General features: G+C 50.5%; 1 protein-coding gene across 1 annotated transcript; it reads right to left on the reverse strand.

Moving 5' to 3' along the window:
- Window positions 1-4,614: 4,614 nt before the first annotated feature.
- LMNA (lamin A/C) lies at window positions 4,615-23,159 on the reverse strand. The gene is made up of 12 exons (XM_007948448.2): window positions 22,804-23,159; window positions 10,794-10,950; window positions 9,371-9,496; window positions 8,911-9,081; window positions 8,595-8,720; window positions 7,604-7,824; window positions 7,288-7,510; window positions 6,721-6,828; window positions 6,501-6,620; window positions 5,980-6,069; window positions 4,943-5,212; window positions 4,615-4,641 (listed from the first exon to the last, which is right to left on the reverse strand). Exons 1-12 carry the CDS (start codon window positions 23,157-23,159, stop codon window positions 4,615-4,617), a joined length of 1,995 nt encoding a protein of 664 aa, XP_007946639.1.
- Between the last annotated feature and the right edge of the window lie 31,437 nt (window positions 23,160-54,596).

Genomic DNA, 54,596 nt, shown 5'->3' on the forward strand with positions numbered 1-54,596 from the left:
AACAACAGCAAGAGTTTGGGGAAAGTGATTATTGCAGGTGAAAATAATAATGGATCCACCTTGTCTGGAGGGCAGTTTGGCAACATCAACAATGGTCTTTAAAGTGTGTATATCCCTGAGTCAGTTCTTGGAATTTAGTTTATGGAAATGCTCAGAAATGTGTGCAAACATGTATATTCAAAGTAAGCATTATTTATAACAACTAGAAGAAAATAATATATAGAGAGAGAGCATGCTCTGGTGGTATAGTGGATAAACCATTTGGCTGCTAATCAGGTCAGTGGTTCAAACCCACCAGCTGCTCTGCAGAAGGAAGACGGAGCAATCTACTTCTGTAAAGATTTAGAGCCTTCGAAACCCAATAGGGGTCGCTCTGAGTCAGACCAACTCAATGGCAGTGAATTTTGTTATATACACATAGATCCCCCAAAGACCTCCCACAATAGTGGTTATTGCTGGGTTGCTGGATAATAGACACACAAATGATTAATTTGCCCCCCTTTTTTATGATCTCTGTAATGACCAGGTGTTTTTTTTTTTTTTTTTTTTTCCCATGCATAAACTAGTTTATTACAAGGTAGTCATGGCAAGGCACACGGATAAGACCTCAAGATGTCTACTTTGTTGTTGTTGTTATGTGTTGGCGAGTCGGCCCCGACTCATAGCCACCCCTCCTTGGGTTGCTGAGGCAGTATCACTACAGAAGTAGATTCCCCAACCTTCCTTCTGAGGAGTGGCAGTGGGTTTGAACCACCAGCATTCTGGTTAGCAGTCAAGTGCCTTAGGCACTATGCTACCAGAGCTCCCAAGATGTCTACTTAGCACTGGAGAAGCAGAATGAACAGTTACAAAATTAATTCAATGATTAGAATCCAGAGCTTTGGACTTCAGGCTTTTATTTTTAGCAAGTGGTCTCCCAAGGAAGACTTAACAACCTCTCAAACTTGGAGATGCATAGAGAGGGTCCGGGGTCAGCTGCAGGAGGCAGTGTCTCAGCAGTCTCAGTCTGCAGAGGGAGCAAGCATCACAGGGACCTTTTGCTACTGTCTTCTCTTGGCAAGTCAGCAGAAACTGAAGGTTTATATAGAATTTTCTCACCTTGACTTCACAAGATAAAGGTTAGATGCTCTCATGTTAAAACGAGATTAATATGCTTTATCGCCAGTTAAGGAGATTGTTGTATGACATATTTATGCCTCAAGGCCAATTTATAGAGATTTGAGTTATTAGTACACTGGGAGGAGGCAGTCCTTCAGACAAGCCCAGTAGCTATGGTTTTCCACGTTCTTCCCCCTCTGCTAGCATCTTCAGGCTTCAGAATAGGCCCCCTGAAGCCTGATAAACAGCAGGGATAAAGTCATGAAATTCCACCCTGGCTCCTTGGTTGGTCAAGTGGGAAAACCTGCACTGCACTCTGTGTAATAAGGCATGTAAACCCTGGAGCATGAAACTGGGTGGGGGAGGTGTTCTGTGTTGCTCCCTTACATGCTTCAGGGTATGGATAGGAGGAGAGTTTCCTTTCTGCCCAGATAGCGTTTTAGAGAGGGGACCATTCATCATAGAATTGTTTTCTTTTGTATGCTGTCTGTTGTTTGAGAGTAATTAATATAGCTTTCATTGTCAACACTTTGTGAATTCTTGTGTGTACGGCTTGATCATAACTGGATGGACATAGCACCCAGGAAGTGGTTGATATCACTAGGTGGCATTCTCATCCTAGCAATCTAATTGCTGCTTGAAACATTGAAGCAATTTATGTGTGCAATGCATATGTTTTATTGCCAGTTAAGGGAACTGTATGACACATGTATGTTTCATGATGAGATATTCTTACACGAAAAGACAGAAAAAGAATAGATGCTGTTTTTTTTTTTTTTAAAAAAACATTGTTTGTTTATAAGCTTTGAAATAACATCGGCAAGTGCTTATTCTTATTCATTGAGAAAACCAGAAACTCTAAATGGAAACTACAGTGATGTAAAGTATATGCTCAGGGAAGAAAATATGGAAGGAAGCCCACGGGCAGTTGCCTCTGGGGGACTGAATATGGTTATTTTTCTTCTTCTTTGTACTTACGTGTTTTCAGTTTTACTACAGAGTATGTGTTACACTTTTATGAAGGAAAAATTATGTTTTAAATAATCACATGTGACCTACTGAGTGTTAAACTGAGTTGTAAGCCTCGCGTGAGGTAACGTGTGCGGATGTACTAGCGGCGCAGGAATGGCAGCTCATTCTACCTCGCATCTCCTACGCTCCTACAGCCTCCTACGCTCAGAACCTGCGTCATCCAGCCTGGTTCAGCTGAACCGAGCAACCAAGGCCAAGGTACGCAGACGCCTTGCCGGCCTCAGGTGGGGCTCTGGCGCCCCCAGGTGCCTTGATAGGAAAGTACATGTGGACGCCCTCGCTTAGAGGCGATGGTCGCTTTTGCTGATGCATGACTCCATGCCTACTGGGCCCTGAGGTGCCCTGGCTTAAGGCTAGGGGAGGGAGGATTCCTTCTTTGAAACTGTTCGTCCAAGGTAGGGACGCCTTCCTAAAGCCCTTACCCTCTTCTCCTCTACCTCAGCCCACAGTCTGTGGGGCCTGGGGGAGATCGGGGACTCCCAGCATGACTTTAGAGGCCTTTCTCCTCTCATTAATTTTTCTTTCACTAATCTTATTTTCCCACAATCTGAAACGCTCTTTTCCTTGCTGACTTTAGACTGGGGCTCAACTCCACTGCTCCATGGGACATAAACATTTGTCATCAACATTTTTTGTTTGGAGGGGAGCATGATGTCATGGGGTGGGGGACAGAGGTCAACAGCCACTACCCTTGGGTCTCTGCCACCTAGTACCTTTATGGCCTTGGGCGAGTTAATTCATCCCCCATTTCCAGGGGCAAAAGGGACAAAGATGGTGTGAGGCTCAAATGAAACAGTGCAGAAATGCTTTGGAAACTGGAAAAGGCCAGGGAAAATTTAGTCACTATAGCTCATTTCCTCGGTGTGGGACTCTCCCTCAGTCGGGGCTTCTCACTCCCTCAGGTTACAAGCCATCTCCCTTTCTGAGCCCCCTACTCTGCCTGATACATCCCTTTGTGAGCAGCAGTCCTGATTCCAACTTGACTGTGAGTTGAGGACACTGATGGTGTTGTCTTGTTCATTTCCCTCTCCACCAAGCTGAGCACAGAGTGCAGCATGAAGGGATATTAACTGCGTGGTTTCAGAATAAGTCTTAATATTTTCCTGCTGCTCTCTCACCAGCTCTCTCCGTCCCAACTGTCCTTGCCTCAAGGCCCTGCGGTGTTGTCACCCTCTGACTGGAGCCACAGTGTATATTTTAACATTCATGGTGGCATGCAGAAGCACTTGATAAATGCTATTCAGATGAAGGGAATTAGGAAGGAAAGGCCCTCCTTCCAGCTCTACCTCTGAGGGGCCTTCAGTGGGAGACAGACACACAGTGGGTGGGTGATGCCTATCTCCAAGCCTCTCCCCCTCGGTGAGTGAGTGCCCCCTACTTGTACCTGGAGTGCCCTGAAGCTTCATCCCTTCTTGTCTCCTCTAGAGCAGGGGTGAGGCTGGGCAGAGATGACCATGACAGGGCAGGTGACCATGTGACACTTGTGTGCTGCCCCTCAGAACACATCATGACACCCACCAACAAAGACAGACACCACAGCAGCCAGGGATAGAAACAACTAGTGTATTGATTTGGGGAAGAAAGGAGGGGTGCAGATGGGAAACAGGGAGGCAAGGAGCTCCTTAGTGTTTGCCAAAAACCACTGCCACACACCGCCCCCCCCCCTTCTCACCTTCCTCCTGCAGCAGATTCTCATCTTTTCTAGTAGGCCTCCCTCCTCCCTACACCTCACTTGACCTTGACCTTCAGTGACTGACCAGCGCCCACCCCAGTGCTAAAGCTGGGAGAAAGTAGATTCAAAGTAACCCTTCTTCCACCTCCCACCTCATTCCCATCTCTTGTCTAAATAAAAATACAGAAAAAGCAAGCACAGCTGGTATCTGGGAGAATCAACTCACCCCGGGGGATAAGGGCAGGGGGCTGGGGGTGGGGCAGGCAGAGGAGCCTTCACCAGGTGTAGTGGAATGAGAGGCTGGGCCCAGGGGCCCTGGGTCAACCCTCCTCCCTGGTCTGGTGGCTGTTCTGGTGATGGGCTTGCCACCTGGGAGGAAGCTTGGGCAGAGAAGACTCCACACCTGCCTCTCAGGCACCATGTCACAGGGTCCCCGGGGTGGGGGCACCAGCCAGGGCAGAAAAGCAAAATTTAGACTCTGTAAAAGCACCCTTTTCCTTTGGCTCCTAGAGGAAGCCCTCTTTGGTTTTAAGGCAGATACGGAATTTCCTATGAGCAGGGAAAAGGAAGGAGATAGAAATGCGAATATAGATGCTTTTTTTTTTTGCTTATGTTTTTCCTTCAGTATAAAACCACTGTAGAAAATAACTTCTCTTAGAAAAAAAAAATTGAAACACAGAAGAAAAAACCAAAGGAGGGTATTTTTCTTTGGCTTCAAGGCCCCACTCATGAGGTGCAGAGTGTGTGGGCATGGGTGTGAGGTGAGGTGAAAGCAGGAACCTCCACCCCACCCGGCCCTGGCAGGTCCCAGGTTACATGACGTTGCAGTTCTGGGCATTCTGAGAAAGAAGAGAGAAGGGGAGAGGTGTGAGCAGCAGTGACAGCTCCAGTTCCCTCCCTCCCTTTTCCAGAAGGCAGGCCCTGTCTCCTCCTATCCCTCAAGCTCCAGCCCTGCCCCTGCCCTCCAGTCTGGGGCTCAGACGGGAGGGGCAGGATGCGGGAGTGGGCTGTCTAGGACCTTGGCTGAGGGGAGGAGGCTCCCACTCCCCCGGGCTGCGGGAGAGAAGGGTCTCCCCCCACACAGGGTCCCCTGTCCTAACCCTCTGCCTATGGGCTCTGGAGACAAAGGGGAAAACTCACCTGGGTTCGAGGACTGGAGTTGCCCAGGAGGTAGGAGCGGGTGACCAGGCTGTCCCCGAAGCTGCCACCCCCACTGCCCCCCACACTGCGGTAGCTGCGAGTGACTGTGACACTGGACGCAGAAGAGCCAGAGGAGATGGATCCGCCCACCTGGGCTCCCGATCCGCTGGCTGACGCCTTGTCGGCAGGCTGCCCGCACGTCCCGCACAGCACGGTGCGTGAGCGCAGGTTGTACTCAGCGGGGTCCCCCGAGCCGCTGCAGTGGGAGCCCTGAGGAGGGAGACAAGGCTCAGGCCTGACGGCGAGTCTGGGACTGACTGCTCAGGCCCAACACCCAGGCTCTGGGCTCCTGCAGGCTCCCAGCCACAAGGCAAGGTGAGGGTTCTACACCCGAGGAACCAGAGAGCAACAGAGGTTGGAGAGGCCAGGGGCTGGGAGGACTTGGGAGGACGGGCAGAGGCATGATGGGGAGAAGGGTGCTCAGCTCAAGAAGACTTGGGGAAAGAAATGGGGATGTAGTTTTGTCCCAGCTGTTCTAAGCTTAAGAGGAAAAGGAGAAAGACAGAACAAGCTTGTAGGATAGCAGGCATGCTGAGGGGCCGGAATGAGAGAGAACTTCTTGCAGGAAAAAGAGGGGAAACGAGAGGACGTGCATGCAACAGAGATGGGCAAGAGACAAGAAAGGAAACGCATCCAACAGAAATGGGGGGAGAGAGGCAGGGCTGGGTGCCCCACATCTGTCCTCCCGTCCCCTTCCAAGGAGACAAATCCAGACTCTTATCCACTGCTCCCATGGGAATACTCCATGGCATCAGAAAGTTCCCACTCCCTTCCTTACCAGAGTAGGGCACCCAGATGCCTGGGTCCCCTGTTCAAGGTACAGGGAGGAGAGAGAAGAAAGGCCAGGGCAGCGAGTGAAGTTCCAAAATATTCTTTAATGAAAAGATTTTGGGCATGGGGAGAGCGGGGAGAGGCTGCCCCCAGGCCTGGCTGGGTGCCCCAGCACAGGTTCGGCCTCAGCGGCGGCTGCCACTCACATGGTGGTGATGGAGCAGGTCATCTCCATCCTCATCCTCATCGTCCTCAACCACAGTCACTGAGCGTACCAGCTTGCGCATGGCCACCTCCTGCCAGAGACACAGGCCAGGCCTGCTGGTCAGGGCTGGGAAGGGGTATGTGGCATTTCTACCCACACTGATCACCTAGGAAGCTTTCTGGTGGTCTACCCTTTGTCCACCCTGGTGTTGGTGCTCACTTTGTCTTCTGTGGTGGTAGAGCTAAGAAACTTATTTCTGCCTCAAAGACAGGGACACCATCCAGGTCTCTCTGGGTATTGGCTCTGCCGTGAACGATCCTCACAGCCTGACTTCCATCCCTCAGGCTGCTGGGGGAGGCATCTTTTGGTGTGTCCACAGGGTAGGAGGTTGGGGCCAGCGAATGTATCAGAGAGCTAGGGGAAAGTGGTCCTGAATGGGTTCCCTTCGGTTGGGGGAAAGTGGCTGATGTGGCCACCAGGGGGAGCCTGGTCCAGCAAAAGGCCCAGCCATAGCATACTCACTTCCCCAGTGGAATTGATGAGTGCTGTGCGCAGGCTGTTCCCGCAGCCCCAGGTGTTCTGTGCCTTCCACACCAAGTCGGTAGGGGGGTTATGGGTGGCCCCAGCTCCAGCAGCCCAGATCTGGGAGAGCAGGATTCAACAAGGGGAGCTCACTCCAGCACGCCCATCTTCAGGCCAGCCCGTGTCCCCACCCAAGGTCATCTCTAGCTCTACAACTCACCGTCACCACCTGCCCAGCCTTCAGAGTGAACTTTGGTGGGAAGCGGTAGGTCATCAACGGGTCGTCTCCATTTTGGCGTTTGATCTGCCAGTTACCCATGGATTGGTCCTGCCAGGAAGGGAGGGAAGAGGAAGGTGGGGAGACTCATCCAGACTCTTGGGTTTGTCTCACTTAGTGCACAGGCAGGCTCTCGTTGGTCTGTAATCAGAGCACCCCAACCCCCCAAAGGATAATAGCTACAATCTGTGGGGTCAGGTACACCTAAAGCTTTACCTTTCATCTTCCCAACAACTCAAAAGAGTCTGGAACTGTTATTTATCCCCATTTTACAGATGAGGAAACTGATGCCCTGAGAGGTTAAATAACTTGCCCACAGTCTTTCAGCCAGTAAGTGGAACAGGCAGGGCTGGAACCAGAGTGCTGAAGGAGACACCCACAAGCACCCTGGTCTACCCTCCGAAGGGAGGGAGAGGGGAGAGTCCTTTCTCCAACTTCCATCCCTTCTCCTGTCTGGGATTCTCCCTAACCCAGCTCTGTTTCCTGAGACCCTAACCTGGGGCGGCCTACCTCATTGGACTTGTTGCGCAGCCGCACAAACTTGCCCTCCTCATCCACCTCCTCCACAGCCACACGCCCGCTGGTGCGTGCATGTTGGGAGAAGCTGCTCCGGCTCTCGCTGGACTCCAGCTTGCGCTTCTTGGTGATGCTGCCCCCACTCTGTGTCTGGGACGAGTGAGAGGAGGCACGGCCACGGCTGCGCTGCGAGGTGGGGCTGGGGGACAGGCGTAGCCTGGGGAGGAGGAGACAAAGTAGAGGGCCCAGTCAAGGCCAGTGGAAGGCCACGGGCCACTCCTAGCACCTCCCTGACCCCTTCCCAGCCTACCTCTCCTCCTCGCCCTCCAGGAGCTTGCGGTAGGCATGGATCTCCATGTCCAGGGCCAGCTTGATGTCCAGCAGCTCCTGGTATTCATCCAGCTGCTGCTGCATCCTTGCCCGCATCTCTGCCATTTCTCGCTCCTTCTCTGCCAGCAGCCGCCGGCTGGTGTCCCGTTCACGGGCCAGTGAATCCTCCAGGTCCCGCAGCTTAGCCTCCTTGGCTGCCAGCTGGGGTGAAGGAGGAAAGGGTCCAGTGAGCTCTTCACACTCCAAGAGTGTGAAGAGGGAGGGGCGTGGGTAACAAGTAGGGGGGACCCAGCTCTACTCCCCAGGATCTCCGGGGTTCCTTCAGAGCCATCATGGCTCCTAATAGGGCCTTGGCTAGTGACCTAGAAGTCCTCTCTATCTAACTGAAGCTGCTCATTCAGAGACTAAAACCTATTTCTTCCTGTCACAAATGGCACAGCCTGCCAGAATAATATAGGTGCTTTTAACACCTCCCATTTCATTAAAACAGTTACTTCTGACTCATGTCAATTTCATGTGTGTCAGAGCATGACTTCAATAGGGTTTTCAATGGCTGATTTTTCCCAAACAAGATTGCCAAGGTACTTCTGGGTAGACTGAGCTGCCAACCTTTTGGTTAGCAGCTGAGCACATTAACCGCTCACACCACCCAGGGACGCCTCACATTTCATAGGACTTTATACTTGGACTCATCTGAGTCTCATGGCAGATCTGTGAGTTAAGCAGGGTAAGAATAGTCTGCACTTTCAAATGGGACAACCAAGGTTCTGAGAAGTGAATGTTATATAGTCAAGATAAGAGGTAGTCATGAAACGGCAGACAGGCCATCTGACTCCAAACCCCTGACCTCTTCTCTCAGTCTGTGGAGCATGTTCTATTCCTCATCTCTACCCTCCCCTCCTCAGCAAGGCCCTCTGGACTTCTACCCTACATCCTGTCGAGCTATTGGCCGGTAGGGGTGAGGGCATCACCTGCTTCTGGAGCTGGCTGAGCTGGGCCGACAGGCTATCAATGCGGATACGGGACTGCTGCAACTCCTCGTGGGCAGCCCCCACCAGGTTGCTGTTCCTCTCCGCCGACTGCCTGGCATTATCCAACTGAAGGGGAGGAAACTGGGTTAGGATGGAGGGACTAGGAGGGATGGAGGGAGGGGTCTGAGGCCATATCATTGCTGCAGCCTTGGTTCCTGGGCCACCCTCAGCTCCCCACCCCCATGGAACATCCCAGTGTGGGCAGGGGTAGGGCTGCTGGGGACGGAGGCAGTGAGGGAACCAGGAGAGCAAGCACCTTGGCAGAATAGGTTTTCTCCAGCTCCTTCTTGTACTGTTCCACCTGGTCCTCGTGCTGGGCCCTCAACTCTTGCAGGGCGTCCGCCAGCCGGCTTTCAAACTCACGCTGCTTCCCATTATCAATCTCTACCAGCCGGGTCTCATGGCGGCGCTTGGTCTCACGCAGCTCCTGGAAGGGTTAGAGCAAGGACGTGGGAACCAGAATCAGTACTAGTTCCTTGGGAGCTGGGCTAGTTCCCAGGGAGATGACTGAGCTCCCTGCCCAGCCCTAACCCCACAGATGACTGACTGTCAGCCCCCCTTTAACCTGGGAGCTGGGTGTTAGCCACCCCCCATTCCCCATGCACTAATACAAGGGACTGAGGCAGGTCAGTTTTGCACACAGCTGATCCCACAGCCCAAGACTGTGCCTATCACACCCAGCCCCGGCCCTCTGGCCAGTAAAGCTTGGTCCCTACCTCGCTGTAGATGTTCTTCTGGAAGTCCAGTTCCTCCTTCAGGGTCTGCAGTCTGTTCTCAGCATCCACCCGCCGCAGCATCTCATCCTGAAGTTGCTTCTTGGCCTCACCTAGGGCTGCCTCGAGCTAAGACGAAGGGGATAAAGGTCAGAGCTGGGAGGAAGCAGAGAGAAGGGCTCTTCCAAGGATAGGGAAAAGGTCTGGGCAGAGTGGGGGCCTTGGATGCCCACTGAAGTCACGATATCCACTCACCCACAATAACCACTCTGAGTGGGTACTATAAGAAAATAAAGATATGCCCCTGCCCACTCCCACAATACCACCTCTCTCTGAGCACATCTTAACAATTATTATTGAGGTGTTCTGTGTAAAGTATACAGGGAACATGAGAGAATGAACCAAAATGTGCCTGGTGCAGGGGGAGCCTGGGAAAGTCTCCAAGAAACTAAGACCCAAAGGATGGGTCAGCCCTTGCCTTGTAGGAGCACATGCAAAAGTACTGAAGTATGAGGGCACACATGTGTTCTGGGACTTCTGGGAAGATCAATACTGCTGAAGCCCAGCACAGGCAGGGATAGTGGCAGAACTGGCAGGCAGGGGCTGGATCATAAAGAGATGCCCTCTTTGGTGACAAATAGAACCTCTGAAGAAATTTGAGCAAGGGAGCACCTCACTGAGATTTTCATTTTAAAAAGCACAGGCTGGTTAGTGCAGCTGGAAGAAGCTAGGGGGAGAGGTAGAGCTGGAGGCAGGAGACTCAGGAGCAGAATGGCCCAGTCTTGGCTTTATAGTCAACCCGTGGCCATCTCTCAGTCTCTCCACGATGCACTGTAGGGGTAGGGCTTAGGCAGGGAAAGCTCAGAATGGAAGGTAGGGAGTTAGTTCTAGTCCTGGCCCGGCTCTGAGCAGATGAGGCTGTGAAACTACGGCTGTGAAACAAGCTGGCTTCTTTGCTTCTGTTCCCTAGCTTATAACATGAGAAATCATAGGAGAGAATAGATAGCAAAGTGTTTTTGAAAGTAACAGCTACCTTAAACCATGCAAGACATTATTAATATGCATCCCACATGTAATTAACCATCAGCTCAAACTATGGCCTCTGTGGATGGTCTACAGCTCATCTCCTTTCTTCTAGAGAGGTCAGGAACTGTTTATAGAAAGGCCAAGCCAGAGTGGCTCAGGCCAGGCACAGTTGATTACCAAGTGAAATGGCAATAGCAATGGCCATGGGTTATTTTGGATTCACTGTGATAGATACTGGGGATAGCCAAAGAATGCGACGTGGTCTAGATGGGCGAAATGTTGATACCATGTGACAGATCAGACCAAGCACCTTCTGAGGGTGAGCTGGGTGGAAGAGTGAGTGTGCATGTGTTTGGGGGTTCAGGTGGGGTCACAAGCAGGCCCTGGAGGGTGGTCTCACCTTGGCCACCTGCCCCCGCAGATCGTGCAGCTCGCCCTCCAACGTGCGCTTCTCACTGAGGGCAGTGCTTAGTGCGGCCTCCTTGGAGTTGAGGAGAGCCTCCAGGTCCTTGAGGCGGGCCTGGGCAGCCAGCAAGTCTCCCTCCTTTTTGGTATTGCTAATGAAGAGAGGGAAGAGTGGGTTTGAGAGGAGTCCCTCTCCGTAGAGACGTCATCTCTACAAGGTGAATCTGTCATGGGGGCTGGCTCTGCTGTTCCCCCAACTACCAGGAGAGGGCGTGCTTGGCTTTAGGTCTGGTTGTATCTGCCAGCCTCTGGGGCCTGGCTCCTACCTCTCCCAAGGCCCCCAAAAACCCCCTTCCTGCTCCTCCACCCTTCCCATGACTCAGGGCTCAGGAACGTGCCTAGGGCTAAGGGCAAAGCTCAATCCCATGATATGAATGTTTTCCCCTCCCATCCCTTCCCAAAGAGACAGGGGCATCTTTGTCTCTGTCTGTCCCTTCCCACACAGGGCCTTAAGGGCTCTTCCTTAAGGCTCCACCCACCTTCTATTCAGCCAAGCCTCCCTCCCCATGTGGACCTAGTCAGGCTCCCAGCCCTCGGCTCCATGTGTCCCTAACACTTCTCAGTTTGAGCCCCAAAAGTGCTGGCACTTCTCTCCCTTTCCTTTTCCACACCTGAGACTGTGGGAAGGAAAATTTGGTTAGAACACAGGAACAGTACTGGCCCTTCCCTTTGTCAGGACCCATCTGGGTTCTCTGATCTGGGCAGAGCAGAGGGGCTCCAGCCTCTCTCCCTCTGGGCCTCATCAGAGCTCTGAGAGCATACTGAGCCCTACCCTTTGACCACAAGCCTCAATATCTGGCTCCAGATGTGGCTCTCAGGCCTCCAGGTCCATCTGGGCTCCAGCCTTGAGCCTCCTCCCCCTCAAACTGGGTACAGCTTTAGCTAGAACCAGTAGAGGTTGCTTCTGCCACCTCCCTTTTGGGCCCCTGAATATTTTTGCTGGATGCTGAACTGGAGAAATATTTTCTTAAAAGGAGGTCCCTGGGTGGTACAAACAATTAACACAATTGGCTGCTAACCAAAGGTTGGAGGTTCAAGTCCACCCAGAGGTGACTGGAAAGAAAAGCCTGGCAATCTACTTCTGAAAAAAACAGCCATTAAGAAGGCTGGGGAGCACACTTCTACTCTGTCCCACATGAGGTCTCCGTGAGTTAGAGTCAACTCCACAGCAACTGGTTACTGGCACTCTTGAAAACCTCCCAGGAACCCAAGAACTTTCCAGAAATCACAATCCTTTCACAAACAGAGAGTGGAAGAATGCAGTAGATCCAGGGAGAAAAGGGAAAGATCCAAGAAACCCAGTCCCAGATGCCATCTGCAACTCATCAGTCCTTAAGCAGGAGCCTACCACAGCAGATGGAATAAGGGAAAACCAAACGTGGGCAGGAACAGGGGAAAAAAAAAACAACCTATCTTGGAAAACAGAAAAGTGGCCCTGCCAACATTTTTCTCCTGCCCCCAAAGCCCTAGGCTCCAAAAGACCCAACAATTCACGCTGACATGGGACAGAACAAGGCTAGACTTGAGGAAGCTCTGGAGGGAGGGGTGAAACAGAGGCAGTGGCCCCCCCTCAGGCTAAGAAGATTCCACTGGGCTGGGAGGGGGACAGAGCCACACCCGGAGGGGCGGGGCAAAGATGTGAAGACCTGAAGGAGCCCCTTCAGGCGTGCTTGCTCCTTGCAGGCCTCTGGCCACATCTCAGAACAAGTTGTTTAACGCGACAGTGTCTGTCGCCTGCAAAAAGAGGCCCTTCCAGAACTGGAAGATGTCTCCTCTCCTCCGTCTCAGCCAGAAAAGCTAAAAATAAAGTCAAAACCCGGCTCAAGTTTTGGCTGCCATCCGGCCCAGTCCCTGGCTGGGAGCACAGCCCCAACTTTCCATGACTTCAGAACTTTTCCGAAGCTGAGGCAGCTGCAGGGGGAGGAGAGAAAATGAAGAAAACCACCGGTAAAGCGAAGCGACGCGCAGACATAGATTCCGAGCTCCTTGGGCCAACTCCAAGGCTGGTAGGGACTTCCCAGAAGAGGCCTCTCCGCCCTGAAGGCAAACGGCTGCAGCTGGCCACACAGTGAAGTGAGGTAGGTAGGCCCTCGGCACTCAGAATTTAGAGAACTGAAGTTTAGATGAGGAAACTGAGGCTCAAAGGAGGAAGGTGAATGGCAGTAAGGCAGCAGCAGGGACAGGATTACAGTCCCTTCTGGCTGCTGATCTAGGACTCCTCCTCACCACCTTCCTGAGCCACAAGGTCCTGAGAGAATGGAGACGCTGACAGGAGGAAGAAGGCAGACGCTGTGGCATCCAGCCTAAGCTGGGAGAAGCAGGAAGGAGCAAAGGAATGGTTTCAAGACATCTCAAGGGCATCTCTTTACTAGTCCTGCCTCCTTAGACACCCAGAAGAGGAATTCCCGGAGTTCTCCTTGGTAGTAACGCCCTCTCCGTGAAAGCGCCAGGCGGACAGGAGAGGCGCCCACACAAGAGGCTGAGAAAACAGGCTCGTGGTCTCTGCCCTCCATGAGCTTAGTCAGTTGCCGTGGGGTCAATTCCGACTCCCTGCGAGTTAGAACAGAACTGTGCTCCACAGGATTTTCAATGGTTGATTTTTCAGAAGTAGATTGCCAGGCCCTTCTTTGAGGCATCTCTGGACTCGAACCTCCAGCCTTCCCATTATAGTCAAATGTCTTAACCCTTTGCACCACCCAGGGACTCCTACCCTGACAAGTACAGGCCTCTTTTTTTTTTTTTTTTTTTTAAAGTCTAACTTCTTCACTTTTTACTGCCTACAGAGGTGATGGTCATGGTGGTAATGATGATATAAGCAGCAAACGTTTGCTTAGAACGTATTACATGTCCTGTGTACTATACTGTTCTAAACATCACAATGATAACTTACTCAGTCTTCACAGCTGCCCTGTGAGATACAACTATTACTATGGAGACAGGGAAACTGAGGCACAGATGGTCCCATAGCTAATAAATAGCAGAACTGGAAATCAATACTGTATTGCTTTAGCACATGTCACAGTACATGGCCTCCTAAGAAATTAAGGGAGTCCTGTAAATGGTTAAAGCACTTGGCTGCTAACTGAAAGGCTAGAGGTTTGAGTCCACCCCAGAGATACCTCAGAAGAAAGGCCTGGCAATCATTCCCCAAAAATCAGCCATTGAAAACCCTATGGAACACAGTTCTGTGCTGACACCCACAGTGTTGCCATGAGTTGGAGTCAGCTTGATGGCAACTGGATTACTGGTTTAAGAAATTAAAGGAGCTGTTTTCCTTTCCTTCTTTGAGGCTTTGGCTAGCACTTAGAGATGCGCCTGAAGGACTAAGACACACCCTGGAGATGAGGGAAACCATGAACAGAAGGAAGCAGAGCAAGGGCTGTTGAGGTTTTCTTAGTCAGGCGCTGGGGAGCTCCCATCTTTGGGGAAGAAGCCACTATCACCATGGGCTCATGACTCAGACCTCAGGAGCTCTGTGGCCAGTGAGACACATGCATTCTTTAAAAGATGGCTATAGTAGCAGAGCCCAGCGCCTCTCCTACCTCCTCCCCTGTCTTGCCTACCCACCAGCTCTAAACACTTCCTTCCTGGTCAGGGTCCTCAGACCTAGCAGAGACCCATAGTGGACACTGGCCAGCTGCAGGGTGATGGTGTTGTTCGTGCCAGTGGTAAAACTGGGCCTGTGCTAACTGCTGTCCCCTCAATGAGTTGGCAGGGAGCACAGGGTGGGGCAGACAAAGGGAGCAGGGAAGGGTGGGAACCAGGGGCTTCTGAAGTGACTCATCCTCAGGCAGACAATACCCAGGCAGGGGTCGGGAAATCCTTTAGTACCCACAGGGGAGACCCTGGCTTTGCCCATGTCCTGCCCCAGGCCCAGAACCATGCCAGTGGGAGTGGCCAGCTCTTTCCCGCGCATCTGCCAGGTTCTCCAAGCACAGGAGTGGCTCCATCCCAGCAGCCCTGTGAGGGAAGAAGGGCTGGGCATCCTGTTTCTAACTCTTCCCACAGCTGGCAAATCCCAGCGCAGGGAGAAGAGATTGGGGTGGGGGAGGGGAGCGCAGCAGAGAGGGAAAGGATAAGGGAGAAATGAGAGCTGGGGGCTGGCAGGTGTGGCCCAAGGCCAGGGGTCTGTGAGGCTGAGGCTAGTAGAATAGCCCAGCTCCTGTAGGCCGGGCCTCTCAGGGCTGCTCCAGAGGAAAGAAAGGCGCCCAGCTCAGCAAAGGGGCTGGATGGGCACCAGGCCAAGTGCTGACCCACCCGCTGAGTCACCCTCCTCAGCACAGCTCTGATGCCAGATATGGAAGCCAGGGCCGGCCACAAGGCTGTTTGGGCCTGGTTGCTGGGAGCAACATGCTAGGCCCAGAGGGAGAGGCCCCCATTTCCTCCCTTGGACTGAGAGAGAAAGAGAGACAAGGGTGGCAGAGATATTAGGCTGGGGCTAAAAATAAGGAGTAGGAGGGGCAAATGGATACAGGGCAGTGGAAGAGCCGGCCCAGCTCTGCAGGGGCTCCCTCAGACCCACCCCAGCCCCCTGGCAGCCCTGCCTCACCGGCCCTCCATGTTCCCCATGCTGGGTGGCAACCCCAGGAAGGGGGTGGTGCAGGAAAGCAAAGGTCTTTGAGCCCCTAGGCTTTTCCTGCCTCATGGGACAGGGCGCCCCCTGTGGCTGGGCTGGGCAGAGCTAGGTGGGTAGCAAGGAGTCCTGCCCTTGGGAAGATTGTTCTCCCTAATCTTCCCGTACTCTAGACCTCTGCTTAGGTGAACTTCTGTTGGTGATGCGGTGTCTCCTGTTGCCACCCAAGCCTGCCTGCACATTCAGTAGTAACCTCTCCTTTTGTTTCAGCAACTCCTCCCACTGCAATATACCCTCTCTCCCTCCAACTATGCAAATCCAAGCCCACCCCTACCTCAGCTGAGACCTCCCAGGCTGCTCTAGCCCCATCTCCTCTACTCTTCCAACTCCCAACTGCATTTAGCTGGTGCCAAGGCCACTGTCTGTTTTACCTGTTGGTTTTATTATCTCTCCACTTACATTGCAAGCATCTTGGGGCTTTTTCTGTATGTCCCCTAAATGCCCTGAGACTAGGAGGTTCATATGCTCAAGGGTTCTAGAAGGATCACCTCCTGGACCAACTCTTGCACTTTTACAGATGGCAAAACCAAGGGTCAGAGAAGGGCAGGCTCATTCACTAGAAACCTGCCCACTGGGCCATCTGAGGACATTCACAGTAGAAAGGGACAGAATGCAGAAAATGATATGATGCACACAGGAGCTGCAGAGAATAACAGAGGGAGACCCAGTAAGAGAGCCTGGAAATGCACTGCCCTCTGCCTCACTTGCCCGGAGATACCCCAGTCAGAGCGTGATACCAAAGCCTGGTGAAACCACCACTCCCACCCACCATCAGACATCACCAAAAACCCAAACCCTGCCACTGAGTCAATTCTGACTCATAGGGACTATACAGGGCAGAGTAGAACTGCTCCATAGGGTTTCCAAGACTAAGTCTTTACAGAAGCAGACTGTCTTATCTTTTTCCCAAAAAGCAGCTGGTAGGTTCAAACCACCAACCTTTTGGTCAGCAGCCGCATGCCTTAACCACTGCACCACGAGAGCTCCTCCAGACATCACACCCACCCACGACTGTACGTGAAGCCACGCGGTCTGACAGCCCTCCCGGCAAATTAACCACTGCTTGGTTTCTTGACTGGTTTGTGGGTCTGAGCTCACTTTCAGGTAAGGGCAGGATATGGGAAGGCTGAAACCTCTGGTCCTTAGCCACAACTCCCTTCTTCCCCAGACTTCCCCACTTTGGCATTCAAGGTTACATCCCTTTTTGGAAAGGAGACCTTAAAGAGAGGAACAGAGGGGGTCAGGTGGTCCAGGGACCTAAGCCTTCTCCAAACTCTACCCTATGAAGTCCTGAGTGTCTCTTACACCTCACCTGGAAAACACTATAGCAGGCCCCCCAGTATGGACCACACCCAACCACCCATACACATACACATGCATATGTAAGGCATGGCCCTGCTTCTACACGCCTCTCTTGGGTGTGACACCTGCCAAACACACCCAGGGTCTGAGGCCCCTCAGATCCCCTTCCAAAGCCATCAGGTCCCCAGCTGTCCTCCCCGGAGACAAAGCCAGGTCTTGATTCCAGCCAGAGGGAGAGGTGGGGCAGGGGGGACTGGTGCTGAAATGGAGGCTAGGAGGCCTGTTTACATGTTCAGATGCAATGCAACACTCAGGAGCAGAGGCACTGGCCCTGGCGGGGGACCAGGCCTGAGTCACAGCTGCTGGGTGTATCAACGTGGCATGTACAGAGGCAGAAGCCTGGGGCCAGAGGCCAGGTCGCTGGGGTCCTGGACAACAGGCAACTAGTTTCCTGATCAACTGCCTCCTGTGAGGTCCACTGCCGAAACCTGCTTTCATTCTTCCTGGCTTATCTCTCCAGAAGTCATTCTTATATTGTCACAAAAACGCAAGCGCCTGGAGACAGACCAAACTAAGTAGAGTGTGTGAGGAAGAAGGTACAGCGTCCTGAGGGAGGCAAGGAGGCCATTGGCTAAAAGGAGAGACGTTTAGGGGGATCCCTACAAAAGGCTAAGTCAGCAGTCTCTTCCTAGGACTTATTAATCCTCCATCTGGTGGCTCATGGTTATTAACCCTGATAATACCAGGAGGGGGTGGAAGCCCCACCCCAGGTAAGGAAAGGACGTGGGGGAGGACCTAGACGTTCTGGTCCTACTGCATTCCAACTCCAATCTAGGAAGATGCAACCCTCTCTTCCAGCCGGCAGAGGGTGACAGCGTCAGAACTTCAAGAGAAAAGGGGAGCCTTGGCATCCCAAACAGCCTCCTCTCAACTGCTCAGAGACTGGATCCCTTGAAACGAAGAGTCTGGCTCCCTCGAGCTGGCCCTAAAGGGACTTACATACCCTGCTTCCCTTGCATTTGTCTACCATCAGATCCAGACTCTCATCCCTCTTGCTACAACTCAAATGCAGTTCTCAAGAAGGCCACCCCTCAGCCTTCCCTTTCCTGATTAGACAAGTTCAGGGTCTCCCATCCACTTTGTCCTCTACCGTGACTCAGCTCCCCTGCCGGGCCCGGGAAGCCAGCCAGAATTATTCCTGGCTTGGGCAGGCGGGATTCCGGCTTCCTCTCCCACAAAGAGACGGGGGGAGCCTCCTGCCTCCTTCCTAAACCCTGTCCCCTTCCTTTAGAGATTGGTAAGGCCCAAGACCCCCCTCACAGCTCAGCCTCAGGTTGGGAGAGGCCCTGTATAGGTGCAGGAAGGATGGAGGGTGGGCAGCTCAAGGTCACCTGCATCTCCTTCTGGCTTTAGACACATAGTATCTATATAATCCTGGCCAACTCTAAGGTAACAGCCCTACCCTTCCTAGGGCCTCCCATCTAGCCCTCAACACAGGCCAATGGGAGTCATTCCTGGGCCTACTCTCCCTCTCTCCTGCTACATGATACAGCCCTTTCCACTGTTCTGAAGAGGAGGCATTGGAAACTATTGTTATTCCTAACTAGCTATAAAAACAAAGCATAAGCCAAGAGTATAATGTCATAACAATTAACCATTTCTAATAAACTTTCTCTGTGAAATAGAGAAGAGTAATAGATAGCACTTTTAATTCCACAGCTTGTGAGAAAGACTTCTATTGAGAATAACATTAACTACTTATTTTCATATTAATTGTATTTGATCTAAATGTTAGAAATTTGATATTTTAGAAGATGGTTTTCTCATTTTGTGGGCCATTGTACTACTTTGGAACCTGAGGAAACTCTGGAGACCTTTTGCTCTAACCCCTTTATTTTATAGCTGGGGAAATTCAGAAAGGGGAGGTGATTTGCTCAAGGTCACACAGCAATTTAGTGGCAAAGTCAAGCCTTGAACTAAGGACAATGAGGGTCAAGACTGTTTCTACTACCCATACCACCTAGCAATTTGTTGGTAGTTTACCTTGACTCTTATTAAGGGATAGGAGACCCTACAACCTCTCCAAAAACCCTTTCTCTAACCATCTCCAAGCAGAGCCTGTGTCACATTCAGTACTGGGAACCCAAGGGGGCACAAATAGGATGAACTCTCCTAGCATCTAGTCTTTGAGCCAGACTTGGTCTTGGCTGCTGCAGCTGCTGGAGGTGGTAAGGGGCTGAGGGGGGTGAGGAGGAGGAGAACACAGGGCACAGTTGGTAGGTAAAGCCATCTCTTGCCAGTTGTCCCTGCAGCTGTCCCTGGTTCAGTCTGACACTGAGCTACTGAATCACTGGGGGGAGGGGTTGAGAGTAGGGGCAATGGGCATGTTTCACTTGTGTCAGGGTTTCAGGCTCCTGGAGGTCAGAAGTGCCAGTCAAGCAACGGTTCATGGGAGGGCAATCAGGACCCTAGTGAGGAATTTTTCTCTCTTTTGTTTCTGTTGGGCTCCTTAAGTATTTCTCAGTCCTCAGGCTTAGTTGTACCCTCTTCCTTCCCTTTGGATTAGAACACGGACTTCAGGGCAGGGAGGTATGACAGGTAACACCAAAAGGTACCCTACGGTGAGGGCTGGGGCCCAGGCATCCTCAAAGGCCCCTATGCCCGTTCTCCTCATGTTTCTGTCAAAGCACACAACTGCCTTCAGATCTGGGGTACAAAATTCCCATAACCAGTCCCAAGACAGTCTCAAGACAGGGATCACCAGCCCCCTGTAGCCTCCCAGAACTCTATCTCTGCTTATATGATTTGGAAGGGCCATAGCAGATCTTTCCAGGTACAGGCTGGGGCAAGGGCTGTTGATCAAGCACTAACAGGCCCTGGCAGGACAGCAGAGCATTGAGGTATCTCAGGTTCCAGAGTAGAAACTCCAGGCCTCAGGAGTAGGGCTCAGGACCCGGGAGCTGGGCCTCTAGTCACCACCCTGAGGCCCCTTCAACCTATCCCCTAAGCTAGTAGTAAGAGCACTTAGCTGAGAATCGTAAGGCCTGGGCTCAAGTCTTACCCTGTCACCCCCTTGCCGTGTGACATGGCACAAGTCTCTGTACCACTGTGGCTTTTGTTGTCTTTGTCCTATCAGAGCCTGTATGAGCTGAGCCTGCACCTCCCTGCTTGTGCCCAATGGGGCTACGTAAGGCGGGCAATCCAGGAAGTCATCAAGCGCGGGAACCTCATCCAGGGGGAAGAGGTGCTTCTGCTTTGTGGGCCTGGGATCTCCCCACTTGTGACTCAGGCTTCCTCTGTCAGTTCTGTATGGGAAAACGCAGACCCTGGCAACCACCAACAGCCCAGGCCTGTACCTTTGGACTCAGCTCTATAATCACTTGTGCATACTGCATGTCCAGAACCCAGGCTCCAGAACACTACCAGAGGTCCTAGGAAGGAGGCAGGAAAAGGACCCCAAGATGTAATGGAGAGGACGGACGTTAAAAGATGTAAACATTGAGATCCCCATCCTTCCCTTTAAGACATCTGCTGTCTCCACCCTGTCTCCTGCTGTCTCTTGTAAAGCTACCAGGGTAGGAAGGAGGGGGGCAGCATCTGAGTCATCCATCCAGCTGTCCTGCCTGGGGTAGGACACCTTCCAGCCTGGACCCCAGACGAGGCTTCCCTGGCGCTCTCAACCTCCCCATTCGCCCTGCACTTGGTTATCCAAATCCCTCAGGCCCCAAAGTAAAGAGTATGTGTGTGTGTGTGTGTGTGTGTGGAGGGGGGTGGGTTCTGCTGGAAGTGTATAACCTAGCCCAGCAAGAGGGAGCCCCAAATTCCTGGGTGTGGTCAAGGTACCTAGACAGGGCCATGGATTACCACAGGGTCTTACAGACAGCTCTGCATCCCAACCCCAAGCCTGGCCCTGAACTCTGAGCTCTAATTAAACATTAAACCAGACAACATCTTCTTTCCAGGCTTCTGTGGGAGGAGTTGAGGCTTTCTTCTTTCCCAGACTCATCATCCTACCCACTTCTCCACCCCACCTTGGGCACAGCGGACACAAAAGGGAACAACAAATTCTGGCTCCTTCTACTGGGGACATAGAAGGGGATAGACACTCCAGTCTGAGCCCCCTTTGTCCCTTCGCTCCCATCAGCCTGGGACCCAGGTGTGCAACACCCACCACGCTTTTCCGGAAGACCAGCCAGGATCAGTGGGGGAGAAGAGAGGCAGGTGGCTAAATATAACAAGTACACACACCACCCCCGCCCCTGCCCCACGTGCACACACACCCAGGCTGGGACAGCTGCACCAGCAGGCAAAGGAGACAAACTGGCGTGGCTGGGTTAGCTAGAGACTATAGACGCTGCTGGTTCTGTAGCCCTGGTCAGTCTTCCCCCAGAAAAAGACATGCTAAGAATGACCTTCAAAAGTATCTGCAGGGAGGAAGGGGACACTTCGGTAGGTGAGTGGACTAGTTTAGAACACTAATTCTCTCAACTCTTCCAACAGTCCAGCAGGGGTGGGCTCACCTAGTTTGCCTTTGGTTTGTCCTGCTAAGTTGTTCACATTACTAGGGGAAAAGACAGGAGTAATCTCTTTCAACAGGTTGAACCCGTCTCCCCAAGGAGCTTCCATCCACTCAATCAAGGGTGCTATGATATGGCCACACCCACCACACCTCAGAGGGTAGTGAAGGCTTGGGGCAGTGAAGGGGCAGAATGACCATAGAATGCACACAAGGGATCTTGGAAGAGCATGAATTTGGAGATGATGATGCAAAGGAAGAAGTGGGAAAGTGAAAATCCACAGGCCCTCAGGGATCCCTAACCACCTTTAGTGCTCTTTAGCCTGAATCCTCCTAGAAGAAAGGGGAGTAGGAAGAAGAAAACCAAATTCTTGGGGGGCTGGAACAAGAGGGCCTAAACTTCCAGGCTCCCAAAGGCCTTTATAAAAAAGAGGGTGGAGTAGAGTAGGGTGGGGCAGGGTGGGGCAGGGCTGGATGAGGTGGGAGTGGCATGAAGCGACCAACGGCTGGATTTCAAAAATGTCACTGTATTCCAGCAGTTTAATAAGGTAAAGATCAAAACGTCAGCAGCTGAAAGGATAGGCCAGAGCAAAGACTGGTCAGACTTGGCCGGACAAATGAAAGTGGCTCACTCTGAGAGGGAGAAGAGCGACAGAGGCTCGACCCTCTGCGCAAGGCCAAGAGGGGGTGCCCACAGACTTGAGCATAACACAACTTCTTAAGCCAGCAGCCTCTGCCCTCTGTCTCCCTCCCTCCCTTGCATTCCAGGGCCATGCAGGCCAAGGGCTGTGGGAGCTGCGGGGGAGCTGCACTCCTGGAGCTATTTGGTGGGCCTGTCAGAGCCCAGCAAAGGTCTTAGACAAGCAGGGAGTGAGAGAGAGCTTCTGACTCTTAGCAAGAACTCAAGAAAGGGTCATACCAAGGAGGCCACTACCACACCCCTGGATGGGAAGAAGGGGGTCACCCTGCTCTGGTGACCTCTCTTCAGCACCACTGGACATCTGCCATCTTGGGAACTCTGTTGTCCTGGGCATCACGTGCTTAGAGCCAGCCTGGGAAAAGTTGGCATGGTGCCAAGCCTGCCAAGAAAGTTGTAATGGGACCCCTTTCACCCATTCCAATGTGTCCTAGGTGCCCAGATTTCTCATACCTGGCAGGACCCACTCTGCTTTGAGCTAGCTCATACTCCAGCCTCCAAATGGCTGGCAAACCCCACCCTAACGGAATGTGCCCCTGTCACTAGCAGCTACTTGGCCCCGACGCTCCCACAATTCTTTATATTTCCTACCCTCTCCCAAAGACCCTTTCCTTCTCTCACGTCAATTCCCTTTGGCACACCAGTCACCCGCTTGGGGCAGTTCCGGGAAGGAAGGAGACTATATGGCAAAGTTATCAGCCGCCCAGAACCCTCTCGCTCCCTTTCTGGAGCGGGGCAGGAGCGTCGCTCCGCCCGCCCTCTCTGTTCCCGGCACGCTGCCACCTGGGCGCACTCACCGCGCTTTGAGCTCCTTAAATTCCTCTCGCACTTTGCTCAATTCCAGCTGCAGGCGGGCTCGCTCCTTGGCCACCGAGTCGAGGGTCTTGCGGGCATCTCCAAGCTCGGCCTCATAGGCGGCCTTGATGCCGGACACCTCGCGGCTGACCACCTCCTCGGACTCGGTGATGCGAAGGCGCAGTCCTGCGTTCTCCGTCTCCAGTGAGCGCACACGGTCGATGTAGACTGCCAGGCGATCATTGAGCTCCTGCAGGTCTTCCTTCTCCTGCAGCCGGGTGATACGGGTGGGCGACAGCGGGGTGGAGCTGGACTGCGCCCCGCTGCGGGTGGCGCGCCGTTGGGACGGTGTCTCCATGGCCGGCAGGGTGGCAGTGCTGCCCGCAGGGCAGGGGTCCCGAGAAGGGCGCGGGGCTCAGGCTGAAGGACAGACACAGTTCGGGGTCGGAGCGCGCCGGCCGGCTGGCTTTCGGCTTGCTCCTGGCAGGCGTGGGGATCTGGGCCGGGCGTTGTCGGATCTCCAGATCGGGGTTGGCTAGTATAGAGGCGTCGCTCCCGCGAACACTGAGTCACCGGCGCCGGGGCAAAGGCTCTAATAGGTCTGTGGAAAAGGAGGCGGGGCCGTTGCTCTTAAAGGGGCCGTCACATACACACAGGAGTGGGGGTGAGCAAGGAGGAGGGGAGACTCATGCCCACCCCCTTAGACTCACCGCCGTCAGCCAGGCACTTCGCTGAAGCTCCTGTATCTTTGTTCTTTCCCGCTCAGCGCTCGTAGCTCCAAGCTTTCCCTCACTCCCTCTGCCTTCTGGGGTAAAGGGCAGAGCCAGCAGATGAGAGTGGGTAGGCAAAGGGCAGGGGGGAGAAGGGAACTGAGTGCAAAGCGTAGGGAGGGGTCCAGGCAAGCAGGGCTGGGGTACAGGAAAGAGGGGGTAGGGCTGAGGCTAGTGCCCAGCAGGGTGACTCACCCTCCTTCCACCACTGGCTCCCCCTTCCCTCCCTGTAGTTATAGTGAGTCACCCCTACCCCCCCTCCACTCGTGGGCAGCCCATTCAAAGCAGCATTTCACTATGCCAGGGGTGGAGTGGAGAAAGAATGCCTAGGTTCCCCTGGGGGATAACAAAATTCTGCCTTTCTTTACCCCCTCTATCTTGGGGTAGAATCATGAATTTGGGGTCCCTTACCCCTATCTTCCACCTCAATATATTTCCCTTCCAGACCAACTGTTGGGTCTTACATTCAAGTTCCAAGCCCTGTTCCCCAGAGAAGGCCAAGAATAGGACCTAGGCAACTGCCCCCATCCCCTGCCCCCCTGCTATGGTCCCAAGCAATTGGAACAAGAGTCTGCCTAGGTTCCTCCCCTTTTCAGTCCCTTTCTACTCCTCACCCCACCCAGCCAATTCCAGGACTGTACTTATTTTGATGGATAATTTAAAACAGATACCAGAGCTGTGCTTGTGCTCATCACGTTGCCAGGACACCAGGTCCCAGATTTTTGTGGTTCCCAAAGGGGCCTGAAAGGGGGAGCAGGGCCACGGGCTGGGCAGTCAATGTTGGGTCTTCATCACAGTTCCAGCCAAGAACCCACATTCTTGCTGGCTGCAAAGGCCAGCATCACCCTCATCCCTGCACTCCTTTCCAGCCAGGTCTGATCTGTAGCTGGCTCTGGGGAGGGAATCAGGCTTCTGACATGACAGGATCACATGGGACCCCAGACTTCCTGGCCCTGGACCCCTCACCAAAGACCCCCCTGACCAGCCTTCTACTCCCTTCCCCTAATCCTGGCCCTGGCCCCACCAGCCACCTAATCCCTTCTAAGAGGTGTCAGTGCTGAGGCTCTGAGACCCATCTGCCTGCCTGCCCCACCTGATGCCTCCCACAGCTTATTCCCTGATGAGGAACCCAGGAAATTAAATTGTGTTGCTAACTCCTACAGCTCCAGGATAGCAGAGATTCTGTAATACACAGGGGAAGCAGGGTTGGGCGGTCCTCCATTATGGGGTTCTGGAGCCAGGCCTCAGAGTGGACAATGGGCAGTGGTGGGATTAAGGCAGGGTCTGTGTTCAGGGAGGGACACTGGGAAGGGGACACCTAGGTCCCCGTCTCAGTGACTGATGGTGTCTGGGCAGTGTAGTGAGCACCCACCTCCTGAGAAAACTCAGGACAAGGATCCCTCCCTGCAGCCCTCTCCTCCAGGGCTTGGCACCCCACCCTTAGATTCCCAGACAAAACAAAAAGCCTTGTTCTGCTTCTCCCTCTTCTGTTCCCCAAACCAAGAGCAGAGGCGGGGTGGGTGAGCCAGTGAAACGTGAGGGAAGGGCTCATGCTGTTCCTGCTGCTTCAGCCCCCTCCCTGGCACTGAGCCCCCCCTCAGCCCCACCCAGTGGTCTGGCTTCCCCTCCTGGCCGGGGAACCAAAACCATACTTAACTCTTACTATCCTGGACCTTTGGGGAAAAGGGGGCAGGAGAATGGAAGGGGGTTCTCACCTCAAATTTCACTCTGGGCTCTTTCCAAAGGGCTTCCCCTCCCACCAAAATGGCCTCAATCCTAAATTTGAACTTCAAAGTGGGCCTTTATTCCTGAACATTTCATCCTAACCACTGCCATATTACCCAATAAGAAAGGTAAGCACAGTCTTACTTGTGCTTACTTACTAATCTGTAGCGAACAATTTCCTTTTTTTTTTTTTTTTTTCTCTCACCATATCAGAGATTCTGCTTTTAGGTATGGCTGTCATCTGTCTCTCTCTACCTCACAGCACCAGCCTACAGAATCAAAGCCTCTTTTCAAATTTACAATCCCTGACAGGGTTGGGGGAGCTCTGGTGGCAGAGTGCCTAAGGCATTGGACTACTAACTAGAGGCTTGTGGTTCAAACCCACCAGCCACTTCTCAGAAGGAAGATTGGGAGATCTAGTGATTCCACCTCAGAAACCAAAGCAGGGGTCCCCAAGAGAGGTTGCTATGAATTGGAATTGACTCGATGGCAGTGAGTTTGGTTTGGTTTTTTGACAGGGATGGAGGGCCCAGTAAGCAAGGTTAGCATGAGCTTACTAGTGCTAATTTACTAATCCGTAATGAACTGTTTCAAATGTTTTTCACATCAAAGATGTGAAATTGTTCACTATAGATGAGTAAGTAAGCACAAGTAAGCCTGTGTTTACTTTACTTGCTGAGTAATCTGCCCCTGCTCCTAACCCTGGACCCCCAAATGCCATCTCTTTGCATTCCCTCTCTTAAGGAATGGGTCACCTGTTCCATGAGAGCAGGAGAGGCCAGGTCCCAAGGGGCTAGGCCTGCCAGGGGTGGGAGTGGGAGTGGAGGGGCGTTATCCCCATGTGGCAACCTGGTTCAAATCCTGCCTCTCACTTGCTGTGTGATGCTAGATTAGCTACTGAATTCTCTGAGCCTTGGGTTCTCATCTATAACATGGGCAGAGTGGTGACCAGACACATGGGGGTTAGAGCTCCTGCATATGCAGAGGATGCCACAGGGTAAAAGCAATGCTTTATTTGCCCTTGAGGGAGCTGCCCACTGGTAGGGTAGGCAGAGGGAGAAGCCAAACCAGCAAGCAGAGAGAGCAGCATGGGACACTGAATTGGATAATGAATTCCAAATGAACCCCAAGTGGTTGAGGGCTGGACAGTTAATGAGTGATCTCAGAAAATGGTGGATGAAGTCCAGGGGCTGGTTTGGGCAGGGAAGGGGCATCTGTCTTGGAAACTAACTATCTTTGTGGGGGCCTTTCTTTGGTACTTCCACAGCTTTCTGGGCCTCCCTCCACAACCCTTCCCAGAGGTGAACTCTGTGAAGGACAGAAGGGCCCAAGTCTTGACAGTCTGTGTACCCAACATCTGGCCCAGAGCACACAGTAGATGCTCGGTGTTTCTTGGTACATCTGGCACTGCCACTTTTCAGAGTGACTCTGAGCAAGACTCAGCCTCAGTTTCATCATTTGTAACATGGAGATGTGATGAGTACAAAAGGTAACATGTATTTGAAAGGAGGCTTCTTGGAGAAGAAAGATTTAGGGACTTTACAGAGGTTCTGTATACATAGCGAATTCAGTCATTCAACAAATATTTATTGAACACCTACCTACTACATGCCAGGCACTGTTCTAGACACTGGGGAGATAGCAATGAATAAAACAGAACAATATCTCTGCCTTATGGATCTGACATTCTAGTGGAGTCAATGAATGAAAGACAAATTTATAGTTTGTTAGAAGGTGGTAAGTGAAAATATAAAGCAGGGCAGTGCTCAAAAAACAGTGAATCACACTTTTACGCTGTTTATGGTTGTATGTTTTCACATATATTCTCTAACTAGGTCCACAAAACCACCTCATGGGCTGGATATGATTTCTTTGTTTTATAGGTAAGGCTCATTTTGCCAACACTGAACAGTAAGTAACAGGCAGAGCTCAGACCTTGGACTAGAAACCAGGCAGCCTGGTCCAATCGGGGAAGTGCTTCACTATCTTAGGCCACTTTGGCTGGATGCGTGGGAGATGTGCAGTGAGGGGTGGTGCCAGGAGGAAGTCTGTACAGAGGTGCCAAAGTGGGGAAGAGCTGAAGAAGAGGTGCACTAGCCTGCTGAGGAGAGCAAGGAGGTGAGGTCAGAGACTATGGGAGGAGAGGCAGTGGGGAGAAGTGGGAAGTGGAGTCAGGGACCTGAGAGGAGTTCTGGTACGAGGATAGGGTCTGGGTGAAAACATTGTAGCTGTGTGAAAGAGCTTGGGGTTCAAAAGGATAAAAGAGGCATCAAGACCAGTAAGGAAAGAGTCAAAGGCACTGATCTCGGCAAGAGGTAAGCTAAACTGGGGTGAGTCTCAGCGAAGGGATGAAACCAGAAGGGATTCCAGAGGGATCTCAACAAACACTGCCATCAAATCAGATCCGACTGATAGCGACCCCGCCTTGGGTTTCCGAAGCGGTATCACTACTGAAGTAGATCACCCAATCTTCCTTCTGAGGAGTGGCTGGTGGGTTTGAACCACCAGCCTTCTGGTTAGTAGGCAGATGCCTTAGGCACTACATCAGAGGGATATTAGTAACAATGATTCTAGGGAATATTTATGGACTATTGGTGGCACAGTGCCTAAGGCATTTGACTGCTAACCAGAAGGTTGATGGTTCAAACCTACCGGCCTGTTCCATGGAAGGAAGATGAAGGAATCTACTTCCATAAAGATTTACCGCCTTGGAAACCCATGGGGGTTGCTATGGGTCAGAATCAACTTGATGGCAATAGGTTGGGTTGGGTTTATTGTTAAGCATTAGGTGTTTGCATAATCTTTTGAACTTAAATGTCTACAGGTTCCATACAATTATGATCCCCTTTTTACAGATGAAACTGTAATCATTCATTCAAGCCAGGATTTCTCAACCTTGGCACCACTGACATTTTGGGCCTAACACTTCTTTGCCGAGGTAGGCCGTTCTGTGCAGTGATAGGATGTTCAGCAGCATCCCTGGCCTCTACCCACTCAATACCAATAGCACCTCCATCCCTAGTTATGACAATCAAAATGTCTCCTGACATTATCAAATGTCCCCTGGAAGGGCAAAATCACCTCAGCTGAGAACCACTGGTTATTAGCACAACTGGAATTTTAATATAGGTTGGCCTGGCTCTGAAGGTCAAGATCTTATAGCATCAGGCTATAATATTGGACAGGTGGGAGCAGCAGAAGGGAGATTTCTGATGAGGTCCTAGGCCACTAGGGAAGCAATTATACTGATCCATGGAGATGGGAAGGGTTGCCTCTTTGGAGGAGGGTCTGGAGAGTGGGAGTGATTTGGAGACCCAAGGCCATGATTTAAGAATCACTTTATAGTGAATTTCTTGAGGGAGGGTCCTTGTCTTATTCATCTTTGATCACAGGGTCTGGCACTAAATAGCTGTTAACTGCTGAGTCACTCATGCACAGGTGATAGTTATAATCTTGAGCGTGAAAGAACTTGCTTGTTCTTTAAGCCACTGCCATGCGCTAGGCACTAGGCTAGGAACCCTGTGGAAGTGATCCCATGTAATCTCCACCTCAACTTTATGAAACCAAAAAACCAAATCCACTGCCATTGAATAGATTTCAACTCATAATGACCCTGTAGGATAGATTAGAACTGCCCCATAAGGTTTCCAAATCTGTAAATCTTTACAGAAGCAGACTGCTTCATCAGTGCCTGATGGGTTCGAAGCACTGACTTTTGGTTAGCAGCTGAATGCTTTAACCATGGTGCCACCAGAGCTCCTTTCAACTTTATAGTGTATTATCATCTGCATTTTATATGTCAAGAACCCCAAACTCTGAGAGGTTGAATAATTGGCCTGAGGTAGCACAGCTGAGTAGAAGGCCTTCAGTTCACCTGGACTCACATGCAGGGTCGTAGCTGATTAGCAGAGGGAGGGCCCTGTTATGGATTGAATAATTGTTGATGTTATTTGCCGTTGAGTCGGACACGACTCATAGCGACCCCTCCTTGGGTTTCTGAGGCAGTATCACTACGGAAGTAGATTGCACTATCTTCCTTCCGAGGAGTGGCTGGTGGGTTTGAACCACTAGCCTTTTGGTTAGCAGTCAAATGCCTTAGGCACTATGCTACCAGAGTTGCCTGGTGGATTGAATTATGTCCCTAAAAAATGTGTTCTAAATCCTAACCTCTATGCCTGTGGTAGGAGCTCTGGTAGCATAGTGGCTAAGGCACTTGACTGCTAACCAGAAGGCTGGCGGTTCAAACCCACCAGCCACTCCTCGGAAGGAAGGTTGGGCATTCCTACTTCCGTAGTGATACTGCCTCGGAAACCCAAGGAGGGGTCGCTATGAGTCGGGCCGACTCGATGGCAAACAACAACAACAACAACATGCCTGTGGTTATAATCCCACTTGGGAACAGGTTGTGTTTGTTATGTTAATGAGGCAGGATTAGTATAGGGAGGGTATATCTTGAGTCAATTTCTGCTGAGATATAAAAGAGATGAAACAATCGAGTAGAGGAGAAATGGGAGAAAAGCAATGCCAAACCACATGAAGATCACTCAAGAACAGCAGCTCAAAAGAAACATGGACTTTCCTCCAGGGCCAGCAAGAGATGAAGGTTTTCCCTAGAGCTGGCTCCCTGAATTTGGACTTCTAGCCTCCTAACTGTGAGAAAAAAAAATTTCTGTTTGTTAAAGTGACTCACTTGTGGTATTACTATGATAACTAGATAACTAACACAGGCTCTTCTTAGAAGGAGCAAGTGATTTACAGCCATTTTTTTTAGGCCACACAATCTCTCATTCAAAAAAGCCCTCATGACAAAAAAAGCCCCATATTCTAAATGACAGAGGTGGAGTCTTCCTAAATGGGGAGTCTGGGGGTCCTCTGCCTGGTGATCCCTTGCCCTCTCCAGCAGTCAGTCCTCCAGGGTGCTGAGAACAAGCTCTTCTATAGGTAGGTTTCTGAGGTCTGAAGGGGAAAGATTTCCCCAAAGTCACATGGCCAGGCAGGGCCAGAACTCCTAAAACAGTCCTTCAGCCCTGTCCCAAACTGCCACAGGAGAAAAGATGGCACTCTAGACAGATTTTGAGGTGTTAATCCACCCAAGAGATTGGCATTGATGTTCCTATGATGTGGACAGACCAGTTGCTGAACCAGAGCTGAGCTATTTTCCTACCCTGCTCCAGCTAGGCAGGAAGAAATAGCTGCATAATGGGTATAGAACCAATTCCTCCATCTCACCCCTGGGTGGATCTCACCAGTGACAGACTTTCACAATCAAGATCACCTTAATCCTCTCTAGAATCTCTTTGAGGTGAACAGAGTAGGCACCATTATCCTTATTTTACAGATGAGAAGATTGAGGACTGGATATGTTGACTGACTTGCTCAAGGCCACATAGCTAACAGGTGACAAAACCAGGACCCAGACCTCAAATTTCTGCCTCCAGGTTAACTATATCCCAACCTATCTTCAGTCCAGACCCCAAGGACCCCAATCCAACAGCAAAATCCTAGAATCTGCCTAGGAGGTCAGTTCCTGACATTCCAAACCATTCACCTCACCCACTTAGGCCAAGACAACCATCCCACCTGTGAGTCTCAAGCTCACTGAACTTCAGACTACCAACGGGCCAAACAGAAATCAGGCAGCCAGCAGAATGAAATTTAGTAGTGGCATCTTCTCCTTCCTATCTCCTCTCCAGTCCTCAGCAGTCATTCCTCCAGTCCCTCACTACCTAGTGGAGCCTGGGGAATGGGTGCAGGACTAGGAAAGGGCAGGGCACCGGCGGCATGGGCAGGGCTGTGTGAACAGGCCTGGGTCCACTGACAGATCAATTAGGTCCTGTTTGTTCTGAATCTGGGTCTGGTGGGACTGCTCCCCCCCCATCCCTGGGAGGCGGATAGTGCTGACGGCTGGTGCTGACGCAGGCGCCAGCGTGTGGGTGGCTGCATGTGTGTCTGTGTGTGTCTGTGTGTGTGTGGTTGCTGGGGCCTCCCCAGCTTCCTACATGGGGGTTTCCTCTCCCTGTTGCCAAGGAAACAAACAGAAGCACCACAACTCCAGGGGTGGAACCGGAGAAAAGGCCCCCCTTGCCCCACTCACACTTCCAGAAAGTGAGGCTGAAAAAGACTCCTTTTCTCCCTCAACCCGCTTCTGGGTTTGTGTGGACCTGAGCTAGAGGGACAGGTTTGCCCAGAACTGAGGCAAAGAACTTTTGGTACTAAAATCTGGAAAGCCTTGGTTTGGTTACCCTACCTGAAGCTCATACAATTTTGATGGGAAGCCCTCTTTCAAAAAATGAAAAACTTTCATAAGTTTTACACAGACATATGTGGAAACATTGGCAGAATCCTCCCAGCATGTTGTAAGGGCCTATGCAACTGAGGAGCCTTGAAGCTTTACCTTCATTAGCTTTTTGGTGAAGCTCCTCTTGTCCCAGTCCCTGCAACCCCTAACCCTGAACTTAGGGTCCCTTTTGAAGGCTTTCCTCTGGAATTCAGGTTAGCAGATCAACTGGGAAAGTGGACTCTCTGCAAGGAGGGTGGTGGTTAAGCTGCAGATTTCTGATGGGTGGGGTGGAACAAAGGGTACTTTCTAGAGAAGTGGTTATGAGTAAAACCAGTTGCTGTTGAATCGATTCCAACTCATGGCAACCTTATGTATATATCCATGGTGATATTGGGGTTGCCCAAGTGGGGCAGGTGAAAGGGCAGGGTCTCTGTCAAGATCAGCAGCTCGAGGGAGGCTCTGTGGGATGGGGAAGGGGCTGGATTTAGTCCAGTGCCTCGTCATTCACCACCTAGAAGCTAAAACTTCAGAGCTGGGAGGAGACTTTAGGGATCATGCAGCCCAACCCCCTCATTTCTAGATCTATATTAGTCCAATCCTCCGGATTCCCTCCCCTAAGTCAGCTCACTGGCTAGCCCCAGAGGAGCGCACACTGGCCACTTTGCCCAGTAAGCCCAAAGCTTACAATGCACCCCAAGAGCTCACCTGGCTTTGGTCCTTGACCCTTCAGCACAGTGACAGGTAATGGGGAAACCACAGGAGGAGGAATGGGGATGATGGGAGGCCTGGCTGGGAGGAGCAGGATAGAGAGGCTGAGGCTGGCATGTTTCTCAGGTCCTAGCCTGATCATGCTGCCCAGGGTGAGGCCGAGGGGCATCTGTTTCCTCTTGGCCATAGTCCCCTCAATTGTACCCCCAGAGGAGGTGAAAATGGCACTGGCTTCCTGACAAGGAGCTTCCTGGCCTAGGATGGAGGACAAAGTGTCCAGCAAAACATCCCACATCCCTTCTTCCCCCTCCCCCTGAGTCTATGGGGAGGTGAATGAAGGCTTAGGGGTGGGGTACATATATCCTGTTGGAGGAGAGAGGTAGGGTCCTGGGGCTCAGTAAGCATGAGCAACATACTAGGAATCAGAGGGAGGTTGGGCTTTGAGTGGGATGTGGTGGGGAAAGGCAGAGGACCTATCTAGCTTAGGGGGCCTCACTCAGATACCTTAGTGGATCAAGGGGTAGAAATGGACCAGAGAGGGTGGACCTCTGGTGAGCTGGGGAAAAAGGGAGAGAAAATGAGGAGGTAGGGGAGGGAGTCTACCATGAGGAAAGAAGAATTGAACTTTGAGATTGGGGAAAGAGGGTAATCACAGCTGGAGCCCAGGCTAGGGGGCCCCAGAGTGGGGAGTGGGCACAGGTGAGCCCCAGAATTGAGGAGAGGGGAAGCTGCCCTGGCTGATGCCAGGGCTCCACCCCAAGATCCTGGTGGGGCAAATATTTACTGGGTGATGGTTGCTAAGCAGGAGGAAGGAGGAGGTAGGCCAGTAGCTGGCGGGCCTTCCAGGCTCCTCCCCTATCAGTTCTAGAGACAGATTAGAAAGGCGGGAGCTTTATACACTTCTTCCCTGAAGGCTGAACTACACCCCTTCATGTCCACAGATCTTGGGAGTCACCCCTATGTCTTCCAATCCTAAACTGGCAATAGGCTGGAGGGCTGGGCTAGGGGGTGCTAATCCCAGGGACAGCTCTGGGGGCTCAGGCCTTGCAAAATGTCCTCTTTCCCATCTGCTGCCCAGTAGGAGTAGGGGGTTGGGGTCCAAGGAGTAAGGATATGGTAAAGGAAGAGGTGCTGAAGGATGGAGCCAAGAGGTCCAGGGAACCAGGTTAGGAGAGAGGATGAGGAGGCAGAAGGAAGGAGGCTGAGTGGGAGAAGGGCAAGGAATGGCTCCACTGAGGGACCCCTTGCTCTGGCTGGAGAGATAGAGGAAGGGACAGGCAGGACATGCTCAAATGGAGCCAGATGTGGCCCGTGTGATGTGGGCAGTAGCTGGCACAGGCCCAGCAGGGGCAGGACATGCCACTGCCCCTGGGGAGGATTAGTCATTGGCTGGGTGGGGACAGTCCGTGGAGATGGGACAGGGGAGAGGGACAGCTAGTACAGGACCCCTGAAGGAGCAGATAGGAGCTTGTGGGGAGGGTGAAAGGGGCCAGGGCCTGCAAGAAGGGGTTGGCTAGGGGCATGGGCTGCCCTCCCTGCCCCCTACTCCACCAGCCTGAGTTCATATTTATTTCCTCGGTTGAGAAAATGGATTGACACCCCTTCACAGGGCTTTGGGGAGGGAATCTATGGCATGAGGTGTGCTGGGGCAGCTTCAGGGCCCAGCATACAGTAGCACACACAATAAATTTTCTTCCTTGCCCGCTTCCTGTGTGTGAGGTCTCTGCTTTGCAGGGCTTCTCCCTAAGGAGTCGCCCTTAGACACAGGCCCTTCAGAAGTTGGGGTACAGAAACAGGATGGAAGGGCGGGTAGGCAAGACACAAAGAGGAGGCTGCTGGGGGCAGGAGGGAGTTCCTGGAAGCCCAGGGCTCTCAGATGCCACTGAAGATTCTCAAGAGTTGGAGGGTTGGCCAGAAGTAGCTATAGAGACAAAGTCCCTGACTCAGCTGAAGCCCCCATAGGTCTACCCTGAAGACAGGGCAGATGGACTGTCACTGAGAAATGAGACCAGAGAAGGGAATTCTCTGTGCCCCTAGAATGTGAGCAAGCCCAGGGGGAAGGGCTCCCTAAAGACAAAGCAGAACTCAAGGGCATGTCAGGACACAGCAGTTAAGGTAGGACCTTAACTGAATGTGGGGTCTTAGAAAGCCTGTTCCAAGCTGGCAATCAAAAGGGCATTATTTTCCAAACTCTCACTGTAAACTTTGAAAAGTACACATGGAAATGTGACTCAGTGCCTGCTGAGCCCCCATTTTCTGCTTTCTGTCATTTTTCTCCCAAGAGTTAATTCAAATCACATTCTCACAGACACCAAAGCTCAACAAAGGAGGGCAAAGAGCTGCTAAAGGAGGCAGAGAGGCACCCCAGGGGAGGGCCTGGGAATGAGGATGTGTGCTGGGATGCTGGTAGGCAGAAGGGGCTGGGGGTGGGGGTGCTTTGTCCACTTTGGAACACCTTGGGGGGAGGCAGAATTCAACTTCCAAACACTTGAGATGCTCACCTTGAGGATGGAAGCAGAGGATTCATTCACTCCACCACCACCACCAGCAAAACCAAACCATCCTGAAGGTCCAGTGTTAGGACAAAGACAAACATGTGGTACTGTCTCCCAAACAGCAAGTGACAGAGCCAGGACTGAAACCAGGCTTGCATGCAGTATGTCCACTGAACCCTGCTGCCCTATGTACCCCAGACAGCTCGTCTGCTGGCCTCCTCTCCTCCAAACCCACTGTATGGGGGCCAAAGCTGACGTCAGAGTTCCTGGAAGCCTGGAGTAGGGGCAGAGCTCCCTGAACTCTCACACCTCCACTGCTCAGCATCCCAACACGTGTCCTGGAGAGGCGGCAAGCAGCAGCAGCAGGAGCAGCACACGACTCCCTTAGGCCTAAGGAGGAGCTAGGCAGGCCTGCCCCAACAGGGTGTCCCTGGGCCAGGATTTCCCAGCCTGTCCACAGAGGCCTGGGAAAGGGAGGGCTTGGGAGTGGGCCAAGAGCCAAATAACCTTTCAACTCCTGAGACTTCTTGGAAGCAAGCCCCAAGCATTCCCAGGCCAGAAGTGATCCCAAGCTGCCATAATTGCCATCCTTCCTTGGACGTCCCAATGGAGTTCTTCATGTCTCCCAACACCACCCCCACCCTTCTCTTCTCCTCAGCCTCATTCACTCCATCTCCCGTGGCCAATGAGTCTCCAAGTCCTCTGGGACCTACCTCGTATCTACTGCCTCCAACTCCCTGGTTCTGATTGCTATCAGCCTCACGTGGATGACTGCAGGAGCCTGGTTAAGCCTACTGCCTCTACTCTGGCTGCAGCGCCGATCTTTTCTCATCCGTAAACCCCAGCAATCTTTCCAAGATGAAAACCTCATTATGTTTCCACAGGGCTTCACACTAATAGTGGGTCCCCAGTGTATTCGGGACAAATTCCAAATTCCTTGACCTGGCTTCTAAAGCCCTCCCTGTCCCAAGCTCTGCTTGCATCTCATGTGGCATTATTCCCCGCCCCTCCAGAGGCCTGGCTCTCTAAATTCTAGCCATCGGACCTCTCTTCTTCCTTCTAAGCTACCTTGCTGGACTTGACAAGTACCTTGCCCTCTCATCTCCTTCTACTCATCTTCCAGACTCAGCTCAAAGTTTCACTAAGTCTGGATTACGTGCCCTGCTGAGCCCCCAATACCTCTTATCACTCTGTAGTGATGTTGTCTGTGCCTGTTTCGACTGGAAATTCCTTGAGGGTGGATCCGGCCCTCTCCTATATTCTCAGCATGTGGCATGGTGCCTGGAATACATCATACCTCCCTCATGAACCAAGCCCCTCAAAGCACTCAACTTTTCTCCCATACACCAATTTCAACTCCCAATCCGCCCCCTCTTTTTTTTTTTTTTTTTAATTTGTGATATTGGTAGCACAAATAGTTAAATGCCTGGTCACTAACTGAAAGACTGGTGGTTTAAATCCACCCAAAGGTTCCTCAGAGGAAAGCCCTGGTGATCTACTTCCGAAAGATCACAGCCACTGAAAACCTTATGGAGTGCAGCTCTCCTCGGAAACACATGGGGTGGCCACAGGTCTGAATCAATTCGATGGCAACTTTTTTTTTTTTTTTTTAAAGTATGTTGTTGTTTTTATGTGCCGTTGAGTCGGATCCGACTCATAGCAACCCTCCTTGGGTTTCTGAGGCAGTATCACTACGGAAGTAGATTGCCCCATCTTCCTTCCAAGGAGTGGTTGGTGTGTTTGAACCGCCAGCCTTCTGGTTAGCAGTCAAGTGCCTTAGGCACTACGCTACCAGAGAAAATATTTGCCAGTTCAACAATTTTCACATACACAAATCAGTGACATGAATTATGTCCATCATAGTGCAACATCCACTTCTGCCTCCCCTTCTTCCTCCCTGCCCCACTTTCACTGCCTTCTTCATCTGATTTCCTTGGGGAATCTATGTTTCCATTGCATCTGGGCTTCTCTCTACACACACCCAGCCTGGGAAACAGTCACAGTAACAACAGCAATGATAACTACTGTTTATAGAGCACTGACTATGTGTCAGGGCCTGTTCTAGGCTCCTTCCATTCATTGTCTCATTTGATAGATACCCAGCAAGAGCTAAATAAAAAAGAGGTTGCCTGCTAAGGACTGGATCTGTTGGATGGTTCAGGAGGGATCTCCAGGCCAGACAGGAAATTATAACCCCACAGTCATTGCATGTAAAGTAGATAGGGCCTATGCTGTGCGTTCAATAAATGTTTATTGTGGGTAGGCACAATGTAATTGTCTACCTTTATAACAGGTCCTAGCATTAGTAAAACATTATCTCAGGGCAGCCCTAGGAGGTGGGCATGGCAAAGCCATTACAGTAAGTCCCAGGTTACAAATGTCAGACTTTTGACAACTATTTGCCCTTTAATATCCTGTAAATTTGCCCTCACTTTGAAATTGTTGAACCAACCCCTACTTCATCAACAAATTCTTCATCACAATCACCTTCACTTGCAGCTTCACTTCTTGTTGTTGTTATGTGCCCTCGAGTAAGACCCGACTCATAGCCACCCCTCTTTGGGTTTCCAAGGCTGTATCAACTACGGAAGTAGATTGCCAACCTTCCTTCTTTCTTCCTTCTGAGGAGTGGCTGGTGGATTTGAACCATCAGCTTTTTGGTTAGCAGTCAAGTGCCTTAGGCACTATGCTACTAGAGCTCCTTATACAGCTTTTATTTCATTGAAAAGGCTTTGAGCCTTTTCTTACACTAAAACAAAACACCAAACCCACTGCTATCGAGTCAATCCCGACTCATAGTGATCCTACAGGACAGAGTAGCACTGCCCCATAGGGTTTCCAGGGCTATAAATCTTTATGGAAACAAATTGCCTCATCTTTCTCCTGAGGAGTGGCTGGTGAGTTCAAACCACCAACCTTCTGGTTATCAGAAGAATGCTTTAACCACTGTGCCACCAGAGCTCCTTTTTCTTACATTAAAATAACGCTGAATAAGAACTGTATGCACTGATTTGGACTTAATTGCAAATTTGACTTAAAGACACAATTAGGAACTGATCTCGTTTGTAACTGAGGACTACCTATATTCTCATTTTATAGAGGAGGACTTAGGCCAAGTACAGGGAGGGCAATTACCCACAGGAATTACTGTTTTCCCCATTTTATAGAAGAGGAAAGTGAGTTAGGGAGGGACCTGCTTCCGGCCCCACAGGAGGTAATGGGCTCTCATCTAGCACCTCCCCCGGGCTGTGCTGAGTATCCTATGAGATACAGGGAGAAGCTGGGCACAAAAGAAGGGGATGGTGGAAGGGAGGTTTTTATTGAGAGCTCTCAGGGTCAGGGATTGGAGGGCCCTTTGAGACCCTCTGGTGGTCTCCACCCTTACTGGACATCAAAATTGCTTAGAGGTAGTTTAAAACCACATACCACAACCTTGGATATTTTGATTCAATAATTGGTCTGGGGTAGGACCTGGGCACTTCCCCCCACACACACACTGTCCCTAATCCTACAGTAAAATGACCTCAAGTTGTCATTTTACAAAGAAAATGAGGTTTTGGTGTGGGAATTGTAAATGGTGGGCTGGGGATCAAACCTGAGACCTGGCTTCAAACCCCACACTCAAACTTGGCCCCCAAGTTTCATCCCCCAAGTTGCAAAGAAGGTAATGCTGGAGCCAGGCCAAGCGGCCAAATCTCTTCTGGGAGCAGAAAACTCAGCTGGTGGGAGTGGGTAAACTGAGGTCCAAGAAGTCACATTCCAGGGGAAGGCAAGGAGGCCCTTCCGCACAGGGTCAGGCAGGGCTGGGTGGTGAGGGGCTGGACAATGGGGTGACTTCCCCATGGGGCCACTCTTCACCTCTTGCCTCCCTCTGGGAGGGGAGCCCTGATCAGCCCCAGCTGACCTGTCACCCTCCCTGTGCTAATTGATGCAGCCTCCTAATTGACAATCACAAGGAGGCAATTAAGCCCAATTAGGGAACAAGAGCTAATTAGTGCTCAGCTTCCCCCACAGCCTCTGGGCACCCCCAGGGTCTGCAGGAACCTGCTGCCCACCTCCCTCCTGCCTCCAAGGAAGCAAACTAAGCAGGGCAAAAGTTTATAATCCTTCCTTGTTCTCCCAAGGACCAAGGATCAAGACCGTAGCTTATCCCAGGCCTCGGCACCACAAGGCAGCCTGTCTCCCAGTCCCTAGACAGGATTTGCCTTCCCTGACAACCTATAACATCCAGGTCATCCCACAGCTAACAAGTACTTGCCCACCATTCTCACCTGCATTATCTCTCTGGGCTCAGAGGGTGATTTGCCTGAGGTCACACAGCCCGCTTTAACCCCAGATCCTGTGGTGTCCTACCTCTCCAACCTGCTCTACCCACAGAATATGAAACAAGTCCTTCCTCTTAGCTCCCCTCCATTATTCCTGACGCAACATGGTGTCTGGCTGGGTGGGGCATGCATGGTACACACTTTTTTCCACCTGCTGCACTATACTAATCATACAGGCTATCCCATTTAATCTTTGTTCTCTTCCTCTATTCATCTGCTTGACTATTCCCAAGAACTCAATGCTGAAATCAAGAAGAACCTTCTGGAATCTAGAGATTCCAAGTTCTTGCTCTTCCTCTAACCCACCCTGTGACCTTGGAGTAACTGCTTCCCTTCTACGGGCCTCAGTTTCTTCACCTGCAAAATGAAATGACTGAACTGGTAGATTTCTGAGACCCCTCCAACCTCCAAAAGAGCTCTGACTATAGAGCATAGAGTTAACACATTTGGCTACTAACCAAAAGGTCGGTGCTTTGAAACCACCAGTTGTGCCACAGGAGAAAGATGAGGCAGTCTGCTTCCATAAAGATTTACAGCTTTGGAAACACCATGGGGCAGTTCTACTCTGTCCTATAGGGTCGTTATGAAGTTGGAATCAATTTGATGGCGGTGGGTGGATTCCAACCTCCACGCCTTCTGCTGCAGGTGGAGAAATGGTGAGGGACCGGACTTCCCATCTGCGTGCCATCCAGGCCTGGGGGTGGGGTGGAGATACCCCTTTGCTACTGAAACAAGAATGAACAAACCAAAACAGCTGAACAAGAATGAAACTGTCTTGACAGGGACTGGGGGAGGTGGGAAACTCCCTGGGGGGAGTTGGAAGAAGTTGGAGGACTGAGGCAGAGAGAAAGAAATATTGGGGGAAGCAGGTAGACCAGAATTGGGGCTTGCTCTTGGGCCCGGAGGCAAGTGAGAGGTGGCCGGAAAACAGTTTCTGCTCCACATCAGGCCATTTAGTTTGCCCCCTCTACACTCCCTCTCAGTGCTGGGTGTTTGCTGCAGTCTAACACCTATGTCCCTGTTAACTTTTCTCTTTTCTGGGTCTCTCCAAGCATGGTTAAAGTCAGACTAGCCTGGGTCCCAGTCCTGGCTCTACTACTCATGTCCTAACCATGTCACCCTGAGCCAGGTAACTCATTTTTTTATTCTATAAAACAGGGAAAATAGTAATTCCTGTGGGTTATTGTCCTGCCCAATAGTTCCTCTTCAGAGCACCAGGGAGAGCAGAGGCCCAGGGCCCCAGGGGGATGGGGAGTGCATGCTGAACACTGACAAGGAGCTGCAGGGCATCCGGGCCCCCAGCACCCTCCCCAGCCTTCCTTTTCCTGTGGTGAATCACTGTTGAAGGCCCTGGGGACCCAGGAGTCCCTGGTTTGCCACAAACACTATTATTGTCATGGAAACTGGGCCTCCCTTTACTCTCTCTCTTACTAATTTCACCACATCATCCCCCATACTAGATCTGGTTTCTAAATCTCAGCATTTGATTCACTGATTGACTTAACTGCATCTCATTTTGTGTCCTTAACCCCAAAAGAACATCAGCCTCACCCCCACTCCCAAGGTCTGTGCCCCCAGCCCCTAAGCCCCTCCCCAGAGGTCTCCACCTGCTTCCCTACCAAGTCAAGTTGGTCTAATCCTAGACACCATCCTTCCAAGAGAGGTGAGGAACAGTCCACTTGCTTGGGGCCTAGAGGCCCTCTCAGGCCTCAGGACATCAACTCTCCAACCCAACTGAGACTCCAGAATACTGGGTGTGAGGCAGGCAAGGGAGGTGGCCAAAGGCAGGGACTAACGGGTGCTGGCGCCACCTGCTGGCCCAGGAGGGACCAGCCCCGCATTCTCACCAGCCAGCCTGTCCAGCCAAGTCCTCAGAGCGGCAGGAGGCCCCTGTCTTCTCAGGGGATGTACACAGTTATCCATATCATTCACTAATTCATTCTTTCATTCACAAATATTTACCCAGTACCTGCTGTGTGCCAAAAATGGCTCTTGTCCTCGTGGAACAAATAATTAAAGTGTGATATGTGCCTCAAAAGGGGAAGCTCAGGGTGCCAGGGAACAGAGAACCAGGCACCTCACCCCAGCCTGCGGTTTTGGAGAAGGCCTCCCCAAGGAAAGGATGACTAAACTGAGTCCTGAATAATACTAACCAGCATTTATTAAACACTTGCTGTGTACGAGATGCTGTTTCAATACTTTACATGCATCTTCCACTAACTGCACAACAATGCCGTGAGGTAATTACTATTATCATCTTCATTTTATATATGGGGAAAACAGATTCAGAGAAGTTAAGTATTTGCATAGGACTCACGGGTAGTAGGCAGCAGTGCTTGCCACCTTGTCTGTACTACAGAACACAGCAAAATGAAATGCTGTGCAATCCCCCTGATGGATTGTGGATTGGACCATTGTGATTCACTGTGTGATTTTTCCAAAGTAGATTGCCAGGCCTTTCCTTCTAGTCCTTTTCAGTCTGGAAGCTCCAGTTAAACCTGTTCAGCTTCATAGCAACAAGCAAGCCGCCACTGACAGCCACTGACAGACGGTGGTGGCTGCACAAGAGGTGCATTGGCTGGAAACAGCCCAGGGCTCCCTCATGGAAGGCAAGAATTCTACCACCAAACCCCTGCGTGTGGTCCATGTCTGGAAGACATCTTTAACCCCCACACTACAAGCTTCCTGCTTGAACAGCCAGGCAGAAAAGGAGAAGAAAATGTGCTCCAGGTGGAGGATACCACAGGCATGGAGACCACCGTCTTTGTGGACAGAAGAGAAGAGATGGGCAAAGGAGACTAAAAAGGAGCAGGAAGGGAGGTGAAAGAAAAGCCATCAAGGAAGTAAAGGGAGGCACCAGCAGGGTCAGAGGTCAGGCATGATAAAAACTGAGGCTTGACACAGTTCCTGCCCTCAGGCAGCCGTGGTCAGTATGAGATGGGAACAAAAAGACAGGGCGACCAGAGTCACTCTTCAAACCTGGCATTGATCTCACTCCCATGGTTTAACTCTCAGCCAGACAATAGACAGGCCTGCAAGCTAAATACCTGCACCAGGGAGATGCACTCCTTGGAATGATCAACCATGGGAGATCAGAAGCACAGCATTTGCACAGGGAGAAATGTAAGAAGGCAGGAATGCATAAGTAAGAAGGACACAAGGAAAGGGTAACCACAGGGAGGAAGTGGAGGTGAGATGTTACACTGCAAGGAATGTAACCAGTATCATAATACCAAATGTGTATGAACTGTTGAATGTAAGGCCACTCTGCTTTGGAAGATCTCACCCAAATCACAATAAAAAAGTTAAATATATATATACAGGGGCATCAAAATAGATGACCCTCTATGTCTGAACTTCAGGGCTTGGGCCAACCAACAGGGCTTGAGTAGTCTGCAAAGACTGCTTGGGAGAGATGAGTACCATAACCCACCTGTAAGGTTATGGAGGTACCTCTAGGATACTGGTAATAAAGAAGCGCTAAGAAACCTGGATGTAACTTTCCAAATCTTGATATAAGGAATTAATGGAGCTGCTGAAGAGGTAATGAAGTCCAGAGGGGTTGAAATCCAGAGCCTGACCTCTGACCCCAAGGCTCCTGGGAAAGCTGCAAGGACACTGGAGCTAGAAAGAACCTTGGAGGCCATCTGGCCCAAGCTACTCTATACCTGTGGAGCCTGCAGTGGTGAGCTGGAGCCAACTTGCACTAGGTAGTGAGAGCCCATTGTTCGTATCTCTTCCCAGCTTTGCACATTCAGTGATGTTATATCTATAGGTTGAAATCAGCTGTGGTGAGAGAATTTACACCACAAAAATTGGCAAACACCACAAGCAAGGCTCTTTTCTCTTTGGTTCTCAAACATTTACCAGCATACCACTGTTCCATACTCCCCCTTTTTTTAAAAAATTTTTATTTTTATTTGGGTGAAAGTTTAGAGAGCAAATTCATTTTCTATACAGTAATTCATACACATTTTGTTTCATGGCATTGACTGCAATTCCCCACAATGTAATAGCTCTCTTCCCACTTCTTCCCCTTAGTTATTTCTTCCCTGGGTCCTTCCCTTCCATGCACTCCTGCCCCCATCCCTAGCTGTCTCTCTGTGCAAACATTGGCCTTCTGTTCTCCCAGGACTGATCGCTCCAAGGAGTGTATCTACCTGATGTAAATGTTCACCCTATATACCTGTCTATTGTTTGGCTGGAAGCCGTGAGAGTGAGTTCAGTTCCAGACCTGAAGGGTAACTAGGGGCCATGGTCTCAGGGGTCTCACCAGGCTCTATCAGACCAGCAAACCTGTTCTATTTTTTTTTTTTTTTTTATGATTTTGAGTTTTGTTTCACATTGTTCTCCCATTCTACCCAGAATCTTGTTCCATACCCTCTTGCTCCCACTTTACAGAAGAGGAAACTGAAACCCAAAGACTCAATTACACAGCAAGCTTCTGCCTTTCATTTATATAATCGATCATTCACTCAACAAACCTTTATTGATTGCCTCCTCTGTGCTAGACATGTACCCTGCCCTAGGAGAGCTTTTAATCCAGTGTAGCACACAGAATATGTAACAGTATTTGACAGCACTGTGGGCTAAATAATAACACAGGGCTAACTGGGTGCCAAGGCAAACTTGGGAAGAGACTGTGTGGTCAGGAAGGCCTCCCTGAGGATGTAACTCCTAAGCTTAGGACAGAAGGATGAGTGGGAGAGAGAGAGTTTCCAGGCAGAGGGAATAGCATGTGCAAAGGCCTGGAAGGTGGAGAGGTCTGGCAGGAGCATGTGATCCATGTATATTTCTTTCCACTCTTAAGGGCCTACTGTGTGTAACACTCTACTGGCAGTGACTGAGCAGAAAGGTATGCCTGCTTAGCAACAAACCTTTCTGACCATCTGTCAAAAAGTCATGGCAGCGAGTCAGCATCCTTATTGAGCTCCAGCTGTGCACAGGCCCCAGACAAGGTGCTAGAGAGGGGAGGAACCCAGTGAACAGGCATCATACAGACAGCAACCCTTTGGATATCAGATGAGGGAGGGCTGGGAGGGCCTAGGCATGGGGGTGGAGGGAAGAGAGGGGAGGGCTGAAGCTGGGTATGGAAGGTAGGAGGTATAGAAAAAGAGAGGGAGAAATTGAATACTTGGAGGTCGGACATCAAGAAGGAAGTATACATAAGCATGCTAACTTCCAAACAGTAAACATTTATTGAGCACCTACTGTCTGCCAGGAGCTGTGCTAAGTGCTGGGAGTATAGGAGTGGATTAGATCCAGTCCCTTGAGAAGTTTGCAGTGCCTGAGGGAAACAAATATAAACAGGCAGTTACAATACAGTGTAGTGAATGGTAAGGGTCACCAACAATGACCAGGGGAGAGTTCCCAGGAAAAGTGACATCTAATTGAGTCTTACAAGATGAACAATTATTAACCAGGGGAGGTTGCGGGACAGCAGATATGGACAGCACGGGCAAAGGCTATCTGACAAGGAGAACATGGTATAAGTGCCCATGTGGCTAGGGTAGAGAATAGCAGGGGAGGGGGATTAGGTGCAGGGCAGAGCTAAGATACCAGGCTGGACAAGTGGGCAGGGGCCAGGCCATTAAAGATGTTATAAACCACACTAAAGAGTATGGTCTTTAATCTAATAGCAACAGGAAGTATTACAGGGTTTTAAGCAGGAGAGTTTAATGATCAGGTGTTTTTTTTTTGTTTGTTTGTTTGTTTTTGTTTTTAATTATCTATCTACAGTGTGGAGAATGGGTTAAGGAGGCAGGAGAGCAGTGCATGAGTGGGGCAAGTAGACCAGTTAGAGACTACTGCAGGCAGGGAATGATGAGGGTTTGGATCAGGGTAGTAGCAGCGGAGGCAGGCAGTTGATGGATTTAGAAAATGTTATAAGCCTAGTTAGGGAGCTCTGGTGGTGCTGTGGTTAAAGCATTGGGCTGCTAACCAAAGGGTTGGGGGTTCAAATCCACTCAGCCATCCTGCAGGAGAAAAATGGCAAGGCAGTCTGTTTCTGTAAAGATTTACAGCCTTGGAACCCCTATGAGGCAGTTCTACTCTGTTCTATGGCGTCACTAAAACCAAAAAACCAAACTCACTGCCATTGAGTCTATTCTGACTCTTAGTGACCCCTCCTTGGGTTTCCCAGGTGGTAAATCTTTATGGAAGTAGATTGCCCAGTCCTCCTTCAGCGGAGTGGCTGATGGGTTTGAACTGTCAACCTTCTGGTTAGCAGTCAAATGCCTTAGGCACTATGCCACCAGAGCTCCTCATGGGGTCACTATGAGTTGGAATTGTCTAGATGGCAATGGGTTTGGGCTAGTTGAGAGGACTTGGGGATGGAGTGGGTGGGAGGGAGTTAGGAGGAAGGAAGGAATCGGATTTCTGGCTATAGCATCCAGGTAGATGATGATGTCATTTACCAGATGGTAGGGAAGCTAAAGAAGGAGAGGCTTTAGGCTGTTGGGAACAGACTCAGGACTAAACTCAGGGCTCCCAGTCCATGAGCCAGCACTGCTGTCTTCCCTGTGAGGCTGCTGGGAGGAGGTAAAATGAATGTGGGACAGAGAAAGGGGAATACAGGGATGGAGTGAGACAGACAAAGGGAATAAAATAATATTAACAACAGCAAATATGTTGCCAGGCACTGGCTGAGTGTTTATGTACATTCAACTAAATTCTCTTTCTAAATTAGCCACCTCAAACCTTTCAACCTCCATATCCTGCTTTATTTTTCTTCATAGCAATGATCAAGAACAGAAATTACATTATCAACTTGTTTACCATCAGTCTCCCCACCCCTACAGATAATCAGCTCTGTGAGGGTAGGGATTTTGTCTGTCTCCAGTGTATACCCAGTGTGTAGAACACAGCAGATGTTCAATATATATTTATTGAACAAATAATTTAAAATCCTTATTAGGTAGGTAAGGAGATCTGGTGACGCAGTGGTTAAGGCATTTGGCTGCTAACCAAAAGGTTCAAATCCACCATCTACTCCATGGGAGAAAGACAAGGCAATCTGCTTCCATAAAGATTTGCAGCCTTGGAAACCCTATGCAGCAGTTCTACTCTGTCCTCTAGGGTTGCTGGGAGTCAGAATCGACTCCATGGCAGTGGGTTTGGTTTGGTATTAGACTGTTGTTGTTGTTAGGTGCCATCGAGTTAGCTCCAACTCATAGTTCAACACAATGAAACACTGCCCCGTCCAGCACCATCCTCACAATCCTTATGCTTGAGCCCATTGTTGCAGCCATTTCGTCAATCAATTTTGTTGAGGGTTTCCCCCTTTTCCACTGACCCTCCACTTTACCAAGCATGACATACTTCTCCAGGGTAGATGAGACAAAGTCGACCATTCTCACTCCTAAGGAGCATTCCGGCTACACTTCTTCCAGGACAGATTTGTTCGTTCTTCTGGCAGCCCATGGTATTTTCAGCATTCTTCACCAACACCACAATTTAAAGGTGTCATTTCTTCTTTGGTCTTCCTTATTCTGGTCCAGCTTTCACATGCCTATGAGGCAAATGAAAAGATCTTGGCTTGAGTTAGGCACACATCAGTCTTCAAAGTCATATTTTTGCTCCTTAATACTTTAAAGACGTTCCTTGCAGCAGATTTGCCCAATGCAATATGACGTCAGATTTTCTGACTGCTGCTTTCATGGAAGTTGATTGTGGATTCAAGTAAAATGAAATATTTGACAACTTCAATCTTTTCTCTTTTGATCATGATGTTGCTTATGGGTCCAGCTGTGAGGATTTTGTTTTCTTTATGTTGAGGTGCTGAATCCGTACTGAAGACTGCTAAACAACAAAAACAAAAAGGAGCCCTGGTGGTGTAGTGCCTAAGGCATTGACTGCTAACCAGAAGGCTGGCGGTTCAAACCTGAAGACTGGACTTTTTAATATTTATCAGTAAGTGCTTCAAGTTATCTTCAATTTCAGCAAGCAAGGTTGTGTCATCTGCATATTGCAGGTTGTTAATGAGTCTTCCTCCAATCCTGATAACACATTCTTCTTCATACAGTCCAGGCTCTTGGATTATTTGCTCAGAAAACAGATTGAATAAGTATGGTGAATGGATACAACCCTGATGCATACCCTTCTTGATTTTAAACTATGCAGTATCTGCTTGTTCTGTTCAAACAACAGCCTCTTGGTCTATGTACAGGTTCCTCATGAGCATAATTAAGTGTTCTGGAATTCCCATTCTTCACAACGTTATCCATAATTTGTTATGATCCACACAGTCAAATGTCTTTGCATAGTCAATAAAGCACAGGTAAACAAACATCTTTCTGGTATTCTTTGCTTTCAGCCATGATCCATCTGACATCAGCAATGATATCCCTCATTCCACATCCTCTTCTGAATCTAGGTTGAATTTCTGGAAGTTCTCTATTGATGTACTGCCGTAACCATTTTTGTATTATCTTCAGCAAAATTTTACTTGTGTGTGACACTAATGATATTGTTAGATAATTTCTACATTCTGTTGGATCACCTTTCTTTGGAGTGGGCACAAACGAGGATCTCTTCCAGTCGGTCAGCCAGATAACTGCCTTACAAATTTCTTGGCATAAATGAGTGAGCACCTCCAGTGCTGCATTAACTTGTTGAAACATCTCTATAGTTATTCTTGTCAATTCTTGGAGCCTTGTTTTTCGCCAATTACTTCAGTGCAGCTTGGACTTCTTCCTTCAATGCCATTGGTTCTTGATCATATGCCCCCTCCTGAAATGGATGACCATCGACCAATTTTGGTGCAGTGACTCTGTGTATTCCTTCTATCTGCTTTTGATGTTTCCTGCACCATTCAATATTTTGCCTGTAGAATCATTCAATATTGCAAGTTAAGGCTTGCATTTTTCCTTCAGTTCTTCCAGCTTCAGAAATGCTGAGGGTGTTCCTTTCTTTTGGTTTTTTAACCCCAAGCTTTTGCACATTTCATTATAATATTTTACTTTGTCTTCTCGAGCTGCCCTTTGAAACCTTCTGTTCAACTATTTTATTTCATCATTTCTTCTATCTGCTTTAGCTACTCTCCATTGAAGAGCAAGTTTCAAAGTCTCTTCTGACATCCACTTTGGTCTTAGCTATTAGGTAGGTGTTAGGTGTTACTATTATTCCTCCTAGGCAAAGAATAGCCAAACTTGGCTCAAGACACATAGCTAGAAAGCAGGGAGTTTGGGATTCAGACCAAATGAGTTAGACTCTAATTCCTATTTCCTCAGTCTTCCCCAGAACATTATGTCCTAGGGACTCAGAAGGGTAACAGGGCAGGAAGCCAACCTTAAGTACTGTCAGGAGCTCAGGACAACCTAAGGAGATAGTCAGACCTGTGTGGATGACCAGGGCTCAGACACCTGAGTTTCCATCCTGAGTCTGGTAGCTTCATCATCCCCCACATGTCAGATGTCTCACCAGAAGCCAAGAGCAAGGTGGAAGCTTGTGATGATACCTGAAGTGGCAGGGAGCAAGGCAGTACAAACAGCCCTAGCCAAGAAATACCCAGGTCCTAGGGTCAGAACCCAGACCAGATCTGCTCCCAGTAGTTGGCCTTTACCGCCACCTGGTGGCCGAGGCTCAAAGACCATTCATTTAGCCCCTGCTCCCTAGGAAGGAAGGTTGGGCAATCCTACATCCGTAGTGATACTGCCTCGGAAACCCAAGGAGGGGTCGCTATGAGTCAGGGCTGACTCGACGGCATACAACAACAACAACCACCACCCTAGGACCTGAGGAGCTCTGGTAGCGTAGTGCCTAAGGCATTTGACTGCTAAACAGAAGACTGGTGGTTCAAACCCACCAGCTTCTCTTCGGAAGGAAGGCTGGGCAATCTACTTCCATAGTGATACCACCTCGGAAACCCAAGGGTTGCTATGAGTTGGGTCCGACTCGACGGCACATAACAACCACCACCACCACCCTAGGACCTGGGAGCTCTGGTTGGTGTAGTGCCTAAGGCATTTCACTGCTAACCAGAAGCCTGGCGGTTCAAATCCAGTAGCCACTCCTCAGAAGGAAGGTTGGGCAATGTACTATCTGTAATGATACCACAGTGATACCGCCTCGGAAACCCTAGGAGGGGTCGCTATGGGTTGGTCCGACTCGACGGTAATGAGTCCCTAGGACCTAAGCAAACTGGACACCTGCTCAACCAGCAAGCCTCCCTTTGAATGAACCTCACTCATCCTTCAGGGACTCCTTCAGATCCATTTTTCCAGGGAGCTTTCCCAAACTGCTCCAACTTCAAGAATCACTCTCTCCAGAAACTCACTGGGTGTTTGTCTAACTCTGGGGTCCTAGGCTGTAGGGTCAGACAGATCTGGCTTTGCACATGAGTCTTCATTTACTGGCTGTGTAACCTGGACAAGTTACTTAACCTCTCTGATCCTCAGAATTCTCGTGTTAAGCAAAGATTCCAATTCCAGAAGATGATTAAATGAGATAGAATCTGTAAAGATATGTTTGGAGCCTTACACCAACAGGTACCCAGGAAGTTACAAATCCCTTTCCATCCCTCTGTCCTATTTACTCTTCCCCTTCTTGAAAAAGGAAGCATAATGGTACAGAAGGCACCAGGGAGTCACAGGATTTGTGTTCTCTGGGCCTCAGTCTCCTTCTCTGCAAAATATGGCTACTAGAGAATTGATGAAAATGCTCATTCACTCACTTACTCATTTATGTAACTCCTGTGCCAGCCCTGACTTTCTATATAGTGAGTATGTCTTTTATACCTATCAATTCATCTGAGAGCTCCTTGAAAGCAGTGCCAGACTTATCTTACGCCTCAGTATCCCCTGACAGTACCTAGCACAGCGATTGGCACAGAGAGGACACTAGAAAAAAATCCCTCCTCAACAATCTACCTAGGGGCATGTTTACTGTCTCCGTCTTTTTGCCCCAAGAGAGCGCCCAACCCTGACTGGCACCAGGCACCCTCTGCTCGAAACCAGAGCTGGCGCCACTGGGTGAGGAATCTGGGGACCAACTGTCACAGCTCCGGTATCAACTGCCTCCCGGACACCTGGGTCTGACCCTGAGTCCCAGAGGGGCCCTGCCAGCCAGCTGTCCTGGGGGGCCCAGGCTCTGCCCCAGCCCCTCTGAGCTGCTCTCCCTAGGGAAATCAGACCATGCAGGGGACTTGGGAGGGGGAGTGCTGGGGCCATCCCAAGGGAGGAATAGAGGTGTCTGTCTTAATCTATCCAGGTCCAAGCCTCAGTCTGGCCCTTCAAGGCCCTTGGAGATAGGGCCACAAGGGCAGAAAGACCCATAGTAACCTACTACTCACTCCTCCAATCTCTGTAGCCCTTACAATCAAAGATGATTTTTGCCCTCACTTTTAATCCTGTTTGGCCATGTTCTCTAGGTCATGTAGGCTAGTGTCTGTGTGTCACTGAGGGCAGGAATCAAGTGTGGTATTTCTTTTGTACAGCCTGCAGAATTTTGCCAATTGGTTGAATGTAATTATTTAATGAGTTGAACATGTTCAAGGAACAGAGCGGAAAGTGGCTGCACCCTCAGAAGGAAGGATGGCAGTTAGATAGCAAGGTGGAGTTCCCACAAAGGAGCGGTATTAAGAAAATAAGAACCCATAAAACCTAGGAGAGGCAGCTCAGCTGACTAGGACAGATGGAGAAGGGATTGTGAAAGAAAAGGGAGATGGATGAGATAACCTTTTTAAGGGCCAGACTGTTTGGTAGAGCAGCCTTGGTGGGGGGGTCCTGTGTCTCCTCCTCCCCAGGGGCTCTGAGAATGGCGTGGGGGAAGGGGCGAGTGTTAGGCATGTGCCCTATCCCCATCATGTGTCCAGACAGCTATAATCAATGCCCAGGTTTTCTCAGAGGAGAGAAACGACATTACTCTACACACAGACAAGCACACAATCTGGATCATCCATCCCACTCATATCCTCCAGCCTCCCCAGGAAAACTGGACCACCTCTACTCTCCACCAGGTCATCCTTCCTGCTGCAGCCACACACACACAGATACCCTTGTACACAGACACACACTATACTTACAGCCAACTCAATAGGGTCCTTGGTCCCCAGGCTGAGAGCCAGGAGACTGGTGTGTGTGTGTGTGTGTGTGTGTGTGTGTTTGTAAATGAGAGACAGAGACAGAGTTTGCTTGCATTCCAGTGCTCAACAGGAATTATTTTTGGAATTATCTGCTGTTTGGGATGATCTAATTTTGGCAAGTCTAGACCTAGAACTGACTTCAGGTGACTCATGGTAGGTCAGGATCTTCTCCAGAGCCTGGCACATCCTAGGAGCTCAACAGTAATTATTTGGCTGAGTAAATGAATGGATGGATGAATGAAAATGAATTAATGAAGAACACAACCTGGCTAAAGTCAACTGCAAGAGGAGAACAATCAGGGTCGGGAAACGAAAATGAAAACTGAGCCGGGAACTTGGCTGATTACTTCTACCTCAGAGATGAGGAAACAGGTTCTGCATTAAATGACTGTCCACAGTGGCAAAACTAACAAGCTGCAGCAGCCTGCCCCTTCTTCTTCTTAATACCAGGAAGCTTCAAAAACGCCCTTATATTCAACAAATTTATTGAGCCTCTGTTCTGAGTGGGCTGTGTGCTGGGCATGGGGAAGCCAGGAGAAGACAATGACATAGCCTCAAGACACAGCCTTGCCCTCCAACGTCCTGAAAAGGAGTGATATGGCACTTACATAGTTTTCAGGTCATAAGGCAGAGAGTGCGGGGTGAGGTGAAGGGTTGTTGTTATTGTTGTTATGTGCTGAGGAGTCGCTCATAGCGACCCCTCCTTGGGTTTCCGAGGCAGTATCACTACGGAAGTAGATTGCTCCATCTTCTTTCCAACGAGTGGCTGATGGGTTTGAACCGCCAGCCTTCTAGTTAGCAGTCAAGTGCCTTAGGCACTATGTTACCAGAGCTCCTGAGGTGAAGGGTAGGCATAATCATCTATTTTCATGCAAAATTGTTTTAAGTAAGGCCTTCTGTACTCATCTGAGTAATTCTAGAATGAGTGGGCAGGAGAAGGGGAAAAAAAGGAGTGCTCCTGGATAGGAACCTAGCTTGGCCAGCATGAATGTCATTGGCAGGTGGAGAGAAATGGGGTCCCCTGAACAAAGGAGGCCATCAGCCTCAGGGAATGTCTGGGGGAAAAAAAAAAAAAAAAAACCCACCTCATTGCCGTTGAGTTGATTTGACTCATAGCAATCCCTCCTTGGGTTTCTGAGGTAGTATCTCTATGGAAGTACACTGCCCAAGCTTCCTTCAGAGGAGTGGCTGGTGGGTTTGAACCATCAGCCTTGTGGTTAGCAGTCAAATGCCTTAGGCACTACACCACCAGAGCGCCTCAAAACTCTTCTCCAAGAGCACCACTCCTAACCTTACCCTCGGGCTCTTCTGCTGCCTGGGCACTCTGCAAGTCCCCACTGTGGGCAGGTACATACGGGTACACACTCCCACGTGTACACATTTAAGCACACTCACACAGACACACATCCTTCTTTCAGGGTGCCAGGGTCACATTTGCCTCTCTCCTGCCAGGGAGCATGTTTGTTTAGAGTTGCAGTGGGACTTTGAGGATGACCACGTGGTCCCTTGACACTCCCAGGGGGGCTGGTTCGTCCTTGTTGTTGGATCAGTAATGTGGGTCCAGCAGAGACTCTGGCCTCCCCTACCCCACCCCTTGGTCTCCCCCATCTCCATTCAGCAGCTGTCCCCCTCCCCACTCACACACACTTGTTTCTGCCCTTTGTTTTCCTTCCCTGCCAAATCCCTAAGGCTTCTTTGGTTATTAACCTCCTGCTTTAATTGGCTTAGAAGCTAGGAAAGTGGAGGCAGGGCACAATCAGGGATGGATATCTGGGGGGAATCTCATTTCGGTGGGGAAAGGAAGGCTCAAACCAGCTGGTGGCCCCAAAGAAATGCTTGGCACACAAGTCCTGTGCAACTGTTTGCTGTTTGTATTAATGTGAAAAACTGACACCTGGTCCACAGAATAAGAACTTTCCCCCAATAAGAGCCCTTTGGTCCCCAAGACAGTTTCCCCAATTCAGGTCCCTGGGGCAGATAAAGGGGAGACAAGGCTCTGGAACAGCCCACTCCCCAGGATCCTGGTCCTGATTCTTCCTCTCTCACTCTTGCCCAGTGGTTGTGGCACCCAACTCTACAATGCAGCTTGTATATTAATCTTATGTTAAATCCCCAATCCAGGGGAAACACCTCCCTAACCTCAGGGCCTTCCGGGATTCCTGTCAAGGTTCTCCTTCCCTAGACCTTCTGCTTAGCAAAGGAGCCAGAGCCCTGCAGTGTGCTATCCCCCTAACCCCTCCTGAGATCCTCCCTGCCATTGGTGTGCAAATTCACTCTTCCCATGAATCAATTTAGGGTACTGGGCTGTGCAGCTCAGCCCCCAGGACCTTACAGTTCCAGGTCTGTGAGGTCATCTCATCCATTTTCCTGCCTTCAAGCAGGACTTCAGCTCAAAGACCAGTTCAGATTTTTAGGTTTCCAAGGTGGTCCATCCAGAAAAGGGCATCTCACCTCTGTAGCTCACCCACACGTTAAAATACTCTTTTGGAAAGTCCTTCTTAAAGTCTGACCTCAGGCTCCCAAGCTGCAGTGCTATCCCTTCTCCTCTTGGGAAAGACCCAGACATAAAAAGGAATGTTGGAGATAGGAGGTAAGGGGAAAAGAAAAAACTGCATTACATTCTAACTTACCCACATTCTCTCTAAAAGTATCCAATCATCCAATTCAAGCCTTAAAAACTTATTTACACTTTCACAAAATTTCCAGAGTCAAAGTCACTGGATTAATGGATTTGCATAGGAAGAGAGGTGGGTGAAGCAAAATGGAATGATGCTGGGGCTAAAGGGCAAATCACCCTCATGCTGTATTCATGGCCCAAGCCTTAAGCAAACCTGCGTCCCCAGTCTACCCCCATTCTCCTCTCCTTCCTTCTATCACACCCAAAGCCCCCATTCTCCTCTCCTTTTTATCACACCCAAAGCTCAAGGCTCTCACCCCAAATTGTTAAATCACATCATGCTTTTAAGACTTTCCCTGCCTCCCCACACACTGTCCCACACTTCTCCCCTTTCCCTCCATCCCTTTCTTCTCACCCCACCTCGCCACAATCCTCCCAGCCCCCTTCACTGACCAGAGGGACGTGAACTAACTCACCTCCCAGTCGGTGCTTCTGAGATATCCGAGACTGGGGGGCGGGAGGATAGCTTGCTGCTTGGGGAAGTGGGGACCCCATGCTTTGCCAGGGGGTCCCACCCTCCAGCACGGCACCCCACCTAGGCCTTCACAGCGCGCAGAGCGGAGTTCTCCCCTCATCGCGGCTGCAGGCTTTGTCTGCTCTGCCAAGAACCTCTCCCCGCGGCCCGGAGCCGGGATCGACTCTGGAAGAGCGGGAGGGGGGAAGCGGAGAGGCAGCGCAGCAGGGAGGGGTAAAATGTGAGAGAGAGAGAGAGAGAGAGAGAGAGAGAGAGAGA

This window comes from Orycteropus afer, unplaced genomic scaffold (genome assembly GCF_000298275.1).
Source record: "Orycteropus afer afer isolate SDZICR_OR568_19922 unplaced genomic scaffold, OryAfe1.0 scaffold00217, whole genome shotgun sequence".
NCBI classification, from domain to species: domain Eukaryota; kingdom Metazoa; phylum Chordata; class Mammalia; order Tubulidentata; family Orycteropodidae; genus Orycteropus; species Orycteropus afer.

Coding starts and splice junctions, on each gene's coding strand:
- LMNA (XM_007948448.2), bottom strand. CDS start 23,159: ATGGAGACACCGTCCCAACGGCGCGCCACCCGCAGCGGGGCGCAGTCC. Junction 6,829..7,287: donor TGCGCAACAAGTCCAATGAG/GTAGGCCGCCCC, acceptor CCTTCCTGGCAG/GACCAATCCATGGGTAACTG. Junction 5,213..5,979: donor ACCTGCTCCATCACCACCAT/GTGAGTGGCAGC, acceptor CTCCCTCCTCAG/GGCTCCCACTGCAGCGGCTC.